At 40.0% G+C, this 72,089-nt stretch overlaps 1 protein-coding gene across 1 annotated transcript; it reads right to left on the reverse strand.

The window, feature by feature from the left end:
* Window positions 1-17,015: 17,015 nt before the first annotated feature.
* Window positions 17,016-56,661, reverse strand: LOC122062356 (protein AE7-like). The gene is made up of 5 exons (XM_042625944.1): window positions 56,021-56,661; window positions 54,510-54,647; window positions 51,263-51,368; window positions 51,034-51,149; window positions 17,016-17,707 (listed from the first exon to the last, which is right to left on the reverse strand). The coding sequence occupies exons 2-5, from the start codon at window positions 54,631-54,633 to the stop codon at window positions 17,607-17,609; spliced, it is 447 nt and encodes a 148-aa protein (XP_042481878.1). The 5' UTR covers window positions 54,634-54,647; window positions 56,021-56,661; the 3' UTR covers window positions 17,016-17,606.
* Between the last annotated feature and the right edge of the window lie 15,428 nt (window positions 56,662-72,089).

Here is a 72,089-nt window from a genome sequence, read left to right on the forward strand (position 1 = left end):
AAGATCTTAGGAAAAAAATTCAAAGAAACCCAAAAAAAATGCAAAAAACTTCGAATCTTTGAGAAGATTCAAAAACCTAAGCTTACTTGCTCACAAATCATTCCCAACTCAGAAAATCGGAATAGGGAATTAATAGGAGGGGGGACCATTTTATGGTTAAAAAATTCATTTTCTCAAAAAAAAATTGAGATTCCAATTCCAAGGTGCAATTCAAACATTCTTACCACAAAATACAAAATTCAAAGTAATTTCTTGTGGTAGATAAAAATTACATCATATGAAAGTGGAAAGTGAAATCCAAGTCAAAATGCAATTGATAGATAACAATTACATCACATAAAATTGAAAGGTGAAAATCAAATTCAAGTGGAAGGTGAAATACAAAGAATATTTAATTGGCAGATGAAAATTACATCACATGAAAGTGGAAGGTGAAATCCAAGTTTGTGTGGTAGATGAAAATTATATCACATGAAAAGGAAAGGTGAAAATCCAATTCAAGATGTAGAATTCAAGATTCCAAATCAAAAGCCAAAGAGTAAGATTCCAAATCAAAAGCCAAATTTCAAGATTCAAAGGTCCAAATTCAAGGTTCCAATCCCATTATTCAAATTCAAGAACCCCAATCAACAGAAAAAAATCAAAATAAAAAAGAATCTCATTAACCCAGCCCCAGGTGGCCCAATCTTATGTCATTGGCCCCAGGTGGCCCAATCTCTTTGAATCGGCTCCAAGTAGCCCAATCATTGATCAATTCCCTAAGTTGGCACATGGAAGCCCACCATAGGAAAAGTCAAAGATCAAGTACTAATGTCTTTTACAGGATTGGAAGAGCAACGAATTTCTTTCCTACAATTGGCAGCCTAGGAAGTCCTAAACTTTAAAGTAGTTAAGAGATATTACCTGTTGCATTATCAACTCCATCATTAATGACCAAGATGACGGCAGTACATGCTCCGGGTGACAAAATGTGATTTTTCTTTTCTTTGCCCTTCAGCCGTTGGCACAGGCCTCGGCTAAAGAGGGGCATTCTGTAGACACCCAATTTTGTCACCTTCCTTCGGCTATGATGAATTACAGAGCTTGGATGTAACTTCTTACTTTCGATCGACAGAGATGATAATTGATTAAGGTAATCCAACCCAGAAACATTCCATACTCACCCAAAATCCCAAAAATCCCATGTGAGAGAAAAAAAAGGGTGCAATTATGACATTTTATATATGAAGGAATTTGGTCCTAGGTGACCATACGGATCCATAGTACTCAGAATTATGATTCCAATGATATATAGTATGTTAAAATCAGACTATTGGATCTCCGTCAATCACTCCTGGAAAATTACATTCTAGTCACATGCACCCCACCTGCCCCATGCACCTATGTTCTGCCTCGTATGCACCCTGCCAGCCTACTATTCCCCTACCAGGTCCCGTGCCCCTACCATCCTACCGTGCCCCTACCAGCACCCCATGCCCTTGCCAGCCTACCGTGCCCCTGCTAGCGCCCCGTGCCCCTACCAGTCTACTACGCCCCTGCCAGCACCTTGCACCCCTGCCAACCTATCGGGCTACTGCCAATGCCTTGCGCTCCTACCAGCGCCTTGCGCTCCTACCTTGCCTACCCTGTGAGCCCTACCTACCTTGCCTACCCCATGCACCTGTGCATGCCCTGTGCACCATTACCCAGCCACGTGTGTCACCGTCCATGACTAGAATATGCGTTCCAATGACAGAATTGGTGAAGAGATTTTCTCTTCACCTGCTTGAGCAATCTACACTGTCCCGCTAGTGCACCCTACACCATGACCTCCCATTGGCCCAAAAAGGCATTGTTTTACCTTATTGGCCCAAAAGAAATTACTTTTCCCCCATTGGCCAAAGAAATTTACCTTTCACCCCATTAGTCTAAAAATTCATGTTTTCACCCCATTGGTTTAGAAAAACCACTTTTTCACCCCATTGATTAAGGAAATTCCTCTTTCCTCTCCATTGGTTCAAAAAAACTATAAATACCCCCCTCCCTTTGGTTTTTCACACTCAAGCCTCCTAGGAGCATCCATATTAGAAAAGCTATACCCTCTCTCCTCCCCTCCCCCTTGAGGTTTTTCAAGTCTTCAGAGAGATCTTCATAAGATCATATCTTCGAAGTGTTCTTCGGGCCTTCAAAACTCTTCAATTTGTTACCTTCTTTAAGTGAGATTTTGTGTAGGAAAAGTTTTCCTTTAGTCTTCCACCCCCTTTTTGAATTTCTTCAAGTCTTTGAAGAGATCTTCATAAGATCCAAAGTGTTCTTCAGGCCTTCGAAGCTCCTCAATCATTAGAGTTAGCCTATCCCTAGCGAAAGCTCTACCAAAGTGCCACCTCAGCCTAAGTCCTCCCATAGCCTATCCCTAGCGGATGCCCTACCGGAGTACCACCTCAGCCTAGCCCTCCCATAACCTATCCCCAGCTGAAGCTCTGTTGGAGTGCCACCTCAGCCAAAATCCAAAAGTTGCCCATCCCTAGCGGAAGCTTTGCCGAATCGATACCATAGTCAAAATCCAAAAGTAATTGTTCCTAGTCGAAACTCTGTCCAAACATTATCGCAATCAACATCTCTCAAAAAAGGAATTTAGAGGTCAAGACCATCTTCCCCTGAGCTAGGAGAATCCAAAAGATAGTTCGTGCCAACAGTAATCGAGGTTCCACCCCTCTTGACCTGAAACAGGGGTCAAGCATCGGTATAATTTCTCACCCAAATTAGCATAATAGAGACTTTATATTGACCTTGTTTTGGTGTACATAATCATTTAAATTTAGTTAATGTATATATGTGAGATAACTTAGCCATGCATGTGAAATAGGAATAACTTTGAAAAATGTTCATTCTTAAGCATCTAGTAGGAAGATTGGTCGAACTGGGTAGATTGGGTGCCTAACACCTTCCCAATTCTACAACCTGACACGTACCCTAAATATCTGGATCAGGCCAACTTTTGGGCCATTTTCTTAAGAATTGGGCCCACCCCTGAGTCCTAGGCCCATAATCCTAAGCGACGACTCCAAACCCTTTTGTATAATCCCAATCCCTATATTAGACCATCATCAAATTCCCATCTCAATGATGACCTTTACACTCCTACGAAATAGGCCTCCACGTATCTCAGAGTGGCGATACGATGGTGAAGCCCGCGGATAAACACACACCACACACCCCTCCCTAAAAAAGAGAAAGAGAGGAGAGAGGGCCAAAATGGATTAAGATCTCTCTCTTTTTTATCCCCCCCCCCTCCAAGGGGGAAGAAGGGAATTCTCTAACCACTACCCTCACATTCATCAAGAAGAATGATGGAAGGATGAAGTTGTGCATTGATTATCAGGAGCTTAACAAGCTAACCATTAAGAACTGGTATCCTTTGCCAGGGATTAATGACATGTTCAATCAAATACAAGGTGCTAAGGTATTCTCTAAGATTGACCTTAGATCGGGCTACCACCAACTCAAAATCAAGGATAGTGATGTCAGCAAAACAGCTTCTAGACCTCAGTATTGACATTACGAGTTCTTGGTGGTGTCATTTGGACTGACCAATGCACCGACTGCATTCATGAACTTGATGAACCAGGTATTTCAGCGTGTTATAGACAATTTTGTGATTGTGTTCATTGATGACATCTTGGTATACTACAAGAGTGTAGAGGAACATGTTATTCACCTAAGGCTAGTACTGCGACGTCTAAGAGAAAAGCAGCTCTATGTTAAATTCAGAAAGTCTAAGTTCTAGCTTTCATAAGTGGCATTCCTGGGTCACATTGTCTTAGATATGGAGATAGAGGTTGACCCAAGCAAGGTGAAGGCAGTTCTAGAGTGGGACACCTCTAATAATATGGCAGACATTCATAGTTTCCTAGGATTGACCGGATATTATAGGGGATTTATTGGGAACTTCTCCCACATTTCTACACCAATGACCCAACTCACATGGAAGGTGTGAAATTTGAGTGGTATGATGCTTGTGAAAAGAGCTTTAAGGAGCTAAGGTAAAAGTTGGTATCAGCTCTGGTCTTAACTATTCTGACCGGTATAGGTGGTATAGTTGTGTTTAGTGATGCCTCCAAACTGGGATTAGGTTGTGTGTTGATGCAGTATGGGAAGGTCATTACATATGCATCCCGCCAATTGAAGGACTATGAGAAGAACTACCCCACCCATGACTTGGAATTAGCAGCGGTGATTTTTGCCTTAAAATCTAGAGGCATTACTTGTATGGTGAGAAGAGTGAGATACAGTGACCATAAAAGCCTCAAGTACTTTTTCACTCAAAAGGATCTCAACATGAGACAGAGGTGTTGGTTGGAATTTTTGAAGGATTATGACTATACTATCCACTACCACCCAGGAAAGGCTAATGTAGTAGCCGATGCATTTAGTAGAAAATCTCAGTCACTGACTTTTGTATCACTGACCACCAATGAGTATCTCGTAGAAGAGGCCAGAAAACTGGATTTAGAGCTACTAGTGGAAGGTGTCACCTTGTCACTATCAGCATTGGTGGTACAACTCAGTCTAGTGGACAAAATTACTATAGCTCAAGGTACTGATGTAGAGTTATAGAAATTGATATCAAATTGTAAGGAAGGGAGAAAGGACCCGGATTTCTCTATTCTGAAGGGGGGATTCTTAAGTTCAAAGGAAGGTTGTGTGTGCCTAGTGATGGTGACTTGAGAGATACTATGTTAAAGGAGGCACATAGCTCTCCATACTCTATCCACCCTGACAGCACTAAAATGTATAAGGACCAAAAGGGTTCCTACTGGTGGAAGGGAATGAAGAATGATGTGGCCACACATGTGGCAAGGTGCCTCACATGCCAGTAGGTCAAGGCTAAAAGACAAAGGAACCATGGGTCACTACAATCATTGCCTATTCTGGAGTGGAAATGGAAGAATATTATCATGGACTTCGTCATAGGGTTACCCCGCACCAGTAAGGGTATGGATGCCATTTGTGTAGTTGTGGACTTGACCAAGGCAGCTCACTTCATCCCAATTAAGGTCACTTTCTCCATGGACAAGTTGGCAAAGTTGTATATTGACAACATCATCCGGCTACATGGTTTACCCCTTAGCATCATCTCTAATTGAGATCCCAGATTCACTTCCAAGTTCTAGACATGTGTACAGAAGGTTATGGGCACACAACTAAAATTCAATACGACATTCCACCCACAGACCGATGGATGGTCGGAGAGGACTATGCATACCTTGGAGGATGTACTTAGAGTATGTGCCTTAGGTATGAGTTATAGTTAGGATGAGCACATTTCACTTATTGAGTTCTCCTACAATAATAGTTACCAAGCCACCATCGGTATGTCTCCATTCAAAGCACAGTCTGGTAGGAAATACCGGACTCCTCTAGATTGGGACGAAGTTGGTGAATGACACATTCTAGGTTTAGACTTGATATAGACCACTAGTGAAAAGGTGAATGTAATCAGAGAGAGAATCAAGGCAGCCCAGTCCAGGAAAAAGAGTTATACAGATGTCAGGAGAAAGCATCTAGAGTTTGATGTGGGAGACAAAGTATTCTTGCGAATCTCCTCGATCAAAGGGGTAATGCAATTCGGCAAGAAAGGAAAGTTGGGCCCTAGATATATGAGACCTTATGATATACTAGAGAGGATAGGACTAGTAGCATATAGGATAGCCTTGCCAACAGAATTGGAAGGTACCTATAATGTCTTCCACATGTCCATGCTGATGAAGTATATACCTAACCCAACTCATGTGCTCACTTACATACCCTGTGAGTTGGATGAGGATTTTTCACCGCATTTTTAAAGAAGATTGTTGACCGAATGGACCACATCCTTTGCAACCGCACCGTTTCCTTCGTCAAGGTGAAATTGATGAATCACTCAGAACAAGAAGCATCCTAGGAGCGGGAAGATGAAATGAAGAAGCAGTACCCTGGATTATTTGATTTACTAGGTACGTTCAATTTTGAGGACGAAATTCTTGTAAGGTGGGGGGAATGTTACACCTATGTCCTAACCCGATTTAATTTGAATTGTTGTGATAGGTCTCGGACCAGAAGTGGAAAGTACCATCGGGCTTTGGCTGCAGCAACTCATTATAAAAGGAGGAAAGATGACCCCACTTGCCCGTGTATTTCTTGCCAATCCAATTAGAGGGGAACAAGCCTTCTAACCTAAGATGGTAAGTGACCTGACACCCCAGCACCCGAATCCTGGCACATACCAAAATTATCTGAGAACCATATACATAGCCTAGGCCAACCACCCATGTAAGAGCCACTTGAGGATAGCAGGCAGTCAAGGCACAACACTGCCTTGACCACCAGAAACAGCCTGGGCCTAGATTCGGTGGGATGAATCCGATGGCCTAATAGGCTACTGGTTGGGTTTCGATGCCCGTGGATTCCACCACCCGCATCATGAACAACCTCAAAAGACCCTATGTACTCTTCCACACCTTCCTCATGACTTGTACTCCATATGGGTCTAAGGAAGTGGGCCCACGTGTCCCAAATCATGGAATAACCTAATTTGATCGGATATGGGCCAACCAAACAGGCCCTAAGAATGTGACTTAGTATAAATAGGAGAGGTGAGTTCATTTCTCACCTTTCACTTGTAAAAAACATGGGAGAGAAGAAGAAGAGGAGAGAAAGGAAGAAAAAGAAGAGGAAGAAGGGGGAAGAACTCACCTTGGCTCTCGACTGCCCGCATAGTTGTCAGAATCCTTATCGGAGGTGTGTCACTCCTCTTACCACTCTCTCTCTCTTCATTTTGAACTAGTATAATTTGGTAAGAGGTGAATCGTGGCCCCAGCACCTCCCGGAGTTCGGGGAATGATCATTTCACCTCCTTAGTGTAATTGCTGAGCTCAAATTGGCAACACTTGTGACCAAATGACCATTTAGGGTTTAGATCATAGTATCTTCCAAATGGCCTGATGGAATCAGGATTTTTTCAGCTTAAAATGAAGGTAGGAACACTCTCTACAAACTCCATGGAACACATCTTGGCGATCGGGCCTAAGTCAGAAAGCCCCAAATTCATGGGGCACACTTCTATGTGTCCACTAAAAATAGCCACCAGAAACACCTGGGCCTAAATCTGTGGGTTTTTTTGGTGGGTAGGTAGCTCTTATGAGCTCTTTGCCAGTGCCACCGGATTCTTCACCACTGATAAATTCGGTGGAATTCACCTATTTTTGATGAGGTGAATCCGATGACACCCTTGACTGTCAAAGTTTGACAATACCCATACCCTTTGGGGGTAACCCCTATGGGTCCCTTCTGATATTCCTGATACGTGTTGACGTTCAGTTACCTTTGTGCCTAGGACAAAGATGCACACGTACCCCGAGGTCGATAGTAAATTGAACAACTAATTAACATACTTGGAACCCAATTTGACAGAACACAACCGAGGTGAGGGATGGTTGAATTTTGTTTTCAGAATGTTTAATTATTTTAGAACTGCCCACATGTGTTAGAATTTTCACATGATTATTTGATTTCTTCAATGGTTATAATGTTCCATAACATGTTATATTATTGCATAGTATATTGTTACTGAAATTGGAATTGATATGAGATGTATGTTGTGAGACGAAATTCGGTGTGGCTGAGGTGGTTCCGGTACCATGATTACCGTATATATGTTTTATTTATTATGTTGTGAGACAAAATCCGATGTGATCGAGGTGGTTCTGGTACCGTGATTTCCATATGGTTGTTGCATTCATGCATTGATTATATGCATTAGCTTAGATGTAGTCACGGATTACACTTTGCAGTCGATGGTAATTCTGGTATCGTGTACTCCGGGGCTGCATTTGGAAATGGATATGCTTCATGGCCAATGGTAATTTTGGTATTACATAATCCATACTCAACTGCTTTGTATACTAGAATAGGTATATAGTCGTGGATTACACTTTGTGACCGATGGTATTCCGGTATGGTGTACCCCAGGACTATACTTAGAAATGGACCCGCTTCATGGCCAATGGTAATTCTAGTGTCGCGTGGTCCATACTAACTGTATTATTATGCAATACATGTAGCATATTATGGTTAGGTGACATTCCTCATGCTATGTCCCCTTGCCAACAGGGGATAAGGTGTTATATAACCCGATGGTGGTATGTTCGATGAACCTTTCTGGAATGCCACACCTACGGTATGATGTGATTGTTGGCGGAGGTGAGAACTAGTTTGACGTGGCTGATGGTAATTCTAATATCGTGACTACCAGGAGGGGGTTATCAGGGGTTTTTTAGGTGATCGACGGTCGCATTTCAGGATCGACAAGTCCCTAATCACGACTAACGTTTGTTTCACTGGGTGACTGATGTGTGAGTGCTGAGCCCAGGAATATAGCCTAATGTGTCGTAGTAGAATTTATCAGACTTAATTGTATTGTTAGGTGGATTAATAAACAAATGTACTACATCATTCACATCATGGACTATGTGTTTAATTCCTGTATTCATGTTATCATGGAATATTATATATGTGAATGTTTATGCTTGGTTGTGCGTGAACCCCACGCCTCACTGAGCAAGTTAAAAGCTCACCCCACGTATATGCTACTTTTTGGACGATGATACAGGTACAGTAGTGTCGTTGGGTGGTGACTCAACCTCATCGGGGCCTGATTATAGCGTACGTGACTAGTGGATGCCAGAAGCTGAAGAGTATGATTAGGACTATGCCTGTGACTACTGTGAATACGTGGTGCTATAAGATGCATGGATCTCTTTTGATTACTCTGATTCCGACCTAGTGATTTGTATACTTTGGGTTTATTATGTATAAGTCTTGGATTATTGTAATGGAATAACTTGGTTATATATATATATATGAGATCATTAGATGATTCCCTATTTTAATTATGATCCCGCTATTATACTTTGACTCCGCTGCTATTGGTTGGTTCATGTTGTGAGATTGTGATTGTTAAGGTATTGCTACCAGAGATCCTAGTAGGTTGGTAAGACGGGTACGTGTCTTATTCACACCACTGGTATTCCTAATGGTAAGTTGGGATTACTAGAAGTGGGTTGTGATAAGAACTCATATTTGCTGTATTTGGTGTTGAGTTGCTTCTCTCTCAGACATTGCAATGCTAGTCTTAGGTGAATAGAATGCTCCTCTGCACTTTTGGAATACACCATGATGTCATCTATGAATACAATCACAAGCTTGTCCAAGACGTCCTAGAATACCCGGTTCATTAAGTCCATAAATGCAGCTAGTGCATTGGTCAACCCAAATGACATCACCAAGAACTCGTAGTGTCCATACCAAGATCTGAAGGCTGTCTTGCTGACATCACTATCCTTGATCCTGAGTTATTGGTAGCCCAATCTAAGGTCAATCTTAGAAAATACTTTAGCACCCTGCAGTTGGTCAAATAGACCATCAATCCCTAGCAAAGGATATCGGTTCTTGATTGCTAGCTTGTTAAGCTCTTGGTAATTAATGCATAATCTCATACTTCCATCCTTCTTCTTGATGAATAGTACTGGTGCTCCCCACAAAGACACACTTGGTCTAATGAATCCCTTCTTCAAAAGATCCTAAATTTGTACTCGTAATTTCTTCAATTCTGTGGGGGCCATACAGTAAGGGGCCTTTGACATAGGTGCCGACCCTAGCAGTAAGTCTATAATAAACTCTGTCTCTCAGTTCGGGGGCAATCTCATCAAATTGTCTAGAAATACATCAGAAAATTCCCTTACCACAATATCTGTCACAGATGCTAAGTAGCCTTGACATCCTTGATCCAATAGCTTTTCATCTGGAGTGCCGATATAATAACCTTCTTGGGTTTCTTGGGTTTATCTCCCTTAAAAGTGAATTCTTCCTCATCATGAGGTCTGAAAATTATCACCTTTTCGGCACATAGCACACCAGCTCTGTATGCAGATAGCCAATCCATTCCCAAGATCACGTCGAAGTCGATCATGTCTAACTTGACCAAATGTGCATTCAAGTCATGTCCACTAATGGTTACCGGGCATGGCTCATACACATAGTTCAAGTGTACCATACTTCCTATGGGTGTACTAACTGCCAAACAATGGGTTAAGCTTTTAGGTGGGATCCCCAACTTTCTCACAATTGTTGGAGACACAAATGAATGAGAGGATCCTGAATCAAGTAACACATGTGCAGGCAATAATGCAATCAATAGGGTACCTGTCACCACACCTAGTGTAGCTTCTGCATCTTCCATTGCCATAGCAAACACTCTTCTTAGTGGTTTGTTGCCCGGCTGGGCTTGCACTACTTTGCTTGCTAGGTAGGTCTACTAGGGTCTAGGAAGCAAGGTATAGGGTGCATCACCCAGTCGACGGTGGGGGCACGTCTGGGCTAAGTGACTGGGTTGGTCACAATGGACGCATTGGGGGTTAGAACCCACGAACTGAGATCCACCAGTAGATCGAGGTGATTGGGAGACCCGGCTCACATCCGGCTTTCTAAACTGAACTGGAGTTGGGTTGACATAAGGGCCTCTGGAAAGCTTGCTTGCTCCTTTAGAATTAGTCGACCCCATGGGTCTCTTCCCCATTCCCTACTATGCTGTGATGTTATCTCTGTCGTTCCTCAATTGACTTGGCTACTTGGACCACCTCAGCATAAGTTTGTAATTTCAACCCAACAATTGTTGAACCCACAATCCATGATGTCATGAGTACAGAATTAAACACATAGTCCATGATGTGGATGATGCAATCCATTTGATTATCAAACCACCTAGCATACAACTAATTCAGATTCATACTATTACGACGCATTAGGTTGTATCCCTGGTCCCAGAACTCGCACATCGGTCACCCAATGATACAAATTCTAGTTTTGATTAGGAGCCTATCGGTCCCAGAATGTGACCATCGGTCACCCAGCAAACCCCTGATAACCCCCTCCTGGCAGTCATGGCACTGGAATCACCATCATCCAAGCTGGACTAATTCCCGCGTCTGGCAACAATCACATCATACACGGATGTGGCATTCCGGAAAGGTTCATTGAACATATCACCACTAGGTTATCCAACACCTTACCCCCTGTTAACAAGGGGACGTAGCATAGGAAATGTCATTTAACCACAAATATCCTACAGCCTTGCATAATGATACAATTAGTATGGAATATGATACCGGAATCAACCATTGGCCACATCACATCCATTTCCATGTATAACCCCAGAGTATACAATACCGAAATCACCATCGGTCACAAAGTGTAATCCACGACTATATACCTATCTAGCATACAAGAAGTTGAGTATGGGCTACACAATACCAGAATTACCATCGGCCACAAAGCGCACTCATTTCCAAGAATAGTCCTGGAGTACATGATACTGGAATCACCATCGGCCATAAACTATAACTTGCAATTATATCTATTCTAATACACATAATCAATGCACAAATGTAAAATCCACATGGCAATTATGGTACCAGAACCACCTCGGCCACACTGGATCCCGCCTCACAATCCAACATACATCACATATCATAATTTTCAATTTCATATCATAAGAATTCAAGAATATGACATGTCATGAGAATCACACATATACATTTAGCAATTAAAGAGCATTCATAATTTCTAGAACATATGAGCAATTCTAAACATATGAAACACTCCACAGACTAAAATCAGCTATCCCTCACCTCGATTGTATTTGGTTGAATTGGATTCCAAATGTATCAATTGGTGATCAATTCACTTCTGGTCTTGATTTTTGTGCATGTCTCTGTCCTAGATACAAAGGTATCCAAATGTCAATGCGTGTTGAAAAATATTAGAGGGGATCCATAGGGGTTATCCCCAAAGGATTCAGACACTATCATTCTGGACAGTATGGAGGGTCATTAGAAATATGCACCGAAAACAGGGCTGAAATCCACTGGAAACATCAGACTATATTTGGTGGCCTTGGCAGAGGGCTCCTAAGGATAAGACTTCACTGGAAATATGCCATCGGATCCTACCCAGGTTGTTTCCAGTGGGTTCCCAAAAATGAGCCCAAGGATTTGGGGCTTTCCAGCTCGAGCCCGATTGTTAGGATTTATTCCATGGAGTTTGTGGGGGATCTCCTAGCCTCCATTTTGAGCCAAATAAGTTTTGATTTTGCCAAGCCGTTTGGGAGACGCGGCAACCAAATGATGGAAACCCTACATAGTCATTTGGTCACAAGTGTTGTTGGAGCTCACCCGACTTGGTTTGAGCTTGGCACTCACCCGAGTTCCGAGAGGTGTCGAGGTCATGGTTCACTTCCTTGCTCAACTATACTAGGTCAAAATTAAGAAAGAGAGAGTAGTAGAGGGTATAGCACCTACCTTTGGCAAGATTCTGGTAGCGGGATGCGAAGCCAGGAGCTAAGGTGAGCTCCACTCCTCTCCTTCTTCTTCTTCTCCTCCCTTTTCTTCCTTTCTCTCCTCTTCTTTCCCTCTCCCACGTTTTAGGCCAGTGAGAGGTGAGAAATGAACTCACCTCTCCTATTTATAGTAAGTCATAAGCTTAGGGCCTATTTAGTTGGTCCTTATTTAGTCCAAGTATGTTATTCCATAATTCGGGACACGTAGGCCCACCTCCTTAGACTCATATGGTGTACAAGTCACGGGGGAGGAGTGGGAGAGTGTGTGTGGTCTTCCAGAGTTGTTCACAATGCCGGTGGTGGGACCCATGGGCATCGGAAGTTAACTAGCAACCTATTAGGCCATTAGATTCAGGGTCATCGGATCCTGCCCAGGTGTTTCTGGTGGCCTTGTTTTCGGTGGTCAAGGCAGTATGCTTGCTATCCTTACTTGATCATTCCACGGTTGGATGCCCTAGGTTGTGTGTATGGTCCTCCAGTAATTTTGGCATATGTCGAGACTCATGAAGGGAGGTGTCAGGTTACTTACCACTTAGGGTCAGAAGGTCTGAATCCCCCCAATTGGAATGGCATGATATGCACAAACAAGTGGGATCATCATTTCCATTTTTGCAATGAGATACCACGAGGTAAAATCCCTTGGTGTTCGTTATCTCTAGTCCGAGATCTATCACAACAATTCAAATTAGACTGGGTTAGGACACGTGTAACAGTTATGCTAATGTCAGAAGAAGACACTTGGAATTCAATGTGGGAGAGAAGGTCTTTTTGAAGATCTCACCAATCAAGGGAGTAAAGAGGTTTGGCAAGAAAGAAAAGCTAAGCCCTCAATATGTGGGAATATTCGAAATCCTAGATCGGGTTGGTATGGTATCATAGTTGTTGGCACTACCACCAAAATTGGAGAAGTTTCACAATCTCTTTCATGTCTCCATGTTAAAGTAATATGTTCATGATCCTTCACAAATCTTAACCCACCACCACACCTGTTGATCTAGATGGGGATTGGTTTTATATGGTGCAACCTGAAGGAATCATTGATTGTAAGGAATCATTGATCGTAAGGATCACTAGCTCCACAGCCATACTATGTCCTATGTGAAGGTCAAAGGAAGAAACCACCATGAACAAAAAGCATCATGGGAATGAGAGGATGAGATGAAAGAGAAGTACCCTGAGTTATTTGATTTACCAAGTAAGCTTTACAATTTTGAGGATGAAACCTTTGGAGCTTCATGCAATGGCCTCCAATTTCACCTCTAGCTATCTCAATCACCTATTCTAGGTGTATAACATCTTTCTCCCAACATAGGGTTAGGTTAGGATGGTTGATTATAGGGGATTTGATCGATTGCCAAAATTCTAGGGTTTGGGTTGCCTAAATTGGGGGCCTTTCATATAGAAGGCATCTACACTCAACGGTGAGTGTATGAATTAGCTAATTTAGGTCTCCTATAGAAAACCCCCAAGTTAATTTGCAAATCATGTAGGTGAACCATGGAGATTTTGGTTAGGGTTGCCCATTTAGCCTAGGTCAAGAAATAAGGTAAGAAAGAGAGAGCATCGTAGTCATAAGAAGTAAAGAGAGAGAAACTCACCTTTAATGGGGCGGGTGAGTGTAGGAGATCTCCCTTGCTCCCTTCTTCTTCTTCTTCTTCTTCTTCTTCTTCCTCTTCTTCTCCTCCCATCCTTTGCTTGTGGTTTGGTAGGAATGACATGAATGTGCAAGGAGCTCTATTTATAGTGACTTAAGTTATTTAGGGTCTATATCGGAAAAAAAAGAGAGTTTTCACTCAGTAATGGGTTAATTCCTCATCTAGCACTAGCCAGCTCACCTCAAAGTGATCCAACATATTAATCCATTCACTGGTAAGTTGTACCAGTTATTGGAGGTGGTTTGAGGTGCACGGGTGCGAGACCCGGGCCCCATGTTCATTTAACCCAATTCTAGCCAATACTTTCACTGGCTGGTCTCCACCCACTAGTGACCGTCTGCCGGTGTGGGTTGTTTTGGTCCACTTTGGGTGGAACAGATCCTGTTGGCTGTGTGGAGGTCCCTTAGGTGCTTGCAAGTGTGCGGCCCCTTTCTTAGTGCATGTCACTACTAGGGTTTGGGTAGCTCTCTTCAACAGTAGAGGACTTATTATAGCTTCTTCTTCATTGGTTTGAAATCCTTTGAATACTTAGAAAATGAGTAGCAAGTGCATGTGAGGTCATCCTTCCCTTCTCAGCAGAAGACTGTTGCTATCCAATACTCATTGGTACTGGCATTCTCCCGTGTTTCATTTGCACTCAGCCACTCAAGGGCATTTCGGGCACGGGTATTACATGCCTAATATTTTGCCCCATACATCATGGTTGTATGCACAACAATCCTATAAATTTTTCCTTTAAGTTTTAAAGGGATTCGTCAGTCACACAAAACTCCAGACACACCTCTTAAGTTCTTTGTGAGACATTGTTCTCTATGTCATCATCTTATTTATGGTTAAACCTAGATATCTAAAGTAGTCAATTTGTGGAATCTCTCTCTCTCTCTCTCTTCAATTTCACCATTTTATTATCCATTGTAGAATGGCTAAAGTTACACATCCATACTCTGTCTCTGATCTACTAATCTTACAACCTCTTGTTTCCAAGGTAGACCTCCCCAAAGCTTCTACTTAGAGTTCATCCTTGTTTTAGTCTCATCAACTACGGCAAAAAGCATACACCAAGGGACTTCATCGATAATGTTCTTGGTTAACTCATCCATGATAAACGTAAACAAATTGGGACTTAAGGCCGATCCTTGATGTAATCCAATTGTAATTGAAAAATCTTTGCCTTGACCTCCCACACACCTCACCCAAGTCACCATGGCCTCATACATGTCTTTAATGCCGGATAATAATACTTTTATCAAACAATTTGGGTCTATTACATATTGTGAAGCCTAGGTTTCCATAGCCCATAGACTATAGCTAACAAAGCTAGGGTAGAAAAACGATAACATCCATGGACACAGTTCCTTTTTTTTTCTAATTTGTATTTCAATTTACCTCAAAAAAAAAAAAAAAAAAAAAGATTAGTAATCGGTTCAACTTAATTTGTTTCTAATCGGTTTTCCCTTTATAGCTTCTTTCCACCAGAGGTGTAGAACAACTCCACGACATTCCCCCTTCCCTCCTAGAGGATTCGATGCTGAAAATTTTGTAGATTTTAACATTGAAAGAGTATAGAAGTCCATCCAATTCAACAGAAACAAAATGGCGACAAAATACGAGGAAGCGAGAGAATGAGAGAACAAGGGAAGAAGATAAAGAACGAGGGTCAAAAATCTCCATCTCTCCTTTCAATCACTACCACTTTCTCATCTTGAAACCTTTTCTTGATGAAGAATACTATATACTCCATCTTTTTTTTTTTCTAACCCGAATATTATCTAAGACCTGGGAAGCCCCTAAATTTTCATTAAATAAAATAAACAAAATCATGAAGAAACAAAAGAGGTGGACATAGCCCGCCTTACCCCAACACATGAGATATAAATCACTCTGACACTCGCAAAACTCAAAAGGAAAACCTGCAAAAGAGAAAATCAGTTTATCTATTTGAAACTGGCAATTTCTCAGTTAAAAACTGAAACCAAACTGATTACTCAAGGTTCAATTCAATTCCAAAAAAACACCGATTTCCATTCAATTCATTGATTCCGGTTCATAGTTGCTACCCTTAATGGCAAGTCATGGAGCGTAAAAAGTCCCTAAACATATTGACATCTAAAAGATCCCATATGTAATTGCTGTTAGGATTATTCAGTCTTGTAGTTTGAAAGACCGAGTAGAACACATCATGTATTCCCAAAAACTCAAGAACATATATCACCTATATCAAAAAACTACATGAATAAATGGAACAATAACAAGGATCAAAACTTTACCAATTGAAATTAATTGATTAGAGTACAAGCAATGCCATGGTTGGTAAACAGAAGAATGAATTCACCAAGAGAGAACCAAAAGTGTTCCTATTAAAAGTTCTTGGATATGGATTTTCTGGGGATCGGGCTCCTCTGTAGCGCAGGGTGAGCTATAAGATATGTAGCACGAATTGCGATGGAAACACGTGGCATTGAGCGATCGAAGGGAGGAGAGGGATGAAGAGGTAGGAAAACCAATGGAGAAGTGAAACACCTGATCTTGAAACCCTAAAGGGAAATAACGATGAGTGCAGAAGAACTTTTCTTCTTTCTCCCTCCCTTGCATTCAGCCATCTCCTCTCTTTCTTCCTTTCACTCTCACCTCTGCATTCAACCAGTTTCTTCTTGGCCGCAAAATCGCAGTACCCTCTGCCTTGCATCAACGATCCGCAAGCATCTCCCCCTTCCTCAATCTCTCCCGCCCCAGCTTTCTCCTCCTCATCCTTCTACTCGACCTCCACCAAGACCTGTTCCTGATTATAGATTTCATCAATGCTCTCTCCCAAGGTTAAAATAAAAAAACTGATTATGGACTAGCTGTAATTTACAAATTACAAGCTTTGCAATTTAAGCACTTGAATGGAAAAAAGAAAAAAAATGCTAAAATATCAAAGTTAAATTAAAATTTGATAATCCCATAAATGACAAAGAAGAAACAGCTTCAATGAAATTGAAAATTAGATCTATTGTGTACAACTTGTTCATACATGGTTTTTAATCTCAGTTGGATTTTTTTTTTTGGTAGATCGTCTGGATTTTGATAGTAATTCGAAAACCCTCCTCAACAAATTCTTCCCAATCTTATAAGAATTTCCTGTAAATTTCGTACAAATAGAAATGGATCTCAGTCACTTCTTGAGACTAGAACAGAAACGGCTATTGCTTTGTGAAGATAAGATAACAGAATTCTCAGCAGTGATGGTGGTAGAGCCAAAAGCTTTATAGCTGGAGCAGCCTTAATCCATCTTATTTTTCCTTTTAGAGTTTGAAGATCAGGTGTTTCGTTCCTCCAATGGCATCCCTAGGGCTTCATCCTTCTCCTCCTATCGATCACTCAACGCCACATGTCATCATTACAGCCCGCGCTATACGTCTTGTAGCGCACCCCCGCGCTATAGACGAGCCAAATCCATTTTCTGGCTGCATTTTGTACATAAATTTCGAATAATTTTTTTAAAAATGTTATTGCTTGTGTCGTATTGAAACAGGACACCATTCCTGGATGCTGTTTGGTCAAGCATAAGTACGAGCTAGACAATCATCAACCATGCTCAAGAGGCTAGGGTTTTCTAGTGCTGCTGCCACCCGTTCTTTATCATTCAACTGCGTATTTACTGCAAGTTGAGAACAGCATCAGTAACATATTACAAAAACCAAATCTTGTAATGCCAATCTAAAGAAGAGGAAAATAAGGACAAGGGAGTTCAACATCCTTATCAGTTAAAGCTGTCAGTTCTCTGAAATGTTCTTAACTTCCTATGCTTTAAACTACTACTACATGTTGATTGCAGCAATATATCTGCATCAGGTGATAGTCATGATGGAATTCCCACCAGGATTATCAACGGGCAAAACCTAAACTGGGCTACCATTGCTGAGGCCCATCGAGTTCATCAATGGGCAAAATTAGGCCCAAGACAGATCCAGTAACACCACAGATGAGATGTACCATGCTGGCCATGGGCTACCAGTGTTATGCATCACAAATTGTATGACATCTGACTGTAAACAAGCTTGGAGTCACCCTACTTCTCCACAACTTTCTCACCACAGCAAGCTCTCCATAAGCATAGATTTTGGGAGAATGTAGGGTGAACCAGACAGTCTGATCATGAGTATTGAAAACAAAGGGTTTCAAAGTGACTTCACATATACTAGTAAAATATATCGTTTTCACATATTTCCACTTGATAAACCTCAAGCATTAATACATGCAGCTTCAGTTGCATGAGTTCCTGGTGCTACCATGATATCTACCTAATAAAACAAGAGGATCAATTAGCCAAAGAACTGAGATTAACATAAGAACATTCAAATATAAAAGCAGCATAAAATGTCAAGTTTGAAATCTTGCACCAACAGCAGCCAGCTAGAAGTAAGACAAACAACTAAACATCCATCCCTTGGAAACAGAAAGTAGGGACCACCATGAAATTAAGAACTAATATGTATATAATTACATTTGCTAAGAGGCCATGGTCATATACAGTCATATTTCATACCATGGTGAAAACCCTTCAGGTGGGGATGGGGGGAGGAATTTCAAGAAGTGTTTCTTGACTTTCTTCCATGGCAAAGTAAGAAATTTTGAGGTTTCAAAATTGATTTTAAGTCATTATTAACAGAGATTACATGAATCACCTTTTCAGCAAGTTCATTCCAGCTAGAAACTTTTGGAGGTTTTCCAGTGACTATTCCAACATTTATTTAGGTGCAAAGCAATACATTCATCAACAAAAATTTCAATTGTTTAACAAAGCATTACGCCAAACCAATTCAGTTTCAGAATTGGGGTTGTTTCAGAGATTCAGAAGCCAAAGAAAAAAAGGAGATTGAAGGTGCATTTTTCTAGTAACCAAAAATTAATCCAAAAAAAATTGTTCCAGATGCAGGTTTGTTACAAAAATGGTGAGTGGGATCAGGGAGTGAATTTGTGTAGAAGATAATTCTGCAAGGGCTCAACAATGATGCTTTGCCAACTAAAGTGAAATATTTTCTTTACCAAAAGGATAACTAGAGATCAAATTGGGTTCATCAAAATTGACATTGCTTGGTAGGGTAATCCAGAAATAAGTGGGGCAAGGGAATACTAAAAAAACCATTTAATGCATTGCCAATTTCGAACCAGTGAAGTCCAGTGAAAGATCAGTTGTGACAGGATCATAGGTATAGGGACAGGACCCAAATTGAGAGAACCAGATAATTATATTTAAACAACTCAGATATGCATGCAATTCTGGCCGAATGGTCTATTTGTCAAGGAGAACAAGTCTCTAAAATTTTATGTTGATCCTACCTTGGAGTCAAGAGCTCTTAAGATTAGTAGAATGAAGACGGAATATATAATCTGTAACTTTATAGAAGATGTTTCTAATAGAATTAAAGTAGGATGTATGAAGTGGAGAGGGGCATCTGGAGTGTTGTGTGATTGACGTATTCCTCTAAAGCTTAAAGGGAAAATTCTACAAGACTGTCGTAAGATTGACTATGATGTATGGGGGCAGAATGTTGGGCAGTCAAGAAGCGTAACATAGATAAAACTAAGCATAGCAAAGATGAGGATGTTGAGATGGATGTGCGGAAAAACTAGGAGAGACAGAGTAAGAAATGACCTGGTTAGAACTGATTTGGGAGTAGCCCCGATTCAAGACAAGCTTTGAGAATGTCATATAAGGTGATATGACCATGTTCAACAGAGGCCTAGGGATGCCTCAGTAAAGAGGAGTAACCAGATTCAGATGGAAGGAGCAAAAAAAGAAAGGGGCATTCCCATAATGACCATAGAGGATGTTGTACGAAAAGACATGCAAAGGCTAGGTCCTGACTCTATTATGACCTCAAACAAAGTTGTTTGGAGGACAAAGATCCATGTTACCAACTGATTTTAGGTGAGATGTTCCTGTGGTGTTGCTTTGTCTCTTTCATTTTTGGTTTTTTCTTCTTTTCTTTTCCCTTTTTTTTTTCTTTCTATTTCCTTTTATTTTACCCTCTCGTGGATCCATGTAGCCAACACTATTTGGTTAGGAAAAAGGCTGAGTTGTTTGTTATTGTTGAAACGATCAGATTGGAAGATATGGGGTAGTCTAAAAAATAGCAGGTCATCAAAATAGCAACCAGATGTAGCAAGTAATAGATAACAGCAAGTAAAAGCAAGAAATAGTAAGTCCAAGCAAATTAGAAACAAATTCAGATTTAGAAATTAGGGTGGACAGAAATTAGCATGTAAAAGGTTCAGGCTACCAGGGAAAATGTTGGGGTTTGAGTCTTGACAGCAGCCACTTTGTGCATGTAAAGAGGAGAGAGAGAGAGAGAGAGAGACCTGCGATTTGAACAAGGGAGTCCCAATCGATCAGAGTGGGGCTGCCCACCTTCATTCATTGATCAGCCATTATGTGTCCTATTAGAAATAGGACAGACCAAAACAGAATATGAAACTAGCTACAAACTCCTAGTAGAACTCAGTCCTAATAGGACTAGGACAGTCCTAATGGGACTAAGAATACACTAAGGGAGGAGTCTGCGACTTGCGCAAGCCTCGTCCTCTTTCATGAGAAACTTTTAACACTCCCCCTCAAGCTAGAGCATAAATGGTAATCAATCAACTTGTTACACATATAATCTACTCTGCTACTCCCATCATGGTTCAAGATCTCGACGAGATCTCGTTTTTTGAGAAAAGTGAAATGGATGTAGAGGTGAGCTGAAAAATGGGCAATATCTTGAGCGAGATTTCGAGATCTCGACGAGATTTCGAGATCTCGGCGAGATCTCGCCACATAACTCAGTTTTGGTCAGGTTTCGGTTCAGTCTTGGTCCAACCAAGGCATATAAAGCATGGTTTCGACCCAAAAGGTGTGATATTTCGCTCATTTCGCCTGAATCTCGCTGGTTTTGACTCTTGGAGCTATATTTTGTGAGAAAAACACCATAAATCAATGGATTTGGTGTTTTTTTCTTAGAGATCTTCTTTGTTAGTAACATTGAAGCAAAGATCTTCAACCTTGGTGGTAGCTTTCTTCTCAAGAACACTTTAAGGTAAAAATTTCTTCCCAAACTATATTTTTCATAGAAACATCATCAAATCTTGTTTGATCTATAGATTCATGGAAGAAAAAATATTTTCTGTTTTTAATTAATTAAAAATGCTTTTCTTCCAAAAAGAATTAAAAAATATGATTTATATATGATGTTTGGTACTCAGTTTTTTATATGCTGGTCACCAAAGGCTGATCTATAGCCTCATGGTTGCCATTTTTTTTTTCGTCAATAAATTAATTAATGTATTTTCTGAAATATATAATATATATTAAATAATTACAAAAAAAATCAAAAAGAAAAAAATTCTGTTTTTTATGGAAATTATGTAGTGTAAATATTGTTAGGTTGCGTTTGGTAATGTTTTTGTTCCAAAAATGACGTTTCGTGTCAAAAACGGAAATTTCAGTTTCTGTGTCAAAATGCAGTTTTTTTTTTCTTGGAACGAAACTGGAACGACGGAACTACCTTTTGTCGTTCCGTCAATTCTTGTTTCTACCTTTTTTTTTCACTTTTTGTTTCACAAAAAATGAAACACACCATAAATGCGCCAAACGCTTTATTCCGTTTTTTCGTTCTCATAGAACGAAAAAACTCCATAAACATTTTTCTAGAACGTTACCAAATGCAACCTTAGTATATTTTGACATGAAAATGGTATTCTTAGTTACACTCTACTATACTTTATTATTAACTATGATACTATTATTAATAAAAAATATAATTTAAAATTAAGAAAAAATTATAAAAAAAAATAGGGGATTAATATATAATAGCTATATGATATTGAATAGTTGTTAATGCATGCATTCATTAATATAATGTTGCTGTTGAATACTTAATAATTCATGTACAAAGACTTTTACGTAATAGTGTTGAAGTTGGAGAACGTCTAATAGTGGAGGTGGAGATATTGCATAGTTACATGGAGATCCATTGTCAGATGAAAAAAAAAAATCAAAGTGTAGGTACTATAAGAAAATGAGAAATTCTAGAGGTGCCATTAGGTTGAAGCAGCATTTGGCTACGGGGTACAAGGATATTACCAAGTGCCCCCAAGTTTTATATGAAGTGCAAAAAGATATGCAGCGGAGCCTACAAGGTGCAAGGTTAAAGAAGGCAGAGAGACAAAGGTTGGATCAAGAATTCGATGAGGTAGTCTTAGAGAGGCACCCAACTACAGTCGATGGTGGTGATGGTGATGGTGGGATGTGAGAGAGGTACCATTACACCGAACCGGATCAAGAGCCGGTGCGGTTCACAGGAGAGGCTCAGTTCACTCATGCCACACAGTGACACGGAACATGGACCATGGTGCACGTTCCCCCACACCTATAAGAGAGGCTTATGTCGACGATTCATAGCTAGTGGAAAGGAGCAGGATAGTATAGACTCGATAGACATTTTGTTAGGAGCTTGACTGACACTCTAGGAGGCTTAAGCATGGAGAGTGGTATTCTTGGGAAGCCATTGCATGCACCGTCAGATACATATGGCATAGGGACAACCGGTTCAGACTATAGCCATTATAGTTTGGAAACCTATAGGCTAGTTTGGACACCAATAGGCCAATTCTTTCCCCTCCACCACTGAGTATGAGGGTCAGTCACACTCCCAGATTGGATTAGGTTTCGTGGATAGCATCTTCGGGGCTACAAAGCCCCAGCCATACATGCTGGTTTCTGTCCATCAAGCACCAACGAACAGCTATAGATCTCGTTCCAACTCATTTAGTTTCAGAGATATCTACCCAAGGATTGGGTATCTCCAGTTTGTTGGTGATGATGTTTATAGGGCTGCTGCGGCAGACTTTTGAGCATTACTTCCGTCATACTATGACATGGCCAGCCTTTGTGCTTCAATCAGAGCAAAACATACTTCGACATCAACATCAACAATAAAGAGGCTATGATGACATGGCCCAGCACACATTTCAGTACTAAGAGTCCTGATCTCTAGGATGGAGTCTAAATGTCTAGTTATTTACTATATCAGTATATCTATGTTATGTACTTTATGCAGCTCTGTTGTTACTTGTTATGTTAATTGTCACTTATCTTATGACATAACAAATTTTCAATGTATGTGACTCATCAATCATCAATAGCAATTAGAAATTATAGCTTTTATATTCTAATGATTATATTGTGTCAGAATGTTGATTGTGGAAGGTGGATTGATGAATATATCATACTAGATGAAGGGTTCGAAGACTCGCCAACTACTTACATAGGATATAATGTCAAAGTACCATTTTGAGTCTAATTTTTAAAAAACTGATGTTTATATTGTGTTTAGAATGACTAAAATAGGATAAATACATAATTTTATGGGTTACAAAGGCCATATGCCTACCGAGATCAATCAACAAGATGAACGCCAAAAAAAAAAAAGATCACGACAGATCTCTTTTTTCTTTTTTTTTTTTGGGCGAGATGTGTGGAAAAACCAAGATCTTAAACCTTGGGTCTGATTCAGCGTCAATGCAAAACTTGTGGGCAACTTTTTTCAAGCTGGGAAAACTAATACGATAGAAAACCAACCATGGCTAGCTGTTAGGCCAAACAGGACCAAGAATGGACTAATAGACTTCATAATGAGTGCGAATGGGTTAAATGGGCCATTAGATTAGTATATTTGGGCTTTCTATTGTAATTAGGCAAATTCTATAAGCCCAAATATGAGGGATTAGATGCCTATATAAAGTTCAATGTTTATTTTATTTTCTTAGAGTCTCTAGATACTTTCTATTTTCAAAAGTTAAGTTGTAATGGGACTTTCCTTAGCTTGTGCATGGAGTGTCTCCTAATTATGTTATTTCTTAGTTCTATAAATAGAGAGAAGGGGCTACACAACATCCTACGACTTTAAGATTCAAACATAGCTTTTGCTTATTAGTTCTGTGAGATTCAGAGCTCCTTCGCTATGAGATGCAGTGAAGCCCTTGGTGGAATGCCAAGTTGGAGGTGAGAGGCCTTGTCCGTCTCCATTTTTTTATATCTTTCTTCTCCTCTTCCTCAAGGTTAGTTTTCTGTAATGTACCCTTTAGCAGCAATCAAACTACTATGTGTGCTAACACGCCCCAAGCAACCAAGCACTTGATCTACAATCAGCTAGTGCTCAGGCACATGCTAACATGCACAGAAGGATTGCTTGTGATCTATGACCGCCATTCGCTTGCTGGGCACGCTAGCTAAAGCTAGCACCCTTATTTGGTTTAGTAAAGAGGGGGTCGCACTAAGATCGAGTTGGAGCTTGGAGCCAAACCCCGTGAAGCAAACCCTTATTTTTGTTCAATCCACTCAGAGGGAGATGTTCTCAAGGCTAAGCATCAAGGGTTTAGTTCACCTATGTGTAAGCAACGTTCACTCATAATTTTTTTGTGGGAAGGGGCTGTATCGGTGGAGATTTATCCATTCCTAAGGTGCTGCAACTGCTGCCCAGAACAAGGGCTAGGAGAGACAACCAAAAAAGAAGAGGGAGAAGATAAGGGAGGAAAAGAAGAGAAGAGAAAAGAAAATCAGAAAAGAGAGATATGTGGTCACGGCAGCCAAGGTTTCAGCCAAGCAAAAATTCAATTTCAAAACTTCAAATCAGTCCTCTCTACTGTGTTACATGGCTATAAAAAGGAAAATCAAAACCTAACAATGGAAACTAACCTAAATTAGCAACTGAAATAAAATCTCCTAATTTACTTGATGGACACCCTACTTTAACAATAAGGAAATAAATTAATAATCAAAATACTGAATTAACTCCAAATTTCCCCACGCCCAATTGCATCAACTCTCCCGGTCTCAAAAGAACTTGACTCTGTCGAGTTAGGTCATGCTCCCAAGATACCCTTGTAAATCGCTTGCTGATGAGGTGGCACATATCTCGAAGCAGACGACAGGAACATAACTCCAAGAGAAGGGAGAATAGGCTGACATGTCATGAGCAGGAGTCAGTTAACGACGTGGCATGTCTGATAACACGTGTGGCATCATTAAATACGTACGGACTCTTTGCTTTACCTTGATGGTGTTCCATGCACCATTGTAGAGGATACCAGCATGTCGTTGCTATGGTTGCCCTAGAATCAAGATTATCAAGGCGGTGAGGCGACCAAGGCGTTTGAAGGTCTTTCAGAGCGCTTTGGCGATATGGTGGGCATAAAGCGCCGCCTTATTGAATAAAGTATTTTAGTGTTTTATTTTTTATGTACCCATTCTATTTGGCTCAAATGGAATATTAAAGTTATATAATACTACTCACATTCTAAATAAAGATTAAAGATTCATACTTCATACCAATGCAAGATATTCATAAAAAATAAATAAATAAAAAATAAACTCAATAAAGTGAATAAACTAAGCTCATATTCATCAATCATCAATCATCATCATAGAATATAATATAAATATATAATTATGAAACAAAATTATAAATATAAAGAAAAGAAGACTTAAAATATAAGTATTTATATAATCTGCAGCCAAGTACATCAAACCAAAACCAAGGACATCAATATTGACATCAATACACAATCAATATTGATAACCAGCAAAACCAAGGAGTTGGATATTCATAAAAAAAAAAAAAAAAAAAAAGAGAGCTGCAGGTTGCAGCCGTTAAAAAGAGATCTGCAGAATAAGCCATAATACTATATCCAGCAGTACCATCTCACAAAGAATAAATCAGAATGCTACCAGCCATAAAAATCAATACTTGATCATCAAAACTCAAAAGAATAATACCCAGTCTACAATACACAATCGATTTTGATAACCAGCAGCCAAGAACATCAAACCAGAATGAAGGAGCTGCATATTCATCCAACAATAAAAAAAAAAAAAAAAAAGTGAGCTGCAGGTTGCAGCTCTATATGGAAAAGAGAGTTGTAGATTGCCCTGTTGCAGTGAAGAAGTGAAGAAGAAGAAGAAGGGAGAAGATAGAAGGGAGACTGGAAGAGGAAAAGAAAGTAGAAAAAAATGAAAAACAGAGGAAAGGAAGCCAAAAAGTATAAGGGAGAGGAAATTAGGAAAAGAAAAAAATACCTCTCGTACTGTAGTTCCACACTTCCAGCTGCAGTAAGAAAAGAAAACAGAAAAAAAAAAAAGTGGGAAATAGAAGAGATTAAGAGAAAGAAGAAAAAGCAGCAGGTAGAACAGTAGAATGGAGGAAGGACTGTGCGCTGGCCCCAAAACCCTTGCGCAATTTATCAATTAGTAACGTAATGTGATTTGGTTTATGTTTTTTTGGTTGAGGTTTTGTATTCAAATACCCTTAATCCCATGCTTCTCATGTGTAAACTTCCCCATATACCTGCTAATTAATAAATTCCATTTGGAATCCCTCACCAAATATTTAAAAAAATAAATAAATAAAAAATGGACATAAGGCGACCGCCTTATGTGCAGCCCCTAATGCAGTTCACTACCTTAAGCTCCCAAAGCCGCCTCAGCGCCTAGACGTCGCCTTACCAATGCCTTGGCGGCGCCTTAATAACTATGCCTAGAATAATGTTACAATGCGCCAAAGGGGTGACCAAGCAAGTACATGATATTGTAACGGCCCAAACTGTAGATGTACTCGAACAACTACAGTGGCCTCTTCTCGAGCTATGGATCCAAAACCTTGCACATGAATCTTCTTGAAAAGCTGCTTCTATGGAAGGTATGCTCAAATAAATTCAGCAGAGATAAAGTTTGCTTCTACCTTGGAATCAACAACTGTATAAATATCAGTAGGATTGGAACCATGCAGGAGAGTACCCTTTTGTCTGAAGAGAGGAGCCCTGCCAACTAGTCTGTTTGAGAAGGATGTAATACTAGCAGAATGAGCTTCGACATCATCATAGTCAATATCATCTGCATCAAGGGGATAAGGATGTAAATCAGGATCGACATCATCACTCTTCTCTGTCTGTCGCTTCTCTATTGCATTAACAGAACGAGTCCTATTGGGGCACTTGTTGGAGTAGTGACCCTTCTCGCGACAGCTATGGCATCTGATGTTCTTCACCTATTCAGTATTCTTGTTGAATTCTGACCTTTTTTCTTCAACTCTGCGAGCTTCAAGCTTTTTTTCCTCTATATGTGGTGGAGGTCTATAAGCTGAAGGAGTCTTGAGCATACTCTTCCAATAAATGGACTTCTCTTCAGCTATCTTGGCATGAGTTGCTGCCACATCAACGTACCTGAAATTAGTGTTGGCTAATTCGAGTCGGATCTCAGTACTTAGCCCACTGATATATCGTATCACTCGTTGCTGGTCTATTTCCTGAAGTCGACACATTGAAGATAGTTTGTAGAATTCGAGGGTGTAGGAATCCACATCCTTGTTGCCTTGTTGAAGATTAAGCAATTTATGAACCATCACCTTCTCATAATTAGGAGGAAAAATTTCTCAATCAAAATCTGCTTCATAACCTCCCAATTAGTAACGGATCTCAGTCTTCTGACAAACCTTGCATGACGTACATCATCCCACCATGAACATGCATACCCAATAAACTTGGTGAGGATGAGTTCACACTTCTCGTCTGGAAGAGACTTATAAACAAAAATTCTCTCCACTTTGGTAAGCCAGTCAAGGAATTCTTTCAGCCTCTTTTCACCATTGAATTCTGGGACCTCAACTTTGATGCTATAATCTCTGTCAGAATCACGTTACATTTTGTGAGGTGTATCTTCGATCCGTATGGCATTAAGTTGAGGAGGTGGTGCAGATGGTCCTTCGTGAACTCGCGCTTCAAACCTTTGAATAAAGGCAAGAATCTTAGTGAGGGCCCCTTGAGTCTCGTCCATAAACTTGTCATATTTTGCCTCATTCTTCTCAACCCTCACATTAGTTTTCTATTGATTCTGAAGGACCTCACAATACAATTTGTGCAACTCAACATTAGTGATGTGACCTGTCATGGTTAGGAAATTTCAGGAAATTTGCTCTGATACCACTTGATGTGGATACGGGTTTCAAAAGCAGGGATCGAATCGCTTAAGGCCCACTTGGACACTCAATAAAACAATAGCAATAACCAATGGCAGGTTCATAATTAAAGTAGAGCTTCAACTAGATGGCAGAATTATAATTAAACTCAAGTTCCCAATGAGGGTGGAAGTTTTGTGAATAAATGAAAATTTAGAAGGGAGTGGCTGACTTATAATTAGATTGAACTTATAGGCCTAAGCAATGGGTACAATATGCTAATAGAAAGGGTGATTCAGGAACTAGAAATAAAGATAGGGACTATAGAAGATAATGGAAGAAGAGAGTGGCAATCTTGGAAATAGAAAAATAAAAGGGTGAAAATCTCACTTTTAAAAGTTTTCTTCAACCGTCAGCGATGAATAGAACTAGCGGACATGGGGATGACCTTAGATTGAGAGAACTTGTTCAGTATGCCTCTATTTGGCCTGAAATTTCAGCCGAACCTTGGAAACCAAAGGGGCTCTCGATTCCGACAGAGTTACTCCTCAAAATAGCTGGCGCAAGGGAGTTTTGTGTAACTGCAATTAAGATCTGGTGCTAAATAGTGACGCAAACCCTTATTTTTGTTCGATCCTCTCAAAGGGAGATGTTCTCAGGGCTAAGCATCAAGGATTTAGTTCGCCAATGTTAAGCAACGTTCACCCAGAATTTTATGTGGGAAGGGGCTGTATCAGTGGAGATCTATCCATTCCTAAGGTGCTGCAACTGCTGCCCAGAACAGAGGCTGGGAGAGACAACAAAAAAAGTAGAAGAAGATAAGAAAGGAAAAGAAGAGAAGAGAATAGAAAATCAGAAAAGAGAGATAGGAGGTCACGACAGCCAAGGTTTGAGCCAAGCAAACATTCAATTTCAAAACTTCAAGTCAGTCCTTATCTATTGTGTTACATGACTATAAAAAGGAAAATCAAAACCTTACAATGGAAACCAACCTAAATTAGCAACTGAAATAAAATCTCCCAATTTACTTGATGGACACCCTACTTTAACAATTAGGAAACAAATTAATAATCAAAATACTGAATTAACCCCAAATTTTCCCATGCCCAACTACATCACTTCTGTTGGCACGTCACTAGCCATCTTTGGCTGCTGTTACAGCAGTACTTCTTCCTTAGTTTCTATTTTATAAGCTTCTAATTGCTGAAGTTTACTTGCTAATTTCTAGAAGGGACCACTAACCAGTGTTGGTCCCGCCTATGCCAGGTCTTGGGAGGGATGAGTTTGGAGTTGATCTCAATCTTTGGCATTTTTGCACTCTTAGAAGTGTCTCATGAGAGGGAAGGAGTCCAGCGCAAGTCACAGACTCCTCCCTTGGGTTTTTCCTAGTCCTATTAGGACTGAGTTCTATTAGAAGTTTGCAGCTAATTTTAGACTTTTAGTTCCATACTTTGTTTTGGTCTGTCCTATTTCTAGTAGGACTTGTAATAGCTGATCTATTTAATGAATGAAGGTGGGTAGCCCCAGTCTAATCGATTGGGACTCCCTTGCTCAAATCGCAAGACTCTCTCTCTCTCTCTCTCTCTCTCTCTCTCTCTCTCTCTCTCTCTCTCTTCTCTTCTCTTCTCTTCTCTTCTCTTTACATGGTATCAGAGCCTTGATCTCCAAAGAAGAAATCGATCAAAGCTCTTTCCTTTCCTATCAGTAACAATTCCACTCTCCATCGTAGGTTGTTACTGGTTCTTCCTAACATGGTTCAAAATCTTGCCAAGATATAGCCGATATCTCAAAAATTTTGGCCTTTTTTTTTTTTTACCGAAACAAAACATGCTACAAAATGGAATTATTACACTATTTAGGTTGAACTTTCAGATTCTATTTAAACACCATCTCGTGAGTTTGACTCCAACTCGACTATCTTGACCAATTTTAACTCCTATTGGCTTAACTTCACAAAAGCAGTGCAAAACTCATTTTTTGCCACACCATCACATCTACTCCATTTAAGATCACTTCAAGTTGAGGATCTATAGACTTCCAAGCCTTAGAAAGGTAAACCACTTTCCCTAAAACCTTTTTTTTTTTTGAAATAGTAACATAAATACATATTGGTTAGGGATAGATTTTATATAGATATATATATGCTAGACACTAAAAGCCAATCTATGACCTCACCGTGTCGAAATATTTTTTGGTTCATAAATATTTATTTTATTTTTTTGGTTTAGAAAATACATTTTCCATCAATGTAAAATTGAAAAAATGATGGTTAATATAGCTTTGATGGAACTCAATTATATATATGTTAGTCAACATTAGTTGATCTACAACTCTATTAGATCGAATTTTTTTTCTAGTTGGTATATAATTATTTAAAATTTTTAAAAATATGATAAATAGATTAATAATAAAAAAATTGAAAAAATAGGAAAAATATTATTTTTTATTTGAAAAATAAAAGAAAAAAATGAGATTAATTTTAAAGTGTTCTGAAGCGCACATGATACTTGTTATGTTATACCATATTTGATTTTGTTGTATTATGTCATTATATTATTGTCTAAAATTGATTAAAAAAATATTTTATGGTGCAGCCAGAGGAAAATGCACATCGACTCCATTATAATAGGCGCAGAATCCAGTTAGGCTGTCATAGTTCTTTCTGATAGACAATCATTATGATTAGTATTGTATAACTAATATGTTTGGGACTTGGGATATTGCCATCTTGGGACTTTGGGACTTCGAAGTTAGACTTGCAAGGAGACAAAAGTGGAGAACTTTAGTTAGGAGTTAAGGAGTTGCATACTATATTACTTTAGTACTTAAATATTAGTTAATTAATGTTGATGTATATTTTGATAATAGCATGGATGTATTATTTACTTGTTTTACTATTACATTATGTCTTGTCCTACTAATATTTCATAAAATCTCTAGAATAGTTTGACAGTTGCTGCCAAACAAGGGTGCAGCTCTAAACACCACTATTTTAATATTTTTGCAAATTTTAGTTCTAAACATGTTTATTGCCTTAAAATAGGCTCCACACCAAGTTTCATAATATGGTTGTTTGACGAAACAAGCAACCGAGCCAAAAAAAATAAAAAATTGACAACTGGCCTAGATCTCGCCCTGATTTTGGTATACCAAAACAAAACGAGATTTCGTACCATGCTTTAATGTAGAAGTAGGTCACACTAGGTAAACAAACTTCCAATATGTTAATCTCAAACCAATTCAAATCTGACTTCACAAATTAGTCTCAACATAAATCAGAAAAAAAGTCCAGATACAAAGGAAATCAGAGCCAGAATTTAATATGACCAAACGTATTCCAATGAATCAGAAATAGACTCGAAAATAAGCACTTGCAACAGCAAGCACTAATCCAGAAAACAAACCGACAGCAGCAAACAAAACCTAGGCAGAATAGAGGGAGGGTTTGTAACTGAGATCTGGCCGAGTATCAGAGGGTAAATACCTGATCGATTGCTCCCCTTCGAATGGTCCTTCAGCCCTCCAAAGGGTGTCCAGAAATACTGAATAGAGGCTGAGAGAACAGGTCCAGTCGATACTCCCGAAATCCTTCACTTCTGCGAAAACCGATAGCTGAACTGGCTGTTCTTGTTCTGCAACTCAGGAATGCTGTTGTACCTTCAACCGATGCCTTCTCTCACTAAAGTCTCTCCCTCACAACACAGATAAAGAGAAGTAAAATAAAGAACATAGAAAAAGAGAAGAAGATGGGTAGGCATGGGTGGGATAATGGCTATCTCACCCACAGCTATCCCAGCTGTTGTCTTCCTTTCTCAGGAGATGGAGCAAGCAAAACTGCAGTAAAACTTCATTATTCAATTGTAATTTGTGTCTACATCAACCCTATTTATATAGAGGTCTGAATTACAAAAATTAGAAACTTGACACAAAATAGAAACTAAGAAAATAGAAGCTAAATCAAAATAGCAACTAATGCAATTAGCAATTAATGAAAATAGAAGCTAATTCAAAATAGAAATTAATGCAATTAGCAACTAATTCAAAATAGAAACTAATGCAAAATAGAAACTACCACTAACTTCTAATTTAGGAAACAAAATAGCATCTAATAGGAATTCCTAAAAACATAACCATACTACTAAATTAGGAAACTAAGATAGGAAACTAAAATAACAGCACAAGGGAGCTTCTTATGTTGGCCAGTGGCTTCAAGGCTGCTTCTTCCTCCTTCAGTGATGGATCCCATGATGGGGATCTACATCAACTCCCCCCTCCTTAAAATCATTCATCTCCGAAGAATGGATAAAGGACATATAGTGCTCATAGAGATCCGTATCAAGACGCTGAAAATCATCGGCATGGATCCAAGTGCTATCTTGTCGAGGACGTCCTATCCACTTGACTAGAAATGAGTAGTAACCCTTGCCACCACGAATAGTAGTGAACTTGTTGTCAAGAACTTCTTCAATAACATCATTCTTAAGGGTCACAAATTGGGGAAGTCTCAAAGTATGCTCCGTATCTCCGTCATCAGAATGATGGCCCACTTAAAGTGTAAGATCGGCAACATAGAAAACATTGTTGATCTTCATGGTAGGAGGCAACTCCAACATGTAGGCATTAGGACCAATGCACTTCAAGACCTTGTAGGGACTCATATTCCGAGGATGGAGCTTATACAAAGTACCGGGAGGAAAACGCTCCGATGGAATTCGAACCATAACCATATCACCTGGTTGAAATTCCACATAATGGCGATTCCGGTTAGCATTTGCCTGATACCCATCATTACTGACGGCTATGCGATGACAAACATCAACATACATCGCTATGATATGCCTCAGAAACTCATCCGCTTCAACACTAACATGGGCATGAGGTGGCAATGGTACCATATCAACCGATTGTTGTGGTGGGAAGACCAAGAACAATCTCAAATGGTGTACAACCAGTGGTACGATTGACAGAACTGTTGTATGCAAATTCATCTATGTCAAGAATAGAAGGCCATATCTTCTCATAGTCATGAACCAAGCAACGGAGCAAATTGCCAAGGCTTCTATTCATCACTTCCGTCTAACCGTCTGTTTGAAGATGGAATGCGAAAACTTTAACTTGGTGTTAGTTTTCAGCCATAGGGTCTTCCAAAAATAACTCATAAATTTTACATCCCTATCGGAAACGATTGACTGTGGCAAACCATGTATACACACTATCTCTTTAAAAAAGAGCTTAGGTAGGTGACTTGCATCAAGAGTCTTCTTGCACGGGATAAAATGTACCATCTTGGAAAAACGATCCACAACAACAAATATAGTCATACCTTTCCTGTGTAGGGGGTAAGCCTAGGACTAAGTCCATGCCTATGTCTAGCCAAGGTGCATGTGGAATGGGTAGCGACGTGTACAAACCCACATTCTTCTCTGCTTTAGCAAGTTGACTAGTGCCGCATTGTTGGATGACATACTGAACATCCCTTTGCAAATGAGGCCAATAGTACAAATCCACCATCATAGAATGTCTTATCCTTGCCAAGGTGTCCACCCATTCCTCCTCTATGTATCTCTCGAACCAAGTGGTTCCTTAAAGAGGTATTCGGAATACAAAGACGTGTGCCCTTAAATAAATATCCATCAATGAATGGAATACTTGTCATCCGGTCCTCCTTGTAATTTTCCGAACACTTTCGCAAAATCAGCATCATTAACATACTCATCTTTGATGTGTTCCATTCCTGTGCTTTGTACGGTAAAGGTATTCATCACTAGCACCTTCCGACTAAGCGCATCATCCACTTGATTCTCTTTTCCAGCTTTGTACTTGAGAGCAAATACATACTCTTGCAAATAAGAGATCCGTTTAGCATGCCGATTGCTAATGGTCTTTTGGGAATGCAAGTACTTAAGTGCCTCGTGATCCGAATATAGTATGAATTCCTTACTGATCAAATAGTGTCTCCAATGCTTGAGAATTTGAATGACGGCATAGAGTTCCAAAATCATATGTAGAATATCTTCTTTTTGCATCATTCAACTTTTCACTGTAGAAGGCAATCGGATGACTAACTTGCATAAGCACTCCTATCCCCACATGGGATGCATCGGTAACCACTTCAAACATGAGAACAAAATTAGGTAGCCTAAGCACTGGGGCTTATGTCATCTTCTGTTTGATCATGTTAAATGCTTTAGTGGCAGCCAGGGTCCATTGGAATGGCGCTTTCCCTCCTTTCGTGCACTTCATGATAGGTGTCATAATAGTGCTAAAATTTCGCATGAATCGTCTATAGAACGAGACAAGGTCGTGGAAACTTCGAACTTTCGTCAAAGTCTTAGGAATAAACCAATCTACCATGCTCTTAACCTTCTCGAGATCAGCTTCTATACCTTGAGAGGACACAATAAACCCAAAGAATATGACTTTAGGCAACATAAAAGAACACTTATTCAAATTGATGTAAAGCTCCTCTTCCCGTAGCACCTTATCACACGCCTCAAATGTTCAAGATGCTCATCTTAGGCTTTGCTATAAATTAATATGTCATCAAAGTATACCACAAGGAACTTGCCAATAAAGGGGCGTAACACGAGTCATCACCCTCATAAAGGTACTAGGTGCATTAGTAAGGCCAAAGGGTATAACCTTCCATTCGTACAACCTTCCATTGTCTTGAAAGTTGTCTTCCATTATCCCCTGGACGAATCCTAATTTGATGATACCCACTTCGTAGATCAATCTTCGAAAAGATAGTGGCTCCCGTTAGCATATCCAACATATCATCCAAACGAGGAATGGGAAATATGTACTTTATCGTGATCTTATTGATGGCATGGCTATCAATACACATACGCCATGATCCGTCCTTCTTAGGTTTCAATAGGGCTGGTACGGCACACGAACTCATGTTTTCTACTAGAAATCCTTTTCGCAAAAGGTCATCCACTTGTCTCTTGAGCTCGGCATGCTCGGTAGGACTGAGATGATAAGTGAGCAGATTTGGTAATATTGATCCAAGCACTAGATCAATAGCATGTTGTATGTCCCTCATAAGTGGTAGCTCATCCGGCAGCTCATCGGATACCAAATCAGAAAAATCAGCCAACAAGTCTCTAATGGGTTAAGAATGTGTCACCTCTTTCACCGATTCAACTTCCTTTGTAACAAGGGCTAGAATCAGTCCGGTTTCTTCACTTGTAACCAAGAACTCTCTATGGGGCAGCACGCATAATTTCTTGTCCAACATGTCTTATTTGTGCTTGCTTTATATGGTTGCTACTTTGGTTCAATACCTTCTTTAGAAGGGGCCTTCTCAATATTCTTCAAAATATGTTGTTTTTGTACTTGGACAGCCCTCAACTTAGCTTTCACTTGAGGTATGTTAAGTCGGTTTAAAGTAAGAGGCTTTCCTTTGTGATCGAAAAAACACTGGTTCTTGGTACCACCAACCAAGACATTATTGTCATATAGCCACAGTCTTCCAAGCAACACATCAGTTAGCACCATAGAAATTACATCACACCACAGATCCTCTTCATATCCTGAGACCTTCAATGGCACAGAACACCGCTGGTTTACAACCATGGTGTTATTGTCTAAAAGTGACATCTTGTAGGGTTATGGATGGGGTTAGGTCCTAAGCTATCCCTCACTCACAAAAGCTTGAGACACCAAATTTACACAACTCCCGCTGTCCACAATCACTTGAGCCTTGTGAGGTCCACTAGTCATCAATGTATAGAATATGTTATGTTTCCTCCAATCAAGAATTAAAGTATCGGTATCGGCAGCGGCAGCCGTATCAGCCGGCTAAATTTAAGATACGTATCGGAGGGTATCGTATCGTATCGGAGATACGCTAAGATATGCTAAAGATCAAGGATTAAAGTATCGGTATCGATTGCCGCATTGGTCGACTAAATTTAAGATACATATCGGAGGGGTATCGTATTGTATCGGAGATAATTTAAACCATGCCTCCAATCTTCTCCCTTTGATTCAACCATCAGAATTTTTGCAACCACATTAATAGTAATATATGGGTCGTCATCTTCTTATGCATATTCAGCCTCATAATCATCTTCCATTCCTTAAACGACAACATTCAAAGCCCAATCATCATCTTGGGGTTCATGGATTTGCATGTCTAGGCTGGATTCAATTGCAGTGATGATGCAATTGGCTCTTCCACGTTTTGGACAGAATTTGGCATAGTGTCCAGTACCACCACAATGGAAGCACTTCATAGTCGCTGTCTCTCCCCTAACCATGGGACTCTTACCCTTATCCTGTGTGACTTGTGGGACTCAAGTATGGAATCCACTAGGTTTATTTGGTGCATATGGCTTCTTAACTTCAGCGGGCTGATTATACCTTCTTAGGGATGATTTGATCAAATCTTCTGCCTCTAAGGACTTTTCAATACATTGATTCAAAGTAGAAAATTCTATTACTCCAATTTTATCACGGATATCATGTCGTAGACTCGTAGTCCCAACTTGAATCGAGACATAAGCAGTTCTTCATCCTCGCGATAAGCACTTGCACATGAGAGTAACTCATTAAACTTATCAATGTATTCCTCGACAATCATGGTACCTTGTTGAAGAGTGTTAAGCATGTCATAGAGATGGTGTCGGTATGTTGGGGGAAGATATCTATCACTAAGTATTGGTTTAAATTCCTCCCAATTGTGAGGCTCCCTCCGTCTTCGGATAAGTCTATCCTCTTTAGCTTTCCACCAATCCTTAGTACCACCTGTAAGCTTGGTGATAACCAGTAGGATCTTCCTTAGACATACGGAATCACCAAAAATAATCATCTAATGCATTCATCCAGTCATGGAAATAGAGAGGGTCATGTTTTCCTTTATATTCGTTCAAGTCCAACTTCACGTTCTGAGTGTCATCATGGGGAAATTGGGGTCCATCATGCTCATCAAACCCTTCACCTCCACCGTACGTACGGGCTGGTACGTTCCTTCGAACAGGGACTACAAACCTTCTTGGTCCATTATTGTTCTCATTCACCATGGGTTGAGCATTAGATTAGGCAACAGTGGTCTCTTTCAACTCTTCAAATTTTAGGTCCATATTGTCCATCCTTGAGGCCAACTGTTGGAGGGATTTCATCACGTCCTCTAGTGAGTATTGGTTAGAGCCTTCTCCATCCATAACTCTGATACCACTTAATGTAGAAGTAGGCCACACTAGGTAAAACAAACTTCCAATATGTTAAGCTCAAACCAATTCAAATCTGACATTACAAATTAGTCTCAACAGAAATCAGAAAAAAGGTCCAGATACAAAGGAAATCAGAACCAGAATTTAATATCAACAAACTTATTCGAATGAATCAGAAATAGACCCCAAAATAACACTTGTAGCAGCAAGCACTAATCCAGAAAACAAACTGATAGCAGCAGACAAAACCCAGCCGGAACTGTTTTCAGCCAGAATAGAGGGAGGGTTTGTAACTAAGATTTGGCTGAGTATCAAAGGGTAAATACCTGGTCAATTGCTCCCCTTCGAATGGTCCTTCAGCCCTCCAAAGGGTGTCCAGAAATACTGAATAGAGGCTGAGAGAACAGGTCCTGTCGATACTTCCGAAATCCTTCACTTCTGGAAAAACCGATAGCTGAAATGGCTATTCTTGTTCTGCAACTCAGGAATGCTGTTGTACCTTCAACCGATGCCTTCTCTCACTCAAGTCTCTCCCTCACAATACAGATAAAGAGAAGTAAAAGAAAGAACATAGAAAAAGAGAAGATGATGGGTAGGCATGGGTGGGATAATGGCTATCTCAGCCTGGGTATCTCACCCACAGCTATCCCAGCTGTTGTCTTCCTTTCTCAAGAGATGGAGCAAGCAAAACTGCAACAAAACTTCATTATTTAATTGTAATTTGTGTCTACAGAAACCCTCTTTATATAGAGGTCTGAATTACAAAAATCAGAAAATTAACACAAAATAGAAACTAAGGAAAATAGAAGTTAAATCAAAATAGCAACTAATGAAAATAGAAGCTAATTCAAAATAGAAACTAATGCAATTAGTAACTAATTTAAAATAGAAACTAATGCAAAATAGAAACTACCACTAACTTCTAATTTAGGAAACAAAATAGCAGCTAATAGAACTTCCTAGAAACATAACCATACTACCAAATTAGGAAACTAAAACAACAGCACAAGGGAGCTTCCTATACTGGCCGGTAGCTTCAAGGTTGCTTCTTCCTCCTTCGGTGATGGATCACATGATGGGGATCTACTTCATGCTTCTTAAGCTCTACGATTTTAGAAGGGGGTGGCCTCATAACCTCGTTTGCTGGTTTTTTCAATGAAGGATTGATTAACTGTAATCAATCATATGGTGTGACGGATTAACTCAAAGTACTTGCTAAGGGTCGCCAGTGTGAAGATTGAAGTATTCGAGTGAAAAAATCAATCAAAGTTGTCAGGGTTTGGCACTCTGCCAAAATCAATTTTGATCATATCTTTTTATTCAAAGCTTAGTTTGAAAAATCCTTTAGATTTTTTCTTCATCACCATCCCAACAACATTCAATCCAAGTTTCATCTCCATTGGAGTCCTATAGCTCCAACCGTAGGTAGCCCTAGATTAGCCCTAATTAGGGTTTTGGGATTTGGGTTAATTCTTCATGAATTGGTGATTTGGTTGAATTTTGTCTGAATCTTAAGTTGTTTTATTAGTTAGGTGCCTCTTTAAGATTGCCTCATCGAATTCTTGATCCAACATTTGTCTCTCTGCCTTCTTTAAACCTTGCACCTTATAGGCTCCGCTGCATATCCTTTTGCACTTCATATGAAACTTACGGGCATTTGGCAACATCCTTGTACCCCGAGCCAAATGCTGCTTCAACCTAGAGGCACCTCTAGAATTTATCATTTTCTTACAGTACCTACACTTTGATTCGTTTTGTCATCTGACATTGGATCTCTATGTAACCATGTAATATCTCCACCCCCACTAGCAAACATTGTGCTCCAACTTCAATACTATTACATAAAAATCTTTGTACATGAATTAATAACTATTCAACATCAACACTACATTAATGAATGCATGCATTAATAGCGATTCAATAACATATAGCTATTATATATTAATCCCCTACTTTTAATAATTTTTCTTAATTTTAAATTATATTTTTTATTAATAATAATATCATAGTCAATAATAAAGTATAGTAGGGTACAACTAAGAGAACCATTTTCATTTCAAAATATACTAAAAATATTTACACTATATTAAAGTAATTTTCCATAGAAAACAGGAATTTTGTTCATATTTTTTTTATTTTCTTGTAATTATTTAATATATATATTATATATCTCAGAAAATATATTAATTAATTTATTGACTAAAAAAAAAATGGCAACCATGAGGCTATAGATCAACCTTTGGTGACCAACATATAAAAAATAAAGTACAAAAAATCATATATAAATCATATTTTTTTCAATTTTTTTTGCAAGAAATGCATTTATTTAAACAGAAAAATATTTAAAAACAGAAAAATATTTTTTCTTCCATGAATCTATAGATCACACTTAGTAGCATCACATATAAAAAAATCAATGGTAAGAAGCAAGATTTGATGATGATTCTATAAAAAAATATGGGTTTGAGAAGAAATTTTTACTTTAAAGTGTTCTTAAGAAGAAAAGCTACCACCAAGGTTGAAGATTTTTTGCTTCAATGTTTACTAACAAAGAAGATCTCTAAGAAAAAAAGACCAAATCCACAGCTTTATGGTGTTTTTCTCACAAAATATAGCTCCAAGAGTCAAACCCAACGAGATCCAGGCGACACCACCGAAATATCTCACCTTTTGGGCCGAATCCATGCTTTATATGCCTTGGTTGGACCAAGGTTGAACCGAAACTGGACCGAAACTGAACCGAAACCGAGTTATGTGGCGAGATCTCAAAATCTCAATTGAGATATTGCCCATTTTTCGGCTCGCCTCTACATCCATCTCGCTTTTCTCAAAAACAGATCTCGCTGAGATCTTGAATCATGATTAAACCCGCACAATCATCCTTCAATCTGAGCTAGAATATAGAAACCCTCATTATCGTCCCATCAACATAGTGGCTCTATTGTCCCTTCATAGCTTTAATACAAATTAATGCAGTGTTAATCTCAAACCAATGAAGTCCACTAAGAGAAGAACTTAGACAGAATCGCAAGTATAGGGAAAACCAAAATTCAGAGAAAAGCAAATAAATCCATTTAAACAACTCAGATATGCATGAACTTCCTACTGAATGATCTATTTGTTAAGAGAACTACTACGGAAAATCTTATGTGGATCTAATTGTCAGATTTTAAGCTATGAGGTAGTCTAAAAAATAGTACTTCATCAAAATAGCAACCAGATGTAGAAAGTAATAGAAAACAGCAAGTAAAATCAAGAAAAAGTAAAGTCCAATCCAATTAGAAACAAAGTTCAGATTCTTTTTTTTTTTTAGATGAAAATGGAAAATATATTAAAGAAAAGAAAGAGAACAAAAACAAAACCCTTAACAGCTACCCAAAGGCGAAGGCCTTAGGAAAGAAAACCACGGGGATGCAAAACAACCAACAAGTGGGATACAACAAAAACAGGGGAGGGGAAAATTACAATTAAAATTTGGGTGGACTTTGCAAGTAAAATTCAGCAATTAGAAGCTTGTACAATAACCCCAAGGGGGTAGCGGAGTTGGCAAGGAACCTTCACCTCAGGGTGTGTATGGTTCTGAGTTCAACTCCTCTTACCTCCTTAGGGCCACTCACATTGGTGTGTTTAGTGCTCTTCACTGCTTTCGGCGAAAGTTGAATGATTCTCATTCAAACCCGGTATGACCCAGTCTAGGAGGTTGTGGGGTTAGTATGGGCCCGCGGAACTACTCAGGGCGATGGCCTGGATACCCGTCGTTAACAAGGGAAAAAAAAAAAGATTGTAGCTATGTTCTACTATATTAAGTATTATTTGACCAGAATTTCAATCGTATCTGATTCTTTATTCTGTTTTATTGAGTTTTCTGTGAATCTGGTTCCTACTTTCCTGCAATTTTGGAAATTTCAGTTGGTTTCTAAACCCTAATGTCCTAGGTGATTAGAACCACATTACCTAGAACTTGACTAGTATCTCACCTTTACCCCCCCCCCCAAAGAGAGAGAGAGAGACTAGAATTTCACCAATCCAACTTAGCATCCCACTAAGGGCTTCACTGCATCTCACACCAAAGGAGCTCTGAATCTCACAGAACTGACAAGCAAAAGTTATGTTTGAATGTCAAAATCATAGGGGAGTTGTGTGGCCCCTTCTCTTTATTTATAGAACTAAGAAATAACAGAATTAGGAAACTCTCCATGCACAAGTTAAGGAAAGTCACATTACAACTTAACTCTTGAAAAAAATAAAGAATCTAGAAGAAAAAAAAAACATCTAATTCAGAATAGGCCTCAAATCCTCAAATTTGGGCTATAGAATTGACCCATTACAAGAGAAAACACAAAAATACTAAGCCCATGTAACCCGTTGGACACTCAAATTTAAGCCTATTGGTCCATTCTTGGTGCAGTCTGATCCAACGATAGCCATAGTATGCTGGTGGTTCTAATGTAGACTAGGGTAGGGGTCTAACCAAGTCTCAACTACAGGAACTTTTAATCCAAGAACAACCAAACATTCACCAAACAACTCAATAGTAGAATACTAACAAGACTGAAATCAATAAGCAAAATTCAGCCCTATCGATCTCTATGTTTCCGGAATTCTATAACTGAATGGTAACCAGAAAACAAGGACTTTAAAGCACCAATATCTGAGACTAAACCATGGCATAAAACCAGCAACCAATCAACCACATCCAGAACAGATCAATTCACAAATCTGGGCAGAAATTAGGTTCAGCCAGAAAGGGAGAAATCCCATATGCTGATTCCCTGTATTGAGACTGAAGTTAATCCCGATATTAGCGCTAGTTCCTTGGACCGATAGGGTCAATTATGTCCTATCGGCCCAGTGTTATTAGTTAGGGTTACTTCTTTATGTCTCAGGGGTATTCTTGTATTTTCATTCCTATGAAATAATATTAAGGTTAGGGAAAACCTGCGATCAAACCATTCTGGTAACATCGCAGGTCTCTTCTCATCTTTTGGGAGTCTCCTTCAGTTGTACCTCTCTCTTCTCTCTTCTCTTCTTCTTCTCTTCTCTCTTTCTTTTTCTTTTGGTCTGATTACAAGGTATCTGGGATTGTAACATGGTATCAGAGCCATTGTAATCAAATCAAGCTTTTCAAAATCCTCCCTGCTAATCTCGATTTTGCGCTGAAATCTTCTGGTGTGCAGCCACCTATTGCTGCATCTACTATGGATTAAATCACATAGAGTGATTTATTTGGTGTATGGATCGTGTTCTATTGGTACTATGCTAAAGATTTGAAGAACTTGAACCGCAGCCATCTTCTTCTTTCCTTTATCGAACCCGGGTCTCTTGGGTGAAAGCCAGATATCCAGTTGTTGTGGTTCAGGTCGGTTTGCTATTTTTCTTGGTATTTTTGAGTGAAGTATTTTTGGATGAAAGTCAGATATTGGCATTTGTGGGTGAAGTATTTTTGGGTGAAAGTCAGATATCAGTGACTCTATTTGTCTACTTTATTTTTTGTTCTCATAGCTGAGACCAAGTCTACTACCTTTGTAACTACTACATTTGCCTCGGACAATGTCAATGTCCAAATTACTTCTATTAAGCTCAAGGGAAGCTCGAATTACCTACTTTGAGCTCAATCTGTGAAGGTTTACCTTATGGCCAAGGATAAACTTAAGTATACTAATTCTGATTCTCCTTCATCATCTGACAAGGGTTATAATGAATGGATGAAGAAGAATGCTTTGATTTTAATCTGGTTGTGGAATAGTATGGAGCCAGATGTCACTACCAATGTCATGTTTCACTCTACTGCAAATGGAGTATGGGACGATTTGAAGGAAACTTACTCTCAAGAAAAGAACATGACCCGTATTTATGATATTTATGAGAAGTTGTTCCAGTTTCGCCAGTCTGACAGATCTCTTTCAAAGTATTATAGTACGTTCAGGGGAATGGTTGAAAAACTTAATGTTTTCCAGCCCTTAACCCCAGACATTGACAAATTGAAAGCTTAGCAGAATGAGTTTTTCGTTTCCAAATTTTTGGCTGGTTTGAATAATGATTTGAAGACAGTGAATGGCCATTTATTTGCAGGGAATACTGTTCCTACTTTGAATGACACTTATTCACGACTGTAGCGTATCACTTCATCAACTAAATCTGATCAATCTTCTAAAGGCAATTCTGCCTTCCTTACCAACCGTGGACGTGGTCGCGGTCGCGGTCGTGGGGGGTTGTGGATCGGCTGGTCGAGGTTCTAATGGACAGCCTTCTGATCGTGCAGCCCGCCAGTGCACTTATTGCAGGAAGCCCAACCATACTATAAAGACTTGCTGGACAAAGCATGGCAAGCAAGAGTGGGCAACCCAGTTAGCCAATCATGCAGTGTCAGATGATGGTACTGACACAGTGTCTTCTGTTTATGCTAAACCGAGACCTTCTTCAGGAGATTCATCTACCAGTCTGCGTGATGACATTAATCAGTTGCTCTGGTGCTAGCACTCTCAAGGCATCCTATAATACATCCAATGGTGGGTCTAAATCCGCTGCCACCTTAGCTCATGCAGGTACCTCAGCCATTCTTACCACTACCTCTACCCCCTAGATCATTGATTCAGGTGCTTCTGCCCATATGACTGGTAAGTCATCACTTTTAAAACCTTTTCTTCTAGTACCGTTCTACATCTGTTATTCTTGCCAATGGTGCTTCTACACCAGTTCTCGGTCATGGTACTTTATCACCTACATCCTCATTGAATTTATCTTCTGTGTTACATGTTCCACAATTCCCATTAAGTCTTCTTTCTGTGAGCCAGTTAACTAGCTCATTAAATTACTCAGTAACCTTCTTTCCTTCTTACTGTGTTTTTCAGGATCTTCACACGAGGAAGACGATTGGTGGAGGGCATGAAAAAGATGGTTTATATTATCTCAACTGTGGTTCTTATACTTCTTCTACTGCTGCTACTGCTATTGGGGATGTGACTCCTTTCCAATGGCACTGTCGTTTAGGACATTTATCTTTAGCTAGGTTGAAACTTTTATTTCCTAGTTTTAAGTCTGTGATTAGGTTAAAATGTGAGGCCTGTGAGTTGGGAAAATATCACCGTGTGTCCTTCCCATCTCGCTCTATCTCGTAGTCCATCTTTATTTTCCTTAGTCCATTCTGATGTATGGGGTCCTCGCAGAGTTAGTAATAGATTTGGTTTTCATTATTTTGTGACTTTTGTGGATGATCATTTTTGCCTTACATGGCTTTACATGTTAAAGGATAGATCGGAATTTTTATCACTGTTTCAGCAATTCTATAATGAAATAAAAACTCAGTTTGGCATTTTGAATAAGATTTTTCGTTCTGATAATGCTTTAGAATATGCTCAAACTGATATTTTTTATTTTTGTACCGATCGTGGGATGATGCACCAAACCAGTTGCGCCTATACCCCACAGCAAAATAGGGTAGCAGAGCGCAAGAACCGGCATCTACTCGAGGTAGCCCGTGCTATGATGATTCATATGCATGTTCCTAAGAATTTTTGGTGTGATGGGGTTTTAACTGCATGTCACTTGATTAATCGCATGCCATCTTCACTGCGTTTAGAAAGTTCCCCTTTTTCTATTATGTTCCTTACTTTGCCAAGTTTTCCTATTCCTCCCTGAGTCTTTGGCTGTGTGTTTTGTCCATAATTTGCATGTGCAAGTAGATAAACTGTCTCCTAGGTCTACTAAGTGCATTTTTTTGGGGTTAATCAAGTACTCAGAAAGGGTATAAGTGCTGACCCCATTACTCACAGGAACTTAGTGCCGATGTGACCTTCTTTGAAGGCACATCATTCTTTTCTCCTCAGGTGTCCTAGTCTGGTATGGAGTGAACTTCTTCATCTCCTCCACCCATTCCATCTCTTATACCCTTCCCTGATATGCCCAGTGCCAGTGACTCAACTCCTCTACAGGTTTATTAGTGCAAGAAGAAGGTTGGACAGCCGAGTGGAGAAACCAATACTCCAGATGATTCACTTCATCCACTGCCGCCTCTCTCTGGTGAAGCTCCTCCTCCTTCTTTGCCTGATGACTTACCAATTGATCAAAGAAAAGGTACATGTTCTTGCACTAAAAAGTCTATGGTTGTGTATCCTATTGATAACTTTGTTTCCTTGTCTCATCTTCCCTCTCCTATCCATGGTCTTATCTTGTCACTTTCTACTAACCCTATTCCCCGCACCCATTATGATGCCCTAACTATTCCTGGATAGAAAGTTGTCATGAATGTAGAAATGGATGCTCTCTTGAGTCGTGGTACCTGGAGTCTGGTAGATTTACCTCCTGGTAAGGATTTAGTGAAGTTTCGTTAGGTGTACACTGTTAAGTATCACTCTGATGGCTCTGTTGAGCGGTTGAAAGCCCGTCTGGTTACCAAGGGGTATACTCAGACATATGGAGTTGATTATTTTGACACCTCCCTAGTTGCTAACTGAACTCTATTCGCCTACTTATTTCTCTTGCTGTCAACTTTGATTGACCCTTGTTTCAGTTAGACATCAAGAATACCTTCTTGTATGGTGATCTACAAGAAGAGGTGTATATAGAGCAACCTCCTGGTTATGTTGCTCAGGGGGAGAATAAAGGTCGTGTGTGTCGCTTACACAAGGCTATCTATGGACTTAAACAGTCCCCTCAGGCATGGTTTGACAAGTTCAATGCTACCATAGTTACTTGTGGATTTTTTCAGTGTTATTCTGATCATTCTATCTTTGTTTGTAGTAGAGGTGATAAACTGGTTGTCTTGGTAGTTTATGTTGATGATATTATACTTACTGCCTTACTGGTAATGATAAGGCAGGAATTTCTGAAGTGAAAGCTTCTCTTCAGCAACACTTTCAGACCAAGGACTTGGGTCAACTTCATTATTTTCTTGGGATTGAGGTGATCTGATGCAAGAAAGGGATCAGTCTCTCTCAAAGGAAATACGTGCTGGACCTTTTATCTGATACTGGTATATTTGCTTCCAAACCTGTTGATATCCCTATGGATCCTCACCAGAAGTTTGGGGTTGATGATGGTGAACCCCCCCAGGATGTGCATTAATACAGGAGTTTAATCGGCAAGTTGATATATCTTACTGTGACACATCTGGACATCTCCTATGTTGTTAGAGTACTCAGTCAGTTCATGTATTCTCTTCAGAAAGCTCATTGGGACACTGTTGTCCATGTTCTTCGCTGCCTGAAGGGTGCTCCTAGAAAGGGGCTGATCTATCGTCCTAATCGGCATATGGAACTAGTTGGTTATTCTGATGCTAATTAGGCCGGGTCTGCTAGTGATCGAAGATCTACTACCGGCAGTACATTTGTTGGAGGTAATTCGGTTACTTGGCGTAGTATGAAGCAGACTACCATTACCCGATCTAATGCAGAAGCAGAATACAGAACTATGGCTCATACCACTGCTGAGTTGATGTGGCTACGGTCTTTACTGTTGGAGTTGGGATTTTCCATGACTAAGCCTATGAAGATGTATTGTGACAACCAAGTTGCGGTGTACATTGTTAGCAACCCGGTCTTCCACGAGAAGACCAAACACATAAAGGTGGATTACCATTTTGTTTGTAATGTTGTTCTCTTCGTCAGATCAGTTGGCCGATATGTTCACTAAGTCCCTTTTTGCTCCTAGTTTTCATAATAGATGTACCAAGCTGAGCATGAGTAATGTGTATGCTCTAGCTTGGGGGGGAGTGTTAAGACTGACGCATTAGTTCCCTGGACCGATAGGGTCAATTCTGTCCTATCGACCCAGTATTTTTAGTTAGGATTACTTCTTTATGTCTTAGGGGTATTCATATATTTTCATTCTTATGAAATAATATTAAGGTTAGGGAAAACCTGCGATCAAACCATTCTTGTAAGATCGCTGGTCTCTTCTCATCTTTTGGGAGTCTCCTTCGGTTGTACCTCTCTCTTCTCTCTTCTCTTCTTCTTCTTCTTCTTCTCTTCTCTCTTTCTTTTTCTTTTGGTTTGATTAAAAGGTATCTGGGATTGTAACACCCTGATCTGATGAACATCAAATTAAGGTCGAGTTCTCCTCTATACAATCTTAACACTCGATCAAAAAAAGAGAACCATCGGATGGCCGGATCTTCAGAACAGTATAGGGGCAGCAGGAGAGAAACTTGAAATTTTCAGAACCAGAAATCAAAAAGCAGTTCAGATCCCTTACCTGGTATGAAGAACCTTGCAATTAACTTTGAAAAGAAAGAAAGAATAGTTAAAGAGATCTCTAGTTACTAAAACTGGAAATAAAAACTAGGAATTAAAAGTACTGAAATTAGAAACTAAAAAAACTGGATTTAGAAACTAAATAACCCCATCAATGCCCAACTAAAAAGGAAACTAATGAAAATAGGAAACTAACTAGTAATCCCGTACTCAATCTTAGAGCCCCTCTTTCAGACCCAAAAAAGTAGCCTAATACACTCCAAACCACATGAACTGAAGGCCCAACACATATACAACCTAACCTTAGGCTTATTCCTAATAAAACAAGCCTATTTTGTTTATTAATCTGCATCAATTTCCCCCATTTTGAAAAAAATTATCCTCGAATTTTGCAGTGATGAAGTGGGAACAACATGTGAACAGCAACCATAACCATTCCCAAACAGAATTCAGGTTGCTTGTAGACTTTTGGAAGGTAGTCTTCAAGGCGTGGAGCTTTCTCTTCAAAGAACCATGATGGCATAACAAACTCTATATGCTCAACCTCTGGATCAATACCAACTGTGAATATCGTGTGCATAGAGTCGTCAATGTTGGTAACCTTCTCATCAAGGATTGGAACAAACTCTTCCTTCTCATCATGAATCTCAAAGATTTGTTGTGGAGTTCTCTCAATCACTACCTCATCTTCCATGGCTTTAGTCTTGTCTACTATGCTCTCTTCAATGTAGAATCCTTCAGTGGAGTCTTCTTCCATGGTTTCAGCCACCGAGACATTACTAATCACATAAATGTCATAAGTACCACCATCATTAGTATCTTCCAGGTCATAGTCATACCTACCATCATCACCAACGTCTTCCAAGGGGTATGGATAAAGGGCTGATTCATCTTCCCCATTGGAGTCTTCAACTTCAGCCACTACATTGACCCTCTGCTTATGTGGGAAAGACTTAGCAAAGTGTCCTACCTCTTGGCAATAAAAACACTTTAACTTGTTGTTGCCTGTCATAGGTGCCTTTCCTTTATAATCAGCCTATGGGGGAAAGGTGGCCTTTGGGGTGCTGAACTATTCGGTTCAGTGGCTAGAAAATTCTTCGTGAACTCTCCAGCTTGATAATCAAACCTTCTACCAGCCTGTGCTATGAGCTCCTCTGCTCGTAGGGCTTTGTCAAAGCAATCCCTCACTGAGTACACATCAACAACACCAATTTCCCTGTTGATTTCAGCTCGCAATCCTAGTTGAAACTGAGATAGTAATTGTCTCTCATTCTCTCTTATGCCTGTGCGAGAATAAAGTGCATCAAATCTGTTCATATACTCTGCAACAATCATAGTCCCTTGACAAAGAGAATTCAGCTGATCTTGTATGCGAGCTCGGAAGTTACGAGGAAAATATTTATCAGATAGTTCAAGCTTCATCTCCTCCCAAGTAATAGGCACTCTACCACAGTCTTCCAACTCTTGCTCATAAGTTCTCCACCAATCACGAGCAGCCTCAACTAGCTTAGCACGAGCTGGTTTCATCTTTCATTCCTCAGGTAGGTCATAATAGTCAAAATAATCATCCAATGCTACTACCCAATCATAGAACAATTGGGGGTCATGTCTACCATCAAACTCCTTCAAATCAAGCTTGACTTTCTGTGAATCTCTTGAGTACCTCTGAGGTGTAGGACGTTCAGTCTCAAAATAACCCCTTATGTGTTCTTCAAAAGTAGGTTGCTCTACAAGAACCTTCTGTGGTGCTCTCAGATTAGGGATAAGTCTCCTGTTAGCCAACTGCACAGTTATATTCAATGGTGCTTCCACCTCAGGTGGTGTATGAGAGTCACGGGTAGGTTGTTGTGGTTGGGTCTCCACAGCCAACAATCTTTTACAAAGAGCTTGTTGTTCAGCTCTCATATTCTGTAGCATCTCTATAATAGAAGCTAAGGTGGGAGTGTTGTTCTCAACCATGCTCTGATACCACTTAATGTAGACTAGAGTAGGGGTCTAACCAAGTCTCAACTGCAGGAACTTTTAATCCAAGAACAACCAAACATTCACCAAACAACTCAATAGTAGAATACTAACAAGACTGAAATCAATAAGCAAAATTCAGCCCTATCGATCTCTATGTTTCCGGAATTCTATAACTGAATGGTAACCAGAAAACAAGGACTTTAAAGCACCAATATCTGAGACTAAACCATGGCATAAAACCAGCAACCAATCAGCCACGTCCAGAACATATCAATTCACAAATATGGGAAGAAATTAGGATCGGTCAGAATAGGGAGAAATCCCATAACTGCTGATTCCCTGGTCTGATGAACCTCAAATTAAGGTCGAGTTCCCCTCTATATAATCTTAACACTCGATCAAAAAAAGAGAGCCATCGAATGGCTAGATCTTCAGTATAGGGGGGCAGCAAGAGAGAAACTTGAAATTTCCAGATTCAGAAATCAAAAAGCAGTTCAGATCCCTTCCCTGGTTTGAAGAACCTTGCAATTAACTTTGAAAAGAAAGAAAGAATAGTTCAAAAGACCTCTTGATACTAAAACTGGAAATAAAAACTAGGAATTAAAAGTACTGAAATTAGAAACTAAATAAACTGGATTTAGAAACTAAATAGCTCCATCAATGTCCAACTAAAAATGAAACTAATGAAAATAGGAAACTAACTAGTAATCCCATACTCAATCTTAGAGCCCCTCTTTTAGATCCAAAAAAGTGGCCCAATACACTCCAAACCACATGGACTGAAGGCCCAATACATATACAACCCAACCCTAGGCTTATTCCTAATAAAACAAGCCTATTTTGGTTATTAATCTGCATCAAGTTCGCTACTGCATCACCATTTGGGTAAATTGGATTTTTAGGTATATACTTAATTTCATTGATCTTATATTACTGTTGTGCCATAAGGCAGAGTTATCATGGAGAGTCCTGAATTGGGTTGTTTTAAGAAGTCATTCATTCTAAGGTTTTGGTCAATGCAATCTTTGTGGACCTAACCTCCTTGGTTAATGTTAACGTTAATGTTAATATTAATGGGGAGAATGCTGACAAAGAACTGCAAAATCACAGTAAATATTTGTAGAGGGAAAGGAACCAGGTTATCAATTAGCTTTTTGTTTGTAACATGGAGCAGTGCATTCATCATCATAGTGGTTTTTATAGGTTTTCTTCTCTGTAGGCTCTATATGCTCCACCCCTCACCCCACCCCGCCACCCCCCAACCCCAACCCCAACAACCCTCTTTTGTATTATTTGTTTTTCTAAGGGTGGAAATTCTTGTTTTCTGGCCCATGGTAAGTTCTAGTTCACCCCCATAATATTCTTCCTAAACATAAAAATCTGGTGGTTGCATCCATTTTCTCCTTCTCACTTGATAATTGTTCCTAGACAGTTCAAACTATTTAGAGGTATTAGGCATCAAAATTTGGATATTTATAGCATAAAAGAGGAATAGTGATCTTATCTTTCCACTCTGCAAGGATGAAGAAAGAAAGAAAGAAAGAAAATAGTGTTAGCAGAGCTAATATTCCAATAGAAATTTGTAGCAGGACAACAAATAACAGAGAACATATAAAATGCCTTCTTCAGCTTCAAATCTCATGACGGGACAGGGGGTACATGGTACAACTTGTAACGAGAAGGTAGACTCTGAATAAGTTGCACCCGTAAACAAAGGCCTATAACTGTAGCCAATAGCCATACTGCAATGTTCAACCGTTGGAGTGAATGTCACTCTGATATAAAAGAAAAAAAAATTATTCAAGAAACTTTGCAATAGAGCATGAAATCTATCATAGATAAACAGAAGGAGTATTACCAGACACACCAAAAAAAAAAGTGCATATACCTTACATAGTTATGCTTGTCATCCACTTCAATTGCATCATCAGTAACTACTTTTAGTTCTTCCAAAGAATACGGATGTTCAGGATCTTTAATATCTCTAATATGATTTAAGATTATCAAGGAAAAAGCATGTTGGACCGAACTACAACAGAATACCATGTCAGCTACATTGTGTTTGCATTCTTCTTGCATCTGTAAACTCTTTAAATTGTTAAGCCCAAGAGATTACTACTTGCGTTGCCTTAGTGCTTACCTTATGCACAGGTTTCAAGAGCTTCCCAAAAACCTAGCATCCTCCTCTACAAAAAACTAAAAACTACAATGAGTAGTGGCAAGCATGATTCCCTAGCCTTTGGAGGCCAGATCTTTGAGTGCCAATTTACCACTACTTGTTTGGAGGACCATAGTACAAGATCTTGGTGAGATCTCGGTAACTAGCCAGTTTCGCCAGGTCTCAAGACAACACCAATATCGAAACACAAAATGTACATAGTTTAGACCGAGATTTTTGGTATCTTGGTGTGATATTTTGTATCGGTATGTTTCGGGTGAAATGTTACATACCACTTCATATAAATACTATAACTCGACAGGACTAGGTCAAAAGAAACTTGGAAGAAGACCACCCCCATCTCCTATTTGCTTCCATTTTTGGCCATATCTTATCCAAAGAAGGCTTGGAACAAGAGGATTTGTTGCTCAACAACAAAAGCAAAATTTGATTTGCCATCAGCAACAATATAGTGGCTCTGATCCGGCCCGGCACTCATTTCAATACTAGGAGTCTAGGACTATAGGATGGGTATAAAGTGAGTAATCCACTTGAATAGTACTATTGTTCACTCTAATATATGTAATTCTTCGTAATCTAATACATGTAATTCAACCATGTATGATGCCTGGATTATGAAATGGTTTATAATTTGATGTATTTTATTCCCTAATGCTTATTTAAGTTGTTTTACTTGAATTATATGTGTTCTAGTACTAAAGATTGTGTGGAATAGCCTAGTGTAGAGATTGTATACAACGTAGACTACCAACCTAGGGTTCGAAACAAACTACCATTTTGTGTGTGAATTTTTAAAATCTAATGTTTTCCACTGGGTTTAGAAGGCCCAAAATTGGTTGTCCTATAAGTTTCAAAACCTAACTTGGTCATATGGCCATCAAAACCCAACCTTGAAACTTGCTGGAAAAAAGTGTCTGGTTTCGGTCAAGATATCTCGATTTCAAGCCCAATTGAAATCATGCCCGAAATGGAAAACCTCGAACAATGTGGAGGACTACCATCTGGGCTCATCCAGGAGCTTCCACCACTTTTGATCCGGTTAGATTGATTTGAGCTTTGTGAAGCCATTTTGAGTCCAAATGAGCTCTCGTTCTTTTATATGTACTCCAAATGAGCCCAAGAAAGAAAATACACTATGAGTGGAAGAAAAAGGAGAGAAAAATCCCTAGAAAGTGAGGAAAAATAAGAGGAAGAAGGAGGAGAAGTAGGTTGCATTAAACCTCTCCAACCACCGTTCTTGAATGCCTTAATACTTAATTGAAGGCCATAGAAGGTCTGCTAAGCATTAATGAAGGTATCAAGAAGGTTTTGCAAGGAAGAGAAGAAAGGGGCCTCACAAGCTTGCTTCAACTGAAGATTCAAGTTTCTCCATCAAGAGGGTTAGTTGAAGATTAATGTTCATGAAAGCCAAGGTTGGTGACTCGGATCTCTTCTGGGTACCAGGAATCGAAACCGAGCATGGTTGTAAAGGTTTCTACTTATAGGTAGTTTCATTTGTATTTTGTTATCTATATGTGCTAGCTAGGTTGCTAATTGTTGAATACCTAGAATAGTCATGCTACATTGTGGGGAAAAATTTATAAGCCCATTTATCTTTGTATTGGGGGTAGCCGAGTTGGCAAGGGACCTTCGCCTCAGGGAGCGTGTGGTTCTGAGTTCAACTCCTCTTACCTCCTTGGGGCCACTGACACGGGGGTGTTTAGTGCTCTTCAATGCTTTCAGTGAAAGTTAAATGGTTCTCATTCAACCCCGGTATGACCCGGTCCATGCGGTTCTGCGGGACTAGTCAGGCCGAAGGCTTGGATTCCCGTCGTTAGCTAAAAAAAAAAATGGGTGCTAGACACGGAAGTTGTAGCTTCCTAACCTTTGGCATTGTGGCACCCTACTAGCTATATGTTAGGTAAACCAGAGATAGTTGTTCCTTGTCAGTTGTAGCTGACTAAAGCAATAGTGTCTTAAACATATACGAAGCCCTCGTGAGGCATTGCTTCATAGACGTAGGCTTGTGCCGAACCACATAAAAATCCTTGTGTTACCAATGCCTGTTGTGGTTTGCTTGTGTCAAAATATGGAGTAGCTTGTCTGCATGATGGGTGTGCACACTGGGTAAATGTTAGAACAAACACAAACAAACACAAAGAAAATGAAACAGATTCAAATAAGATGACACAGAGATTTAACATGGTTCACAAACCAATGTGATGTGCTACGTCCTAGGGCAAAGTGGAAGATGATTCACTATGTTGGATAAAAAATGTTACAATGGAGATCTCTCAAGAACACCCAATTTCACAGCAAGAACACTACCTAGAAAACCCTAACACGAAAAACTCCAAATCTCACTTGCTTACACAATAAGACATCATAACATATAAATACTCCTCCAAGTTAGGTTGATCTATCGGGTCGTAGTCAGTCTGGTCGTACTATATCGAGCGGTCTTCACCCTCGCACCCCCATACGAGATCAGTGATGGACTCCATCTGCTACCATCACAGAACTCACAAAAAAAAAAAAAAAAAAAAATCTCATTCGGGTAGCCACTAAAAAAATTGTTGGACCAGGTCACCTATGAAACGGGTCAAGAATTCGAGACAAACATAACAGTAAACCTTGCCACAAGGTTGTGAGTGCCTGTGGTTGAGAGACTAGGCGTGTCACACAACTGTGTATGTGTGCAGGTGGTTTGTAGTTCAGTGAGTGTCAGGGCAGAACATTTGGGTTAGTCTAAAAAGGAAAAAGATTTTAATAATTGATTCTGCCCTCCCCCCAAAAAGTGACAGCCATTGTCCAACATCTTATTCCTTCCAATTTTCCATCTCCAGCCACTAGTCTAAAAATGATACTCTACCATAAAAATCAAGCCCCCACTAGTAAGTAATGAATTCTTAATATTGGAACAGATAAGCATAATGAGTAATAGCAGTAACTAACTCTAATGGAAATGAAAGGATATCAAAAATTTCTTCTTGGTTGATAGGTTCAATGGCATATTCATCAACATCAGATGGTGCACTTCGAACCCGACGCTCTTTTATTCCATAGACCACTGGATTAGCATTAATTAGTGCAGAAACCATTTTCGGATCTTCAGCTGCATAAAAGAAGTTGAATAATTGAAATTAAAGGTCACCCTTGTTAGTGTTCAATCATTATTACTGCAGAAGGTAGGAAAGATGTTTCATCATTTAATAATGATTTATTCACTATAGAATTTTTTTTTTTTCTCTCCACATTATCAATTTGCTTGTATCTGCATCAAGTTGATATCGTAAAAAGAAATTATCCAGTTGGGTTACTATTTGTTATGAATCCTTCACACTTTTATTTTTCTTTCCAGCTTTAGATCAATTGGGTTGAAGAGAGAGAGAGAGAGAGAGAGAGCCTAAACCAGAGTTGGGTTCTATCCATTTTTTACCAGATAACGCCACCCAAGTCTCTTCCATTCCTATCATCATACAGTAAATGTACATATTTAACTGGGAGAGGGTTAAGCACGCCGGTAGCTTTCCTGGAACTAGTAGCTCAACAATGGTGGGGCTGGGATGCAAGGGGCATGGAGGTCATTTCCAAAGGGAGGGGGAGAGAGTGACACAGGCTAGGCACTCCAGCAGTGTATCCAGCCTTTTCCCTATTTTTATATACAGAATAAATTTTGCAGTCGCCCACTAAGCTAGATTTAGGACAGAATTTGAAAAGAAAATCAACCAGTAATGGCAGAGCTTCTTGAAGCTGTAATCACTTGCTAGGCCACTCACACAATGAAAAGCGTTAAAAGACAGATCAGAACATAAATAAACATTAGGGAAAAAGTTGGGCGCGCCAGCACTGTGCCCAGCCATGTGTATATCTCTCTCCCCACGCCCTAGAAAAAAACCCCCCGCCCCTTTCATCCTGAACTTTCCATTGGTGCATGCCGCTAGCACCCGCAAGCTCGGGGCATGCCCATCCAGAAGGGAGGGTAAACACAGAAAAAATAAACCTCAAAATATAAACAGAGAAATTTCAGACTGTCAAATCAAATTTCGAGAATTATACATGGAACCCAAGAAGAAATAAACACAGAAACAGCCGCCTGGCCTTGAGGTAGCTGAAGTTCCCCCTCTTCCTCAACCCAAGTCCCCACTCAACCGAACTTTTTATTTTTATAATTATTCTTTTATAGGTATTTTAATGAACCTACTCCATTGATGATTTGAGATTTCAGATAACCCGAACACAGAACCGTTTAAGAATTCGTACTAACAATTTTAAAAAGGAAGAAACAATGGAAAAGCGATTTTTTGTCTGCTGAATTAATTCGTCAAAGAAAGAATTTATTTTTCTGAATTAACACTGTCCCTATCAGCAACTATTCGAAGAAATGGAACCCAATAAAAGTTAAAAAAACAAAAAGATGGTGTTAATGCTAGTTCATTTAGAAATGAACTCAATGAAGAAGAAGACGAAGTAGAAAAGCTGACGCACCTGTGAGTGAAGACAGGTTCCCTGCTTATTTATCGATTGCTCAAGGTCTTCTCCAGTTCTTCTGCTCATTCAAATTCTTTCTTCGATTGATAAGACTTGCAGGTGCTGCGTTGGGGAAGATGAGAGGAATCGTTGTAGGGATGAAAGTTTGAAACGAAAAATTAGGCTAAACGGAAAATAAATCACATTAAAAGGGTAAATTGGTGAAAGAAAGGGTGGAACCCAAAAAAATTTAAAAGTGAGGTGAGGGTGTTGGATCCGGATCCTCTGTAGCGCGGGGTGCGCCACAGATCTTATAGCGAGGCAGGGGAGGAGCGTCACGTGGCAAGTAATTGATCATGTGAACAAATCCAATGTTGCCTTAAATAGCCATATACATATGGGAACTACACCATCCCGCTTGAACAAATCCAATGTATAAACTACTTCCCGCTGAAATCAGATTCTCTGTAGTGATCCTCGCTACCTGCTCGATGGAGAAACCCTTTCTTCGTAAACTCGACCAAACCCTTGATCATTCCACTCCGACTTTCATCCCACTATCTTGCCATTGTCGCCGACAAACTCCCTAGAAACATCTATGAGGTGCACCAATGATTTCTCCCTAGAACCATCCTGCAAGGTTGTGATCATCCCACATTTGGAGTGCAAGAGAGAGTGAGCACTTATTTACGTGTATAATTTATAGTCAAATGTCGAGTGGAGAGTTGGGTCTTCCTACTTAATCCTTTCATCTGGATTTTCCTTTATTCCATAGTTTCCACATCAAAATGTGATATTGAATATAGACCCCATAGTTTTCATGCTTTGAAACCCTTTTTTTGCTCCTTTGGTCTCTGTTGTGGACAGGGTAGCACATTGACAATGCTCCCTTGTACTTCTTGCATTTTTTGGAGTAACATTTGTAGAGATGTCAACTCTTCGTTTTCTTAGCTCTCAGGTACAAATTATCACACTCCATTTTTCAAGAAGCAACAGTATCAAGAATAATACTCCATGTTATTGCACACACGTGTTTGTTTGTGTGTGTATGTTTTCACTCATTGAACTAAGGCATTGTCACACCCCACCCCCACTACCCGAAAGCTGGTGACATGGACACACACGTATCCACAATCCACCCAGGATCCATGATACAGTATTTTAAGGTCATAAAGCTATGAAATGATTCTACAATCAAATAGATAATATTGATCAAAATATACACAACTGATGAAGTCTAATGATAACTACCATATTTACCAAAAAGAATGTTTCCACAGTGAAATATTAATTACAGTTATGCCCCTAGGGCTATGTCTAATATGTAAACAAAAAAATCAAAAATAGAAGATGACACTCTCATCCTCAACGTGCTCTGAATGCATAGTCATCACACATACGTATCCGTCATCTTGAGTAGTTATCTCCTCATGCCAAAGATCACCTACATAGAGAGTCAGCTCCTCAATCATAAACTCCGGATGGTTACCTAAATCAACATTTAAAAAGGTACAACAACGAGGGTGAGCTTCCACAAAGCCCAGTGAGGGGTACACACAAACATTCACAATAATTCATGAAATAAAAACAATATAAATGCCCAATCAAACCAATATGAATGCAATGACATGATGCAGATTATTAGCAAAGAAACCTAATCAACAAATTCTAAATTCATAGTGGGTATCAATGCTACTGCAACATAGGTGGTATCCCCAGTCACGAATGTACGTTATCGGTCCCCAAAGATACAAGCTAGTTACGGAACATGTCAATTCTAGAACCACATCGTTACACGGTAAACCCTATTAATAATCCGCCATAATACTCAACATCATATCCATCATCGTATGGGAGTTTGTCACGATGCTAGCATCCCCACCACCTCAATCACTGAAAATCGTCCTCGACCTTAGACCATCGAATGGTAAGATTAGCTAATACGTAATGTCACACCCCGTTCACACTGAACCGGAGCGGTGACCGAGTTAACACAGGTTAACCCAAACCTGCCAGGATCATCAGATACTGTATTCCACCACAGCATACACACACTAACACAAGTTCATCAAATCAGCGGAAGACTAAGTTTTACCTGTAAATAATTTCCATATACTTGATACCCAAATGATGATACCATAATTATATACATTTGGGCCCGAAGGCATGATATATACACAAAAAGAATAAAGTCCAAGTATCAAGTATATACAAGAAAATATCAAAATCATCAGAGTACACAGCTCGGCTCGGTATCAAGGTTGGAGCTCAGCTCGGCCTCAGAACCGCTGTCCCGCAGCACAGCTCTCACACGCGCAGTCTACGCCGTGCTCAAACTCCTCAGGGGTCCACCAGTCCTCCTCAGGAAACTCGACTGTGGGACCCACCCCATGCTCCTCAGATGCATGACCTGCAAAATCATCTAAAAAGGGGTGTACACGTGGAATGAGCTCACTAGCTCAGTAAGTAGAGAGGTGGACCACACACAACAGTCCACACATCACAACACATCATATGCACTACATGCCATGCAAGTCATTTTAAAGCACATACACCTAGTCAACATTACTAAGTCTTTGGTTTTAGTGCTACTACAACCACAGTGCGCGTATACTCCCGGTACGAGCCGCGAACTCCCTCCCGCGATACGCCCATAGGGCTGTTGGAGAAGGCCCACCGTGAGTACTCGGAAAAATAAAGACAATGCCGTCCACCGGCTCTCAACAGAATGTAAATAAATTAAATGACAGTGTTGACTCCAGCAATTTAAAAGCAGTACGATTGGCCCTCTTGAAATACCACCGGGGTTGCCGACTGTCCTACATGACTCGCCGGGCGTAATGCCTAACCGCCACAGTGTCCGACAACCGCGACCCCTGCTTCCCCCCAAATGGCAACCCAACACCTTAACCCCTGTTGGGAAGGGTCGTAGCACGGGATGGTGAGAATCCTAATACCGCATGCTCCTATATGTAGTACGACTGCATAGTGCCTCCGTGTCCAATACCACGGGCCACCAATGCATTCGTTTCCAAGCCGACCACGGCATCTAGTCTATCAATGCATTATGCAACATGATGTACACATTCAACATATAACATCTCATTCAATTTGCATTTGAAAAGTAAACATAGCATAAATGCACATCAATGTGTGAAATGACTAATCTATATAGCATATTCATGATGACATGACTAAATTAGATATAGTTATATGAATGCCAACCAAATGCCTTGAAATAGGCCAAACGTCCTCTCTCCACTTACTTATAGCGTACAAGGAGTCCCGCTCGGTACGGGTGAGATCCGGAGCGAATCGGGAAGGCTTTGGTGAACCTAACAAAATTGAGCGGGGTTAGTACTTCACCATTTTAGAATCAAAATTAATGAAATTCGACGTCAAAATCGTGTTTAGAACGTCGAAAGAAGGTCCCACGCCCGATTTGGGCTCGATCGGACCCAAAAATCACATTCTGGCCACTCGGGTGGGTCACTCAGGTGGGTTGTCTACCCACCGGTCCTACCCGCCGGTAGGACCCGCCGGTCCTACCCGCCGGTTTGGCCAGAACCCCCCCGGTCCTCTCAGGTGGGTGACTCAGGCGGGTTGTCACCCACCGGTCCACCCGCCGGTTTTGGCGGAAAAACTCCAGTTTCTTCTCAACTTCCCCCATTCCTTGGGGACCCAAATAGGGCTTTTCTCAACCCATTCCTCACACCTTTAAAGTCCCATAGGAGGGTTCTAGCTTAGATCTAAGTTAGATTCGAGTGAGGGGAACCATCTTACCTTCTTTGCTCAAGAATGACTTCAAACCCTCCAAATCACTTCCAACTCACAATGCTCCTTCTACCTTGTCAATATCTCTTCAAATCCTTCAAGATCAACACATAAATCATCTATTAAACCTTAGATCCATCATTTCAAGAGGTGTTTACAAGATCTTAAGAAATCATACTCGAATCAAGGGTTTAAAGCGTGGGTTTGGCGAATGTTTATAAAACCCAGCTTTTCTTACCTCCAACTGTAGATCTCGAGTTGAAGATTACTCTCCCGGCACCGGAATGGCAAGATCGAGCTTCGGCGCCGCTGAAACCCTTCCTTTCTTCCTCTTCCTTTCTTCTTCCCTTTCTTTTTCTCTCTCCTCTTTACTTTTCTCACCAAACGTACGGGGGTAATAAATGGAAAGAAAAGAAGTCATAAAGCTTTATATACTATTCCTAATTAAGTGAATAGTGTTGGGTGGGTCACTCAGGTGGGTGGGTGTACCCACCCGACATACCCATCCGAGAGTCAAAACTTGGGATTTTGACCGGGCTCTGACCTCGGCTCGGACCCTACCCCAAGCATACAATGTAGCATATGTATATAACCTTAAAATACGGATATAATACCTGTTCTATCCGTACATAGCCTTATGGTAGGTGCACGTACACGGTTTGGGCACTCCCGTCTCTTCTGGCACTGGCTCGGACTTGTCGGGCCAGCCGGTGTTTAAGGTCACCCGTGCCATCATAGCCCATAAGGAACCCGCTCTAACATCCGCTGGCTCGGTTCCTGCATGGTTAAACCGGTTCAACCACGAAATCAGACCGGGTTTAAGAAGCGGGATATTACACGTAAACCCTATTGACAATAGTTGTAGCACCTGCACCCTAATCTCCACGACACACTCACACTCACTATCACCCTGGGCATGTAGTGTCAGAACCCAACCTTCGGCTACCCTGCATCCCAGTCACACATACACACGTTTACAACTCCAATCATTATGCAACATACACATTCACTAAACGAATAGATTTATAATGTGCAAATGACATGTTCATCCACATATACATCATGACATAAACATTCCATAAAAAAAAAATCACACAAATCCCCTCACCTTAAATCTCAATTGTTGGTGGATAGCCGATGACCTCATGCCATGTTGTCCCGTCACTTCTTGATTCTACTCATAGGATACATAAGGTTTTGAGCAAATTAATCATTCATAGGGAAAGGCAACCCTAGGGCACACGTTCTAGCTTCATTTCCTATTTTCCTTTTCTTTGAATCGTTCTCAAGTTGGGGATTTTGTGATTATAAAGATGATTTAGATTTAGTGTGCTTAGTGCGTTAGTTAAGATAGGGTTACACAATATATCAAACCCTTAATTTTTACAAGTCTAGGTTAACCAAAATTGGGGGAAATCGGTTGAGGATTTATTTGGCGACCACCAATGGCTTATGTGGTCACCCCAAACCACTATACATATATTTAATTTCAGCATCCCCAACCCAATTTTGGGTTTGAATGGTTGGTTATAAAAGATTTGGGAAAGGTTCACCATTTATAGGGTTTAGTTACCCAAATTGGGGATTTAGGTGGGAATTTCATAAAGGAAAATTCATAAACTCAAATTGGGCCACCAACCTTGCTAGGGTAAATCTCCTACACCAAATCCCCCTCCCAATTAGAAGTCTTGACAAGTGGGAAGGTGGGTTTTTAGGAAATTTTGGCAATCTCTCCATCTCTAGGTTTTGTCTTGCCTAAATTGAGGATATGAGATGGGGCCTTCTATGGAGGAGGTCCATACACACAATGTGAGTGACTAATCTTACTAACTAGGTACCCCACACCAAATCCCCCAATCAATTTGTACATTGGATAAGTGGGAAAGTAGATTTCCATTGTGGCGGTTTCCATTAGCTTTAATGGAGAGCGAAAATGGGAAAGAGAGAAAGATAACTACTTAGAAGGTAGAGAGAGACGACTTACCTTCAATGGGTAGGTGCTCTCCTTGTTCCCCTCTTCTTCCTCCTCCCTTGCTCTCCTTCTCCTTCTTTTTCTTTCCCCTTCTTCTTCCTCACCTTGCTTTTACTTTGGTAGGTGGAGAAATGAATGGCAAAGGCTTCTATTTATAGCCACTTAAGTTTCCTAAGGACTATTTTGAAAAATAATGGGTTTTTACCCATTATTGATTTAAATTATAAATTAGGGTAATGGGCCCACCTCGGGGTATCTCGACACATTAATCCACTTCTAATTGTGTTGCTCCATCCTTGGGATTGAGTTTGAGCTGTATGGGTGCAAGGAGTCGGACCCTACGCCATTTTAATCCGTTTTTGGCCAATATAACTTACTGGAGGTGTTCACTGGTGAAGGCCAAATTGGTCCCCTTTGCGTGGAAATGGTTTCTTAAGTGGAATAGGGCCTTCCCAAGGTGATTTCAGTGTGTAGGTCCCCTTTGGTACATTTCACTATTAAAGCTTAGGAATTTTCCAGTGAGGTGTGAGGGCTTGGACTAACTTTTTCCCCTATGTTCAGACACCCTTCCAGTTATTGGAGCATGGATAGCAAGTATAGGTGGGGTCGTCCTTCCCTTCTCGGCAAAATACAACTACTACTCAGTACTCATTGGTGTTGGTTCTCTCTTGTGCCTCATCTGTACATTTAAAATAGGAAATTTTAGGGCACCAGTATAACATTCCCCACTCCTTATAAGAAATTTCTTTCTCAAAATTTGACATACCTTGTAATCCGAACATTTGAGGATGTTTTTCCTTCTCATCTTCGCGTTCTTAAGACGCTTCTTGTTTAGAGTGATTCCTCCACTTGACTAGTACATACGAAGCAGTCCGATTGTGGAGAATGTGGTCTCTCCTATCAATGATCTCTTTTGACTGTTCCACATACCTCAAGTCAGTGTTTAGCTCTAGTGGTACATGTGTCAAAATGTGAGTTGAATCAGAAATGTACTTCTTGAGCATGGAAACATGGAACACGTTATGAGCTCCTTCTAGTTTAGGTGATATGGCAATGTGATAGGCTACTGCTCTGACTCGATCCAATATCTCATAAGTCCCTTATATCGAGGACTTAGCTTTCCCCGAACCTCTTCACTCCTCTTATTAGTGAGACTTTTAGGAAAATTTTATTACCCACCACAAACTCTAGGTGCTTCCATCTAACATCAGCATAGCTTTTCTATCTTGACTGAGCTGCCTTGATCCTTTCCTTGATTACATCCATCTTCTCACAAGTGGCTTGGATTAATTCCGAGCCTAGGATGTTTCTCTCTCCAACTTCATCTCAATACAAGGGTGTTCTGCATTTCTTACCATACTGGCCTTCATAGGGTGCCATACCTATAGTAGCTTGATAGCTATTGTTGTAGGAGAAATATTTGAGTGACAAGTGCTCATCCCAACTGTAGCTCATGTCCAACACACAAGCCCGTAGCATATCTTCTAAAGTCTATATTGTCCTCTCTGACTGTCCATCTGTATATAACTGGAAGGTTGTATTGAAATTCATATGTGTCCCCATTGCTTTCTGTAAACACTTTCAAAACCTTTTAGAGGTAAATCTGGAATCACGGTCAGAGACAATACTAACTGGTACTCCATGCAGTCAGAAAATATTGTCAACATATAGCTAAGCCAACTTTTCCATGGAATAATTAATATTCATAGGAATGAAGTGGGTACTTTGGTCAGCTGATCTATAGCTACCCAGATTGTGTCATTCCCTTTCTAAGTACATAGCAGTCCTGTGACAAAGTCCATAGCGATATGTTTCCACTTCCACTTTGGTATGGGTAGGGGCTACAACAAGCCGCGTGGCCTTTGTCTTTCAACTTTGATTTGTTGAAAATTCAAGCACTTGGCTACATGAGTGGCTATATTAGCTTTCATGCCACTCCACTAGTAGGACTTTTTCAACTCTTTGTACATTTTTGTATTACTTGGATGGATTGAGTAGGGTGAACTTTGAGCTTCTCTCAATATTAAATCCCACATCTCTTCATCCTTTCGTACACAAAGCCTATCCTTGAACTTAAGGACTCCATTTCCAGTCAGCTTGAAGTCCAAGTCCTTTTATCTTCCTTCCTTGATATCATTTCCTATCTTATGAAGACCTTCATCTGATACTTGGGCAGCTTGGATTTTCTCTATGAATGGTGGTTGTATCATTAGTGTAGCCAAGGTTACTGTCACCCCATTCATTAATCGTTCTAAGTTCATTCTTCTAGCTTCTTCAATTAGTTATTCATTTACAGTCAATGTTGTTAGGTACAGAGTCTAGGATTTTCTACTCAATGCGTCAGCCGCAACATTAGTTTTTCCAGGATGGTAATGGATAGTACAATCATAATCTTTCATTAGTTCCAACCATCTCCTCTGTCTCATATTCTATTCCTTTTGGGTGAAAAAGTATTTTAAGCTTTTGTGATCATTATAGATTTCACTCTTTTCACCATAGTGCCTCTAAATCTTTAAAGCAAGGATTACCGCTACTAGCTCTAAGTCATGAGAGGGGTAATTCTTTTCATAGTCCTTCAGCTGTCAAGATGCGTATGCTACAACTTTACCATTTTGCATCAACACACAGCCTAGCCCTAACTTAGATGCAACATTATATACCACTATACCGGTGTTTCCTTCTAGAATAGTGAGTACTGGAGTTGTTACTAATTTCCGCTTCAATTCCTGGAAACTTTCTTCACGTTCCTTGGACCACTCAAATTTCACTCCCTTCTGTGTCAGTACGGTCATAGGGGAAGAAATGTGTGAGGAATTTTCTATGAACCTTCGGTAGTATTCCACTAATCCCAGGAAACTATGGATCTCACCAACATTCTTGGGTGCCTCCCAATCCACAACAATCTTTACTTTTCCCTGATCAACTTTAATGCCCTTCTCTAAGACAACATGCCCTAAGATGTCACACCCTGCTCTCCATATGGCACAGGTATACGACACTGGAATTTGCAATCCAGTCAGCCCACCATTGCCTAGGATCTTGGATGCAGGTGATAACCAAATCCACCACTTACTCAACTACAAAATCAAAGTTTACATAAAAATTTCATTAATCATAAGATATGCATGGTGATTAGCTACAATGACACTTATACAATACTACAGGCCCATTGAAATAATTCCACAGGTTACAATAAATGTACTATACATCTTACCCTTATTACATTAGAATACTCATCGTACTATAAAAGCCTTATTCTACAAGTGACCCTCCATACATGTGTCTTCATGTCCAAACCAATCACCCGACCATCTTTGCTTCAACTTCAACACTTAGGGATGAGTAAGAATGGGGGGTGAGTACAGGTATGCTCAGTGAGGGGTGGGGGCATACAATTACATATAAAAGAATCATAGATAATATATATATCACAACCTCACAGCATCTCAAGTCCATATTCTAAGCTCATAATGCTTCTCTCTCAGACGTTGCAATACTAGTCTTAGGTGAACAACATGTTCCTTTGCACTTTTGGAATACACCAAGATGTCATCTATAAATATGATCACAAACTTGTCCAAGAAATCTTGGAATATCGGGTTCATTAAGTTCATCAATAGTCGGTGCATTGGTCAACCCAAATGACATCACCAAAAACTCGTAGCGTCCATACTGAGATTTGAAGGCTGTCTTACTAACATTATTATCTTTGATCCTGAGCTAGTGGTAGCCCGATCTAAGGTCAATCTTGAAAAATACTTTAGCACCCTACAACTGATCAAATAGAACATCAATCCTTGGTAAAGGATACCGGTTCTTAATTGTTAGCTTGTTAAGCTCTCAGTAATCAATGTATAATCTCATACTTCCATTCTTCTTCTTGACGAATAGTACCGGTGCTCCCCATGGAGACACACTAAATCTACTAAATCCCTTCTTCAAAAGATCCTATAGTTGTATTTGCAATTCCTTTAGTTCTGCAGGGCCATGTGATAAGGGGCCTTTGACACGGGTGCCGACCTTGAGAGTAAGTCTATCACAAACTCTGTCTCTCGATTCGGGGGCTATCTCATCAAATCATCTGGGAACACATCAGGGAATTCCTTTGCCACATCCAATTTAGTTAATGGTTTGATCTCTACCTCAGTATCCATCACAGATGTTAAGTAGCCTTGACATCCCTTATCTAGTAGTTTCTTCATTTGGAGGGCTGATACAATAATGCTCTTGGGCTTCTTGGGTTTGTCCCCCACAAAGGAGAATTCTTCCTCGTTATGGGGTCTAAAGATTATCATCTTCTCTGCACATAGCACATTGGCTTTGTATGCAGACAACCAGTCTATTGTCATGTCCAACTCGATCAAGTGTGCATTCAAATCATGTCCATTTCAGTCATCGGGCATGGTTCATATACATAATTCAAACCCACGACACTCCCCATGGCTGTACTAAATACCAAGCACTGAGTTAAACTCTTGGGTGAAATTTCCATCTTTCTCACAAATGTCAGTGACACAAATGAATAGGAAGCTCCTGAGTCAAATAACACAGATGCAGGTAATAATGAAATCAATAAGGTACCTATCACCATGCCTGGTGTAGCTTCTACATCCTCAGCTATCATAGCAAATACCCTCCCCTGTGGTTTCTTGCCCTGTGGTGGTTGTACTAGCCTATTAACTTCATATATCTGCTAGGGCCTAGGTGGTAGAGCATAAGGTGCACCACCTAGCCGACAGTGGGGGCATGTCCTGACGTAGACACCAAATTTTGTCACCCTCCCCCGGCTATGATGAACTATGGATTGTGGATGCAACTTCTCACTCATAATCGACAAAGATGATAATTGACTAAGGTAATCCAGCCCGAAAACATTCCATACCCACCCAAAGTCCCAAAAACCCTGTGCGAGAGAAAATAAGGGTCCAAATATGACGTTTCATATACAAAGGAATTCAATCCTAGGTGACCATAAAAATGCATAGTACTCAGAATTACGATTCCAATGATACATTGTACGTCAAAATCAAACCGTCGGATCTCCCGCAACCGCTCCTGGAAAATTACATCCTAGTCGCGCACACCCCGCTTACCCTATGCACCCATGGCTTGCCTTGCATGCACCCCACCTGCCCCATGCACCCATGGCTTGCCTCGCACACACCCCGTCTACCCTGCACGGCCCGCCTTGCACGACCATGGCTTACCTTGCATGCACCCCACCTGCCTCGCACGACCATGGCTTGCCTTGCCAGCACTCGTGCCAGCCTCCAGTGCCCCTGCCAACCTCCAACACCCCTGCCAACCTCCAGCACCTATGCCAGCCTCCAGCGCCCATGCCAACTTCTAGCGCCCCTGCAAGCCTCCAGCACCCATGCCAGCCTCCAGCGCCTATGCCAACCTCCATCACCCTTTCCAACCTCTAGGGCCCATGCCAAACACCAGTGCCCCTGTTAGCCTCTAGCGCCCATACCAACCTCCCGTGTACCCCTACCCGATCTCATGTGCCGCCATTGATGGCCAAAATGTGTGTTCCCATGATCGGATTAGTGAAGAGATTTTCTCTTCACCCACTTGTGCACTCTACACTGTCCCGCTAATGTACCCTACACCGCGAACTCCTATTGGCCCAAAAAAACATCTTTTTACCTTATTGGCAAAAAAAAATTACTTTTCACCCATTGGCCAAAGAAATTTACCCTCCACCCCATTGGTCCAAAATTTCATATTTTCACTCCATTAGTTTAGAAAAATCAATTTTTAACCCTATTGGCTAGGAAAATTCCTCTTTCCTCCCCATCGGTTAAAAAATTCTATAAATACCCCCTCCCTTTGTTTTTTCACACCACAAAACACTCAAGCCTCCTAGGAGCGTCCATAGTAGAGAAGCGCTACCCTCTCTCCTTCCCTTCCCCCCTTGAGGTTTTTAAAGTCTTCAGAGAGATCTTCATAAGTTCTTCGGATCTTTGAAGTGTTCTTCGGGCCTTCAAAATTCTTTAATCCTTTGCCTTCTTTGAGTGAGATTTTATGTAGAAAAAGTTTTCCCTTAGTCTCCCACCCCCTCTTGAGGTTCTTCAAGTCTTTAGAGAGATCTTCATAAGATTCGAAGTGTTCTTCAGGACTTTGAAGTCCTTCAACCATTTAGGTCTCAGCCCATTCCCAGCGGAAGCTCTGTCGGAGTGCCACCTCATTCTAGTCCTCCCATAATCTATCCCCAATGGAAGCTCTATCGGAGTACCACCTCAGTCTAACCCTCCCATAACCTATCCCCAGTGGAAGCTCTGTCGGAGTGCCACCTCAGACAAAATCCGAAAGTAGCCCATCCCTAGCAGAAGCTCTGCCGAATCGATACCACGATGAAAATCTAAAAGTAACCATTCCTAGTCAGAACTCTGTCCGAACATTATTGCAATCAACATCTTTGGAGAAAGGAAGTTGGAGGTCAAGTCCATCTTCCCCTGAGCCTGGAGAATCCAAAAGACAGTTCGTGCCAGCACTAATCGGGGTCCCACCCCTCTTGACCTGAAATAGGAGTCAAGCTCAGGTATAATTTCTCACCCAAATTAGCATAATGTAGACTTTATATTGACCTTGTTATATTTTACATAATCATTTAAATTCAGTTAATGTACATACATGCGATAACTTAGCCATGCATGCAGAATAGGAATAATTGCGAAAAATGTTCATTCTTAAGCATCTAGTAGGAAGATCGGTTGAACCGGGTAGATTGGGTGCTAACACCTTTCCAATTCTACAACCTAACACGTATCCTAAATCTCTGGACCAGACCAACTTCTAGATGCTTTTCTTAGGAATTGAGTGCACCTCCGGGTCCTAGGCCCATAATCCTAGGTGGCAACTCCAAACCCTTTTGTATGATCCCAATCCCCCATATTGGACCATCATCAAACCCCCGTCTCAATGATGACCTTTACACTTCTGCGAAATAGGCCTTCACGTATCTCTGAGCGGTGGTATGGTAATACGGGGCCCGCAAGCAAGCACACATGGCACAACCCTCCCTAAGAAATAGAAAGAGAGGAGAGAGGGCCAAATGCAAGTCTTACCTCCCCCCAAAAGGGAAGGTCTTTCTTCGGCCACTACCCTCACAGTGGTGACTCCATTAGGGGTTGTCAAGCTTCCGACACTAGATGCTACCATTAAATGCAATAATATTTTCCACCTCAGTGACTGAGACTCAAAGTTTTTTTAGGAATGGCTGAATATTATGGAAGATTTTTTGAAGGCTTCTCCAGGGTCTGTCCATGATGTGATTTTTTGATGATTTATTTGACTATTTTAAAATTTTATTTATGAGCTGAAAACTTTATTGTAGTTGTAAAATTATGTTAAAAAATTCTTTTTAAAAGTTCGTAAAGTTTTGAAATATTTTGATAGGACAAATAATTCTATGAACAAAGATATGTTTTGTTTCTGAAAAAATTCTATACCCGGGAATGAGGAGGTTAGCAGAGGTATTTAGAAATTTAATTTTGGACTGATTTTCATACAGTAGATGCAATGTTAAGTCTTCTGTCTACCCAAAAAAATAAAGGATTAATTTGATTTCTGAAATGTTAGTTTTCACTTAAAAATACAGGGATAGGTCAGAAACTGGAAGATTTAAAACAAGGAAATTTAAGTAAATAGAAACCCATTTTATAAAATTCAAAATGATAAGATCTTTCACAGTAGGTGAAAACTATAAGATGAAATTTCATAAATCTAATTTCACCTAAATTAGAGTTTCAGAGGTATTTATTTGGTATTTTACCTCAAAACTGGACAGATTCAATAGTTGTTGTCCTAAATAAACAATAATGAGTATGTCACCATCATAAACTTTATTAAATCTTTACAACTTATTTAATAGGCGAAGAGCATCACTTTAATTTTTGCATGATTTAAATTGGTGACATATTTTAGAGTTAGATTTCAAATCCAAATTAGAATCAAGTAGGAAACAACTGTACTTACACTCAAACAATCAAAACATGAACTATTTTTGTTGATTCTCAACCTGCTTATGCACTTTTTGACACTGGACACACTCCTTCATATCTAAGAGTTTCACTCAAAAGCTAGCCCTGAAACCAAGCCCTCTTGAACATAAATTAGTTGTATATCTACCTTTAGGAGAGATTTTAACTACCAACAAGATGTATGCATCTTGCCTTGTCCAAGTAGGAACAAAAACTCTAATGGCAGACCTGGTACTGCTAGAGATGAAAGACTATGTCAAGGATTCCTAGCGACTATAGAGGTGGAAAAGAAGGAAATCAAGACAGAGGACATAGAGATAGTCAGGGACTTCCCCGATGTCTTCCCAGTAGATGTCGATGGTGTACCACCAGAAAGGGAAGTTGAATTCTCAATAAACCTAATCCCTGGTATGACATTGATCTCAAAGGCACCCTACCGGTTGGCTCTAGAAGAATTGAGGGAATTGGAGGAGCAACTACAAGAACTTTTAGAGAAAGATTACATCAAACGAGTGTATCACCTTGAGTGCACCAGTCCTATTCGTGAAGAAGAAAGACGGGACCATGTTGTTGTGTATTGACTATCGTGAGCTAAATAAGGTCACGATAAAGAATAGATACCCATTGCCCCATACTCGATGATATTTTTTATCAATTACAAGGGGCGAGCGTATTCTCTAAAATAGATCTATGTTTCGGGTACCATCGACTTCGAGTGAGGAAGGAAGACATACAAAAAAACGATGTCAGAACACACTATGGACATTATGAGTTGCACCAGCTGTGTTCATGGACCTCATGAATCGCGTCTTTCATTATTACTTAGATCATTTTGTGATAGTGTTCATCGACAACATCTTGATCTATTCCCAGAACAAGGAGGACCATATTGAACATTTGGATATCACACTACGGAAGTTGTAGGAGAAGTCATATGCCAAGCTGAGTAAGTTCGACATCTGTCTCAATCAAGTGATATTATTAGGTCATATGATCTCTGGAGAGAGAATTTCAGTAGATAATGCAAAAGTCAAGACGTTAACCGAATGAGCTATACCCACCTTACTGACTGAGACTCAAAGTTTTTTTAAGAATGGTTGGATATTATAGAAGATTTATTGAAGGCTTCTCCAGCATTGCCATACCATTGACCACTTTGAACGTAAGTACATACCTCAAATTACTGTTACACTTAGGCTGAGCTAAGTCTATGTGTGTCATACCTTAACATATACCAGCGACTTAGGATCTGTAGCAACCAAGGGAAGAGAGGAAGATAGGATTCAAGCTATGGATCTTGAAGTAACTTATTTTTCCCTAGAGAACTTTTAAACTTCGGGACGAAATTTCTTTAAGGAGGGAGGATTGTAATACCCCTGATTTTTCTTTGACTTATTCCATCCTTGACCTAAAGTGATGAGTTAGCTGATGACGGGGTAGTCAAAGTTAATGTTTGTAATGGATGAAGTGGCAGTCAAATATAAACTTGTTGACCAAAGTCCAAGATTCTTTGGCATTATCACCACTCTAGTTTTGATAAGTTTTTAAATATTTTTGAATTGTAAAATTATTTTTTAGACTCATATCTTTTATGGTAACTATATGGTGAGGCATAACTATCTTTTTGGTTATCAGTCACTTATAGAAACTCTTAATTTGCCTTACCATTACTTGTCTATTATAAATCATATTAAATATTATATTTTATCTCCCCACCTCACATTATTTTCTTATTTGATTTATATATTTATGGTTGATTTTCAAACCACCCTACCTATTATGCTAATTATCCAAATTCATGCAATTATGATTTGACACCTAGATTACTATCATTTTAATTATACTAACTTAGTGATGTATTTTTTTTTTCCTTCCTTGTGAGATTCAAATCAAGGGGCACAAATTATCTAATCAAGGGGTAAATTGATTATCATCTTTCCCTTCCTTATAAGACTCAAATCAAGGGGGACAACTTGTATAATCAAGGGGGTATATGGGCAATAATTTTGGCATCTCCTCTTAGCCTTGCTAAGCAAATTGACAAGGGAGAAAGCTGATTATCCCTAAAATATTTTATTTCTTCTGTGAATTAGGAAGAGAAATTGGGAAATAAAAAGAGATGAGGGTAGATTGGTAGCCTCTCACAAGGCTGCAGATTTTGAAAAGAGAGAAGAAGAAGAAGAAGAAGAAGAAGAAGAAGAAGAGAGAGAGAGAGAGCGAGAGAGAGAGAGAGAGAGAGAGAGAGAGAGGGACACCCTCATCTTTTTCCCCTCTCTTGGTGATTCAAGTGAGAAAGAGAAGAAGAAGAAAGGTCCAACCTTTTCCCTTAGCTTTGTTTGATTAGGAGGGAGACATT

The sequence above is a fragment of the Macadamia integrifolia genome, unplaced genomic scaffold, assembly GCF_013358625.1.
Source record: "Macadamia integrifolia cultivar HAES 741 unplaced genomic scaffold, SCU_Mint_v3 scaffold1002, whole genome shotgun sequence".
NCBI classification, from domain to species: Eukaryota; Viridiplantae; Streptophyta; class Magnoliopsida; order Proteales; family Proteaceae; genus Macadamia; species Macadamia integrifolia.

Excerpts from the sequence above, each read along its gene's own strand:
- LOC122062356 (XM_042625944.1), bottom strand. The coding sequence starts at position 54,633 with ATGGTTTCTGCACTAATTAATGCTAATCCAGTGGTCTATGGAATAAAA. Across the intron at positions 51,369-54,509 it reads CAACCAAGAAGAAATTTTTG|ATCATATTAGAGATATTAAA; the intron begins ATATCCTTTCAT and ends TGATAATCTTAA. Across the intron at positions 17,708-51,033 it reads CTCGTTACAAGTTGTACCAT|TAAATACGCAGTTGAATGAT; the intron begins GTACCCCCTGTC and ends CTCAACTTGCAG.